General features: G+C 41.2%; 4 protein-coding genes across 7 annotated transcripts in view; 3 read left to right on the top strand and 1 right to left on the bottom strand.

Moving 5' to 3' along the window:
* The first annotated feature begins 2,408 nt into the window (after positions 1–2,408).
* On the top strand, positions 2,409–18,805 carry dipk1c (divergent protein kinase domain 1C). Its single transcript, XM_012816906.3, has 4 exons — positions 2,409–3,399; positions 10,366–11,097; positions 14,253–14,417; positions 18,306–18,805. Exons 1-4 carry the CDS (start codon positions 3,187–3,189, stop codon positions 18,561–18,563), a joined length of 1,368 nt encoding a protein of 455 aa, XP_012672360.2. The 5' UTR covers positions 2,409–3,186; the 3' UTR covers positions 18,564–18,805.
* An 11,132-nt stretch (positions 18,806–29,937) lies between these two features.
* Positions 29,938–39,728, top strand: LOC105890825 (cytochrome b5). 3 transcript variants are annotated; one of them, XM_031584236.2, is made up of 6 exons: positions 30,064–30,203; positions 30,477–30,523; positions 31,025–31,153; positions 37,240–37,269; positions 37,463–37,497; positions 39,384–39,728. In XM_031584236.2, exons 1-6 carry the CDS (start codon positions 30,152–30,154, stop codon positions 39,463–39,465), a joined length of 375 nt encoding a protein of 124 aa, XP_031440096.1. In that variant the 5' UTR covers positions 30,064–30,151; the 3' UTR covers positions 39,466–39,728. The 3 variants fall into 3 exon arrangements, with proteins under 3 accessions (XP_012672367.2, XP_031440096.1, XP_031440095.1); XM_031584235.2 differs by having other exon boundaries at positions 30,471–30,523; XM_012816913.3 differs by lacking the exon at positions 30,477–30,523 and having other exon boundaries at positions 29,938–30,203.
* A 4,264-nt stretch (positions 39,729–43,992) lies between these two features.
* LOC116224346 (LYR motif-containing protein 4B) lies at positions 43,993–48,637 on the bottom strand. Its single transcript, XM_031583620.2, has 3 exons — positions 48,504–48,637; positions 47,213–47,333; positions 43,993–44,285 (listed from the first exon to the last, which is right to left on the bottom strand). Exons 1-3 carry the CDS (start codon positions 48,602–48,604, stop codon positions 44,217–44,219), a joined length of 291 nt encoding a protein of 96 aa, XP_031439480.1. The 5' UTR covers positions 48,605–48,637; the 3' UTR covers positions 43,993–44,216.
* Positions 48,638–48,776: 139 nt separating this feature from the next.
* The window catches only part of fars2 (phenylalanyl-tRNA synthetase 2, mitochondrial), a 31,191-nt gene continuing 17,957 nt past the window's right edge, over positions 48,777–62,010 (top strand). The window contains exons 1-4 of one of the 2 annotated variants that reach the window (XM_012816921.3): positions 48,777–48,854; positions 57,881–58,539; positions 58,735–58,897; positions 59,080–59,211. In XM_012816921.3, the coding sequence (XP_012672375.2) occupies positions 57,901–58,539; positions 58,735–58,897; positions 59,080–59,211 (934 nt within the window). In that variant the 5' untranslated portion in view covers positions 48,777–48,854; positions 57,881–57,900. Of the gene's footprint in view, positions 48,855–49,580; positions 49,678–57,880; positions 58,540–58,734; positions 58,898–59,079; positions 59,212–62,010 lie in introns of those variants that run through there. The other variant, XM_031583619.2, reaches the window with a different exon arrangement.

The following is a 62,010-nucleotide window of genomic DNA, read 5'->3' as shown; positions in this document are numbered from 1 at the left end:
AATCATATTAATCAAATACTTAAAAATGAATTACAATGTTTTCTCTCAACATCATGCTGAGGAAGTAACAAAATAATGTATTCACTACCAAACTATTTCAAAGTCTTCTCCAGGGTTTTACTTATTAAGACTTAAGCTAAGATTTTACTTATACTTTTTCACTTGTAAAACATACATATTAATATAAAAAGAAAAATAAATAAAAGTGAATGTTATAAATATCACCAATTACAAGTTAAAATTTGCCGCTGGATTAAAATTATATGTAAACATTAAAAAGATGTCAAAGAAAAGAAAAAAAGCAACCACATGATGGCAGTATTGGGAATAATTGAAATTCCTTATGGCTGAAGGTTAATAGGTACATTTGATCACATTGATAATGGCTGAAGGTTAATAGAAATGTACACATCTCTTTGTTTCAAATCTGCAAGTACATTGACATAGACTTTCATTTCTTTTATAGATATTTCAAGGTTGTATGCAGAGAAAGAATTGCACTTGTGAGGCTTGTTATAACCTCATTCATAAAACAATTCAAATGGAATGTCATCTAGTGTTTAGACAGGAAAAATAATAGTAAAAAGCTAAAAATATTTAAGTGCGTGGCACATCTTTTATGAGGGGAAATTCAAATATTCGGAGCCTGTCCTGGTAGCATATGACTCCGGAAAGGATCTATCCCTAAAGTCAGGTCATCACTTTGTTTGTATAACAACAGGAGTTGACCCAAAGTGCTCTCCAGTGGGGACAGATGGATTAACACTACAAGTATAGGTAAATAAAAGGAATAAGGAGTACAAATTAAAAACCGTTAAAGACAAGGGATAACTAAAAGCAAGTATAAAAATGAGTAAAAGGGTTAAATAGGACTTTCAAAAGAATAAAATATAAAAAGCAAGACTAAAATGGATAACACATAAAACTAATTACATTATCAAATTAAACTCAAAGTAGTAAAATAAGAAATGAAGAGAAACTGAATTAAAAACCAACAAACAGATTAAAACGCAGTAAGAGAATGTTAAAGAATTAATTATGAGTGGACTGAGAGTGGATCCTGAGGCAATGTCAGCCTAAAAAGATGGGTCTTTAAATTTGATTTAAAATTGGCGATAGTGGGGCTGGACTTAATGTGGGAAAGAGACTATTCCAGAGCCTGGGGGGGGCAACAAAACATGCCCAGTCACCTCTGGGGGGGGCAACAGAACACGCCCAGTCACCTCTGGGGGGGGGGGGGGGGGGGGGGGCACAAAACACGCCCAGTCACCTCTGGGGGGGGCAACAGAACACGCCCAGTCACCTCTGGGGGGGGCAACAGAACACGCCCAGTCACCTCTGGGGGGGGCAACAGAACACGCCCAGTCACCTCTGGGGGGGGGCAACAGAACACGCCCAGTCACCTCTGGGGGGGCAACAGAACACGCCCAGTCACCTCTGGGGGGGGGCAACAGAACACGCCCAGTCCCCTCTGTGGGGGCAACAAAACACGCCCAGTCCCCTCTGGGGGGGCAACAGAACACGCCCAGTCCCCTCTGGGGGGGCAACAGAACACGCCCAGTCCTCTCTGGGGGGGCAACAGAACACGCCCAGTCACCTCTGTGGGGGCAACAGAACACGCCCAGTCCCCTCTGGGGGGGCAACAGAACACGCCCAGTGCTCTCTGGGGGGGGGGGGGGGGGCAACAGAACACGCCCAGTCACCTCTGGTTTGGATGCGTGAGTGGAGTGGGGGAGTGAGAGGAGTTGTTTGAGGATGACCTGGGGGCAGAATGTGGAATATGTCATGTGGAGCTAATCCATTGAAGGATTTAAAAACAAATAGTAAAAAGTTTAAATCAATTCTGTACTTCACAGCTGAGCCAGAACAGGAGTGATGTGTTGTCCATGATCTTCTTTGGCCTGTGGCCCGGTCTGTTCTGGGTTAGGGCTAGAGCTAAACCTTGCTGTCTGGGCTTGCTTGCTGTTGTCCACACAACTGCAGTACCTACACTCTGGCTGTGGGGAGGCTTTAGTGCTGTGCAGAGCTATCTGCTGCAGTCACTGATTCCAGTTATGCAACCATGAGTTTTAATCAAGTGTTTATTTTTTCAGTGTGCTTTCCAACTTTTTCCATAAAGGATATCTCTCGTGAAGTAAAATACCACTTCCACATGAAGCACATATTCTGAGAGAAAATAAGAGTGTAACCTGTGTGTGGAGTGTACTTTAAGAGTGTCAATGTATAGAGAAAAGAGAGTCACTGTGTGTGGAGTGTACTTTAAAAGTGTCAATGTATGTTTTACTTCTGAAGGCCAAAGGCAGCAACTTGCAAAAGGCCAGATACAATAAACTTCAATGTTATGAAATGATTTACCTCAAAAGAGAATGTAACACATTCTAGCATTCTCAATCAAATGTGTCAAATTATTGTTGTTAGGCTACTGCGATGGATTATATTTTGGGTTTTCATGCCCAATACATGGTGTGACAGAGCTGTGGAGACATTTAAGGAGGGGAGGGGCTTCCTTTGGCTGCCAAGGAAACAGGGGAAGGCTGGTTGTTTCCAGGGCGACCCAGAGAAGGAAAAGCCTTAAAAAGGGGTGGGAAGCCAGGGAAAGGGGTGGGGTGTAGTGGTAAAGAAAAAGACAGACAGGAAAGCCCAAAGAGGAAAAAAAAAAACACAAAAAGAAAGGAAACCAAGTGGGAGGTTAAAAACAGACAGAAGGAGTGGGAGAGAGATGAGGGGAAGAAGGAGAAAGGGTCTCCAGTTTGAAAAAGACTGAAGAGCTCAGTGTCAGAGTACTCACTGAGTCACAACGAGCATTACATTTCTCTCTCTGTGTCTCTCTCCCCCCTCTCATTTTCCTGAATGAAATGCAGGAGGACAAACTACAAAAAGGAGTACACACAAGATAGGGCTTAAGTTGTGAAGCCAGAGCAGGAAGGAGTGAAGAGGAGTAACTCTGATATGGCAAAGGAAACAGAGGATGGAGCAGAATACCTTCAGGGGCACCTTTGACTGGACTTTTCCACAACCATGTGCCCTTTACCTCAGCGCCTGCCATGGAGCACCACAGTGAGAGATCAAGCCTCTTTCTGATCTGACTGAACTGACAGTGTTTGGGGAACCACACAGGGACCGAGCCCGAGGCCCGAGCCCGAGCCCGAGCCCGAGCGAGGAGGAGCAGGAGCAAGAGAGTGAGGGATGTGGGGATCACGATGCCGGGCCCTGGGCACCGGCAGGAAGTGTTGCCTTCTCAGGTGGCTGAGTCTGAAGGTGTGCAGGAGGAGTACGTTCCTCTTCGCGGTCCTCTGGTTCGGCTCCTGGCTGCTCCTTAACGGCCTGTTGTTTGTACACAGGAATATGTTCTCAGATGTCTGCACGGATGACAAGAGCCGCAGAATACTTCATCGAGTGGTAGGAGTTTTAAGTTTATTGTTGTGGGATCGCTCATTCGTTTTCAATATCAACTCCCTGCAGGACATCATAAAAAGTGCAAAGTGTGTACATTTTTGATTTAGACTGATTTGGGCGAAAAGACACGGTCACTATTTCACAGACCACAGAAACACCAATGGTTATTCTACCATTTCCCAGTACTGTGGTTGCAACATAGTATACACTCCAGTGAATTAGTATGTGGAGTCAGACAGGGATGAGAGCGGAGTATTGCATTTGTCTAATGAGGCTAGACACTTTGTTGGCACACTGGTTATTTATAATGTTCTGCCTCATTGTTGGTTGTCTTTATGGCTAGTTGTTGGCTGTTATTGAAAACTGAGACTGAGACTGAGAGACCGTGACTTGGGTGCAAAACAATTGCCTCTGATCTCCTGTAACATCCAATCCTAATACTTATAGTTTAACGGAACCAAACTCAATTCAAACAGAAACAGCAGCGTGTAGATTCATTTAGAAATGTTTGCAGTAACTAAGCACACTTTAAGTCAGTCAAGACATGAGCTCATACCATATATAGCAAAGAGCTAATCATGACTGGAATTTTACACATTCAGTAATCTAAAATCACTTTCAAGCTATCTACAGCAACTGCACCCAACATTCAAGAAAAATCTTGATAGCGTTGATAGTGGTATGGGACCCAAGGGAGAGGGTGGACTACACGTCTAACATACAGGCATGGATCCGCCAGTTTTATTCTCTGTCTATTCTCTTAACACTCTGTAGAAACACATATAAGTAAATGAGGTCGACTACATTTACATTTACATTTAGTCATTTTAACCAAAGCAACGTACAAGGGAGAGAACAATCAAGCTACGAGCAATAGAGACCTGGTGTTACAATAAATACTATTTTACATAAGAAATAGAAAAAAAGTGCAGGAATGTAACTTCTGTAAGTGCAAGTTAAGTACCAGTAGAAGTGCAAGTTAGGAAGAGTTGGGATTTCAAGAGCTTCTTAAAGGTAGAGAGGGACGCCCCTTCTCTGATAGTGCTAGGCAGCTCATTCCACCAACGTGGAACTACTAATGAGAATAGTCTAGATTGCCGTACTTGCACAGACGACAGTGCTAAACGACGCTCATAAGACGAGCGCAGCATCCTTGGGGTAACATTTGCCCTTACAAGAGCATTTAAGTAGCTGGGAGCAGAACCAGCAATCACTCTGTAAGCAAGCATAAGTGACTTGAACTTAATGCGAGCAGCTACAGGCAGCCAGTGGAGCTCAATGAGTAGCGGGGTGACGTGTGCCCTCTTCGGTTGGTTGAACACCAGACGCGCCGCCGCGTTCTGGATCATCTGTAGTGGTTTCACTAGCCGCATTCTGAATCGTCTGAAACAGTCTCACCACACATGCAGAAACACTAAAATTACACTGCAATAGTATAGTTTAAACATATCCAGGGCCTGCAAAAGAAGATTGTGAACTGACAAGATCTCAAGACCAGAGGCGCCGCTAGATATGTTGAGCCCTGTGAAAGAACATAATATTTCAAAAGTTAGGTGCAAAAAGGGGGCAGATGAACAGATGGCTTGTACAAGGAGGGAATGTTGAATCAAATTGTGTGGTGGAATATACAGCGCAGCAGCCACAAAGAAAAAAAAGAAAAAGGTTGCAGGTGTCGCTTCTGTCGGTCAAACATACAGTTTGTGACATGGGTCTTCCTACAGGTATCAGTCACGGTTCTGGTCCTGAAACACCTACCTTCGATGGTGCTGACTCCGCAGACTACACTGGAGAGCAGCGATGCTGCGTAACCTATGCTTCCTCCCCCAGTGCAGGCGCCATGAATTAGGGCCTTCGTCCAGACACTGTTTGTTTGTTTTTTTTTTTTTCAAATGTGGACGAGATGTCACATCTCCTGACAGTTTCCTCCGTTTTCATTCATTCGTGACCAGTGTGAGTGCAGTACACCAAGGCAGGGAAAAGTACACCTACGCAGGACTAAACCATCCGATAAATAGAGTGCAGGGCGAAATATAATACATAAAACCTGTCTGAATGATTTTACCAAAACAATTGGACATTTTTTTAATTTTTTTTATTTGGAAATGCTGAGTAGATAAAATGCCAACAGAGTCTGTCAACAGAGAGTGCACCTGCATTCGCCCAACCCAGCAGTGTCAGGTCTAATACACACAGATATCCACAAGTGTTCAATGTAAGTAGATATGAGTATGTGCCAATGCCTCTGGTAAATATAGGGCTTTAATCACCACACTGAGCTCCACAATGAGACAGAGGAGAGAAGCAGGTGAGTGAGAGCATGAGAGCCAGCCTATCTGGGCCAGACATCTCCAAAAGGCCTGTCCTCCCCACTGTAGAGTCAGAGGGTGCATGGCAGTTTGTAAATCATACCTAGATCTATACACACAGAAGGCTCAACAGTGGTGTCTACAGGATACATTAAAGATGAATATTTTTTAGATATCACAGGTTATCACACAACATAGCTGCATTCTGACAAAGTATTCCATGAGAAACTTACAGTCCTGTTGGGTCCTGTTCGTCCCGTCTGGATTCATTTTCCTATACTGACCAGCAGACAATACATTATCCCTTACCCTTATCTGTTCTTATAAAGCATTCTGGATGTTGCCGTACATTACTCTTTCAAGACATAAAAAAAAACCCTAAAAAAAAAACACACACTGGTGTTTAGAATGTAATGTAAACTGAACATTCTACAGAAATGATCTGATGCAGAAACATAAAATATATCATGGAATTCTAAAAGCTGCAATCGTTGATAAGTGCATTCTTTTAATAGAATGTTCAAAACTCAACTGCTGGAAGGATAACGGAAGGGTCAACAAAGAAGAAGAGACATGCATTTCTGCAAGAAAGAAGAAGTGTAATTGTTGAACAGTAATTGAGTCCACTAACTGTAACCGCACGGGTCAGGCATGGGAATTAAAGCAGTGCACAAGCAATTGTGACATAATTATGTTGAACAAGCATATAAACAACAATTATGTTGAACAAGCTATAAATTAACACAGATATGTGGATGAATAGAGACTATATTGTTGTTATCATTACATTACCAGACTGATACGGTCACTCAACATCCCTATGCACGGCACAGGGATGCACATGTAACCTGTGTTGTGTAGAGTCGACAAGCACAGCCTCGCACTAGACTTGAACTCGCAACCTTGCACGTAGGAGGTGAGCATGCTAGCAAGGAGGCTAAAACCCATGGGTGCTAGCGCCTGCTGTTAGCATGTCTGTTACGGTGTCAGGGAGGTCAACGAGGTTTACTCACTGCACAGCACTGTACCCGCTGGCTAATCTGACACTCACCGGCCTAAACCTCACTCACCATTCCGGGTCTCCGATGTTGCATAGACAAGTAGAGTCTCGCTCTGGAATTGAACTCTCATCCTGGGGCATGGGAGGCGGGCGTGCTAGTAGTAAGGAGGCTAAAATCCATGGGTGCCTGTGCCTGTTGGGGAGTAAGATTTACTTACTGCACAGTCCTGTAACCCGCTGGCTACTATTAAACACTTATTACATAAATGTGCGCTCTTTTTATCTACAAAGCACAGTTGATTATGTGTTAATCAATGCATGCATTTTATGTAGGTATGAGGGGGAAATTCCCTTGCCCAGACAAGACCTGAAAGAGTTGCAAATCAGACTTAATGTGTTGTGAATCTTATATTCATATGCAGGTTATGCCTTTTTGTTGTTTAAGGTTAAGTAAATATCTGTGTTCCTGAGTAAGCCATTTCTGTTTGTGTCTGTGTCTTAGGGGAATTAAATGTTTCTGGGACTGTGTGTGTGTGTGTGTGTGTGTGTGTAGTGTAGCCCAAAACGGTTTAAGCACAAAACGACTTCATTTGCGAAAGTGTAGAACTGGAAAATTAGTAACTTTTTAAGGTTTCTGTGTAGAGTTTGTTCTCAACGGATGATTGCAACATTACCATATTTCTGCCGGGGTCGGGTTTCTTTAATATCACCCACGCTCACTGAACATGGATATTATGAAGTCAACGCTGGTCTTTATTAAAGCAAAAAGTCTCAATATGGGTAGACTTGTTACTACAATTTATCAATTTATTTACTTTATTTGCTCCAGCAAATAAGCATTAACTGCAAGCAGACAATGTTTGAGCAAATTGCAAAATATGTCCACCAACATATTCAAAGTATTTCATTGCATAGTGATTATAACAGTGGTTTTGACCTGGGAAATAGTGGTCCTTTTAACAGACTGAATGGTTCATTAAAAAAACATTGTGGTTTAAAATTTCAATTTGTGGGTATAATCAATTCTCTACATTACTTTAATTGCTCTCCACATACTTCCAAACAGATGGCTCAAACTGTGGAGAGTGCCTTTTCAGAACCTGCACTGTTCAGCAGTTGTTTTCGCCAATGTGGTGCCTACACATAACTTTCACACATGCCCTTCCAAATCCACGATGACACCTGTGTAGCCGTGACTGATGTAATTACCAATGCCCCACTCTCCAATGTGCTTTGACTCGATCATTACTGCTCTCCTAGGGTTATCTGTGGTCTTTCCACATGGTGGGGGTCTGATCACATGAAAGAGGAACATCAGCTAGTGTGACCTCTTGAAGCTTAAAGCAGGGCCAATCCAAAACACCTGATGGCTTAATGGGTTCTCATAGTGCCTTTTATGGCAGCTATTGTAGTGAGTTTACCTTTTATCACAACACATGGAAAATGATCAGATTTGACAAAAGAATTTTAATCGGATTGGCTGTTGCAGGGGGAGAAGTCAACACGTTAATTCAGTGGTTGCAGTTCTGACTGCAAGCGTGTCAGAGGATTGTTGTTTATGGTAGCCTACTAGGTCGCCAGGGGACCGATTAATGAGTAGACTTAAACATATTGTAATGCAGTTTATATGCAGTTAATAGTTGGGAAAATACGATAATATTATTATGAAAATGGAATATAAATAATCAAAATGACTTTTTTCATCAAATAACTTGTTGAAAACAATAAGAACATATACAAAGTGTTTCTATTTCGGGCCATTTAACCCGTTATTGCACTCCCTGAAGTTAGCAGAGCAGCATAGGACACATAAAGTCAATCAAAGAAAACGGTATAAAATGAAGGAAACACATTTCAAGACTCATCATTGTACTGATACTATGTGTGTAAATGTTTGGACATTTAAAATAAAAAATGTCATTATGTTGCTATGATCACGATGACTGAGTGATCCTGATGAGGACATCAAGGGCGCTTTATAGATTTTAGTAGGATATATAGACGAGGAGAAATTGTAAAATCAAAAATCCATATTTCATTCATAAATGATTGTAAACCATATGCAAATGAAAATGTGTACTCTGCAAACACACAGGTTATAATAAAGACAAACCTTTGTAGATGTCCTTGGCGAAGTAGGGAGGTAGGATGACTGACTTTCTACTCTATTCAATTTAATTCCGTTCTGTTCTATTCTATTAGGCTCTGCTGGGCCAACACAATAGCACTGTTCTCAGCGAACTGAATTCCTTGCAATACGGGCCATGCATTGTCACTCAGATCAAACTCTGTGGAAGGATGAATGCCTTCATTGTTCCACTCACTTAATCATGTATAAACATCACAAAATCAAGTTTATGGTCACACACAGCATAGCTTAAATGGCCCTTTATGTTTCTACTTCCATTCAATCTGCTGCGGTTTAAGGCATTTTGAAGAAATTGTTCTAACTTGGCATACTTTCAATTCCCCAGACTTGATTTGCCTTTTTTAAAAGAATGTATGGGATGGAAATGTGGGGAACATAGTCTCTGGTGGCGAGTTCATAGCATTCCTGACATGCCAGCAATGACCAGTGCAGTGCTTCTTTACAGTATTTAGCAGGAACCCTCAGCCCATCCTCTCTTGTGTCTATAAAGCATACTCAGACAGAGAGGGGATAGTGTGCAGGCATGCTAGAGTTATGAGTCCATCATGATACATAAACCACGTCCAGGATGGTCTAATTTCACACAGAACAATCAATCAATCAATGAATTTGTTTATTTGATCAAGAGGGACAGTGTACATTCATGAACATTAAAATGTAAATGCACCCAATTATAGCCAAAAGGCTAGTTTCCATTGGCAGTCCCCCTGCCAGAGTGAAAAAGGCTATACAACCTAAAAAAGGCATTAACGTATATATATATAACAAGAGTGATAATATATACTAGTCTCACACTACTACAACATACAATATTATACAAGAATTATAATATATGTATGTAAATTTTTTGTGAATTTGGGGTTGAAAAACTTGCATGAATTTTACCACCCTGTAGAGTCCTGCCTGGGAAAGTTAGTATGCAAACAAGCTGAAAACAGCTGCTGACTATTCTGCTGTGATGCCTGGGAAGCTGGATAGCATGTGTGGAACCTGGCAGCTGCCTGGAAATGTACAAAATCATTTGTGTGGGAAGACACCGAACATCTATTGGTACTGTTAAATTTTTCACAGATGGACACAGACTAGACCCTTCCCTTCATTTTTAGGGAAAGATGGGACACAGACTTTATGACGGCAGCAACAGGACTGAGCACTGCCCCTAGTTATCTGTGTTTAATTACAGCAGCGCTCAAGAAAAGAGAAGGAACTTCTTAAGGGAGACACTACCATGTTATATCAATACACAAAGGGCCAGCAGCTAGCCAAGTCGACTCTCAGTAGAGTCGGCTCAACAGCTGTTATGCGGACAGCTGGAATGTGTCAGAAGAGGATTTTCAGTGTAATCCTTCATAAACTCCATAGCAGCCAACTCAAGCCAACAAGAGATGAGCAATAATCAAATGTGTTAACAAATAATATCACCAAAAATGATCAAAAAAGATCCAGTGTATCAGAGTCAGATATTTATCTGAAATACATTTTTATGATTATAATTGTTTTTGTGTGTCTTCCAGTGTGAGGAGTACCAGCAGGGTGTCCTGACGGGCGACCTGTGTGAAGACCTGTGTGTAGAGGGTACGGTTGAGTACAAGCGCTGCCTCTACTATGAGAACGGCAAGAAGGTGATGGTGGCGGACTGGCGTGGCGTCCCAGTGGTGCTGAAATCTAAACTGGAGAACTTCTCTTCCTACGAGCCCTTTGGTTTCCTGGACTACCTGGACACCCCAGGGAACATCAGGGTTCAAGAGGAGCTCACACCCTTGGAAGTGGTCCTTTACGCCACCCTGGAGATCAAGAACTCCCTGGGTCTGGAGACCAACGTCAACATGACACTGCCTCGGCTCTGGGGCCAGCGCGTGAGGGAACAGGGTTGGGTCTACACCCAGGCGGAGCTGGCTTCACTCTGGGCGCTGCTTCAGCAAGAGGAGTACACCTTCCTCCGGGTGCTGCAGGACCTGAGCCAGCACGTGGCCAAGGTGGTGGGCTCGTGTGGACACTTTTACGCTGTGGAGTATCTTGTGGCCGGACATGCCTGGGATCAAAACATCTTCTCTATAGATGATTCGTCTGGCTTAGACCAAACCTCTTGGAATGGATATGCGAGACCAGGGATAGACAGGGACAGGATACATCGTATTGCGCTCAGCTTCTTAGATATGGTCGGACACTTCGAAGAGGACTTTTCCCACCATCTTCACCTTTGTGACATCAAGCCTGAAAACTTTGCCATCAGGAAAGATCTTACAGTTGAGTAATGCTTGCACACACACACACACACACACACACACACACACACACACACACACACACACACACACACACACACACACACACACACACACAAACACACACACACACACACACACACACACACACACACACACACACACACACACACACACACACACACACACACACACACACACACACACACACACACACGAGAAATATTGAGTGCACCTGCTCTAGTGAAATGAGGCCAATCTGAAAATTGACAGAATATGTATTTTTTTTTTTTTAATCATTCCCTCAGACCTGCCAACACTGAAGACCAAAAATGAGCTCTCCTAGATAATACAGATAGGTGACCCCTTCTTATAATTGGAAAACCAACAGTCCGCCAACTTTAATAGGGTTGAAACAGTAATATTTCACTAAGAATCTATCCATAGAATGTTGTCCCTCATGCATCATCTCTCTTCTCTCTCCTTCACCTGAATGCGTGGGCTCTTTCCTTCTCCCCTTGAAGAGGCACTGGCCCTGTTAGTTCAAATGACGTTAAACACTCTTTGCCTCATATTTCCACTCACATCTAATAACCACATTTCAACAACATGCCAACAACACGCTAGGTTTGAATAAAATACCCTCCGACTTCAAATACAAACATTTGTTAAGACAGTTAACTTGTTGAACTCAACTAGTTTTCTTTCATAAACCCAGAGCCACGCATCAAGGACAGGAATCTGACTGATGTCCTGAGAGGAGGGGGGAAGCCCAAGGGGGGTTGTGTTGCCATAACTCAATTATAAAGACTTCATTTGTCAGTCATTTCGATAGATAAAAACACTGCTCTTTGTCTATATGTCCTAATGCTGATGGCTGTGACTGTGATAACATTGTTCTCACCATTATAACTTATACTATTACCTACACATAAACACATCTAGTGTCTATCTGCTGTGGGTTGTGTGTGTTCCCTATAACATGGATCACACATGTCTTTGGTTATGACTGTAAAAGAGTCGGAGTGATGGCCTGGATTGAATCAAGACCCCGGGGCCCTTGTGTGTATAATGATGCCTGTTGTTGTGAAACCATCTTTCATTTGATCTGCGGCGGCCATTTCTGTGCATGGGCATGGAAAATATGCTCAAAAATACATGCGTCAGCCACTCTCCCAGCATTGACATCTATAAATCACAAGTGATTGTGAAATTGTGCGCAGCTGAATCGTTTCAAGTCTCCGCCTTGTAGATGGCCTTTCATCAATGTCATTAGCATATAAAACTGTTCTAATGAAGTCCGTGGCCTAACTAAATGGTATCTAAAAATAAAAGTCTGGAAAAACAGTGGACCATATTTACGTAGGGTGTTTTTCTCTTAGATATGTTTAACTTGGCTAATTGCACAATGACCAGATGTAACTAATAAAGCCCAATTTACGAAGGGTGATTATCCAAGAGGCGTTAGTCATTTGTCATGTTAGTCACCTGTGACCAAATAACAATGGAAAAATGTAGATGTCCGTGAGGGCTTGTTTTACAGATGACTAATGCAGTTGTCCAGACGACTGGAAAAATGGATACACTGCCAATACTCAATGTTGCTCAAGAGAAAACACAAGAACATTGTTGCTGTCGTTACTGGGATTGCGAATATTCGCCCGATAGGAGCAATCCCCTTGAAGAGTTTTGTTGAAAAAAATTATATTCTAAAGGTAAAATGAACCAAAATTATAGTAACGAAATTATGAATTTTTTAAAGTGTTTCTAATGTTAGCAACGTCTCAACAACAGTCTGTACTTTAAACTAGACTCACACAGTATTGCTCATTTGAAAGCCTGTAATGTACAGGTCTGTTAATCCAGACTCACACAGTATTGCTCATTTGAAAGCCTGTAACATACAGGTCTGTTAAACTAGACTTCTACAACCTCTGCTCATATTGATAATAAAACAAATTGTAAGAGTGAGAAAATGTAATCGTTGTTGTTCGATTTCCAACTACCTGCAGGACCCAACATTACCACAAAGAAATGTGCATACGCCAAGTTGGAACCTCACGTGGAACTTTTCCACGTCAAAGACTGTTTTTATTTTTATCTCTGAACTTGGTGTGGATTTTAGCATATACACACTCTATTTATTATTATCGCATTATACGGCTCTTGACAATGCTGCAGAATGTTCCGTTGATTTGAATAGGCCATTTCAACATTAGGAGGTCCGATATTTCTTTAAAATGACTATTGCAAAAAATTAATGACCACTGCCATTGGTAACTGGTTTTGTGCTTCTGATTCACATCAATTTTTTTCAGCAAACTCAGAAAGTAATAACTTGCTACACAACACCTGAAACTTTAATGTTTTAATTGCTTGAAGAACAATTTTTTTCCCCAGCAGAAGCCACAAATGGCAACAAAATCACTTACAAACAGATTTTTTGGAGTAATGTCTTTTATCGCTTTGGCAAGTCACCGTATAACAAGCAGGATACTGTATAGTCCGCTGGTCAGTATCAGAAAGTAAATACCCTCAGGACTAAACAAGTCCTGTTCATCCTGTCAGGATTTCTTTTTCAATACTGAGCGGCTGATACATTATCCCTTATTTATTAAATGGGGCCCCAGCTGTACTCGGCTGAAAGCTAGTTTTGGAATAATCTTTAAATATGGTCATGTGAAGGACAGATAAACACACGTGTTGTCCCCACTAGTCATCCAGGATATGCCCTATGTAGTTCTGACTGAAGTCAGCCTGGTTTTGTTCTGTGTTCCGGATGGAACACCCCGTAAAAATGTCAGAAAAGCTTTCAAGGCACGTCATTGCCAACTATATTGCCAAAAGGCACCGGTTAGCATGTTAGCAGGCTTTTATCAGTGCCATCTGAGCTGTTGATAGTTAGATAGAAGGTTTTTTCATGCCATTTAGGTAGTTAGCTAGCTTTAGACTCCTTACTGCTGCTTTAATGATCACCAAACAAGGTATAAAGGCTCCTTTTTGAATAACACATATTTCAGCAATCATTTAAGATATTAAATAGACATGCAAACCTAATGTGGTTATAGGCAAACCTAGTGCTTCCCACATGAAACACAATGTGATGTGATGTTGCCTGTTGTGTGTTTGGCTTTCCATGTGCCTAACAAACCCTCTGTAACTGTGTTCTTTTGAAGGTGGTGGCTATAGATGTGGACATGGCTTTCTTTGAGCCCAAAATGCAGGATATCTTAGAGCAGAACTGCACCAGTGACAGAGACTGCAACTTCTTTGACTGTGTCTCCAAGTGTGACACGCACACAAAAAAATGTGGCTCAAAACGCAAAAACAGCAACCTGCAGGTAAGCATTCTAGTACACGCCAAGTTTCTGGGGGGGGGGATTGGTTACAGTACTCATAGTAGCTATTAATTCAGAGATCCAGTAACATAAACATTTATCAACATATAACCGTCAAAGTAAATGCATTGCAGTACACATTTCAAGATAGATGAGTTCTTATTTTTTTATTATTATTTTGGAGTAAACTTGACTGTCTGTCAGCCACATTAAGCAAACCATCAGGTATTAGAATTAAGTTAAAAGACAAATAGGAACAAATGGATATGCTTTCCAGCACAATTAATTATTAGGTGCAATTTCTTTTTTAAATACACAGGAAGTCTGTCACTTCATATTCTAAATAAAATTACATTATGGAATTATTTTGCATTACTGACAATTTATATATTCTTTTATCTTAGCTATATACAGGAAAAGATGTTAAATACTGCATGCTATCGGTTGGGGACTTCCCACACTGGACAGACCTCTCACTGTCACATGCAAGTCCTCATACCCAACAAGTGTTTAAACAACAGGGTGCACTACAACCATCAAACAGATATTTAACAGAAACAATATTTAAGATGTCTTTCACCTGGGTAGGCACCTTCCTTTGTCAGGGTTTCAGTGAATTAGGCCCACAACCACTCATCACTCAACAGTGGTGTCTGGCGTCCCAGACCCACCCCCGTCCGCACTTATGGTAAGAACATATGTCAATACCACGGACAACAGCAGATACACCTCTGCTAAATGTTAAAAAGGCATTCTACAAGGATAAGATTGACAATGCCATAGACAGTCTGAAACCTTTTTATACTTTCAACTTAACCCTCCGCCTCTGACATCAGTCACCTCCCTCTCCGCTGATAACTTTGCAACTTTCTTTACCGAAATGTGGTCATTGGCAATTCTCCAACCCTCCTAAACAGGTTTCCCCTTATCTGGACATCGGAGCATTGTCGGAATCATTCTCCCCTCTCAATGAGGAAGAAGTCACTATACTTCTGAAACTGAGTCGTCCTGTGACATGTCTCCTGGACTCTCCATTCCAACCACCCTTCTCGCCTACAATTTCACCTGCTATCACAGAAGTAGTCAATGCCTCACTCAGTTCGGGAAACTTTCCTACATCATTCAAACATGCTCGGATTACTCCGTAGCTTAAGAACTTTTCACTTAACCCTTCTGATGTGAAGAATTATAGACTCCCGGTCTCCCTACTTCTTTTTTTTGTCAAAGATTCTTGAAACGGGTGTCTTGCAAGTCAAGCAAGTTTCTGATTTCCTGTCTCAGAATAAACTGCTAGACCCTAAGCAGTCAGGTTTTAAGAGAGGTCATTATACTGAAACGGCTCTTTTCTCTGTGACTGAAGCATTGAGAGTAGCGAAGGTCTCTGTTCAGTCATGAAATCCTACTACACCTGTCAGCAGCCTTTTCCACAGTGAACCATGACATCCTCCTCTCGATGCTGTCCAAACTGGGAATTTTGGGGGAAAGCACTCAGTTGGCTTTAATTGTACCTCAGTGGACGTTCATTTAGTGTGTCATGGGAGCGACAAAGATGACTCCATCATTTTGGCTCAAATGTCTGCATGCCTCAGTGATATTTAAGTTTGGATGATGGATTGTCACCCTCAACTCAATATTTCGAAAACTGAGGTCCTCGTATTCCCAGCCAACCGGGCTATCCCACAAAATATTAACATCCAGCTCGGTTCATCTTCATTGACCCTAATTATATATGCACAAAACTTGGGAGTTAAAATTTGGCTTCTGTCTTGAGGTCTTGTTGGTTCATACTCTATAATGTTCGGAATTATCTCACAAAATATGCTACACAACGTATTGGGCAGGCCCTGGTTATGTCCAAACTAGATTATTGCAATGCAATTGTACAGGTCTTCCTGCATGTGTAGTGAGACCGTTGAAGATGATTCAGAATGCGACGCCACGTTTGGTCTTTGATCAGCCAGAGAGGACACACACACACACACACACACACACACACCCACACACACACACACACACACACACACACACATGTAACTCCTCTGCTGGTCACCCTGGAGCTCCACACACACACACACACACACACACACACACACACACACACACACACACACACACACACATGTAACTCCTCTGCTGGTCACCCTGGAGCTCCACACACACACACACACACACACACACACACACACACACACACACACACACACATGTAACTCCTCTGCTGGTCACCCTTCACTGGCTCCCTGTAGCTGCTAAAACTAAATGTAAATACCTCACTCTGGCCTATAGGACAGCCACTGGATCGGCACCTTCCTTTTAAATGCTATGATTCAGAAGTTACATTTCCAATAGTGAATATTGGTGAATATTAGTAAATGAGTCTCTTCTTGACTGGAAACTGTGGCTGCTTTCACTAGTGATAGTTGACAATATGAGAGAGACGGCTAAGTCACATTCTGAGCTGCTTTGCCGCGGGAAATACGTAGAGGTATCAAAAGCAACAAATTATAAGAGAATGGGTTCACACACGTGGCTGAACTCGTTATACTGTTAGCTGGCTAGCTAAACATGTTAACACCAAAACTTCCACTTTCTCATATTGAAGACTGACAGAAGTAACACGTAAAAACACGAACATTTACAAGGGTCTGAAGTACTTGTGGTGTGGATCAATATAAGTCAATAATACTGCTTACAACTCATTACATTTATGGAAACATTCCGGCCATCTCTGGCCACTATGATGTCTAGAGGAATTCTGCAGATGCAGAGGGAGAGTGGGCGAGAGTTAGAATGATCTCCATTTCCCTGGTACAAGTCAACAGTGAAATAGTGTATCCGACCATGACTGACTTGTGTCGAAGCACAACTCCAATATCCTTTGACTGACAGGTAAAACTAAGTAAAACTTTGAGTGATGGAAATGATACTCATTCATTTTGTGTATGTACGTGTTCGTATGCTGATCTCTCTTTCTGTATCTAGTTCATTTTTATTTTTAAGAATATTAGAAGAGGGTGATGGTGTCACTGTGTGATTTTACTGTAGCTCTGGAAAACATAAACATGTTGATCATTTTCACTTTTGAAGTGTTTTGCAATTAAGTTTTATGTCCCCAAAGATGAAATGAGTCACTCTGATTGCCATAATGCGTAGGGATATGTGTTGGTGTTGGGGATATGTGTATGTGGGTCTTTGTGCTCCCCACGGAGGACACTGATTCATGGTAACAACTTTAACAACAAAATCATTTTGAACTGCAAAAACCTAACTTACCATCTAACACAATACAAAAGAGGTGTGCTACTGCTGGGGACATAAAACTTAATTGCAAAACACTTCAAAAGTGAAAATGATTAACGTGTTTATGTTTTTCAGAGCTACAGTAAAATCACACAGTGACACCATCACCCTCTTCTAATATTCTTAAAAATAAAAATGAACTAGATACAGAAAGAGAGATCAGAATACGAACACGCACATACACAAAATGTATTTATCATTTCCATCAGTCATTCTTGCTTTACAAACAAATTCTGGTTGGACGAAACCAAGTGTAGAACCCCACTGAGTCAGACTCTCATGCTCGTGATCACTTACCGTGTCCACTGGTGACCCCTTCCACCCTATTATGCAGTCTGCTTTGAGGAACAAAAGAGGCTTTGTGTTGGGGCTGAGAGGTCAAACATCTTGCAGTTCTGTCCCTTCAAACAGATGGGTAACGGGAATATGGCTGATGATGGAGTCGCTGATAATGAAATGGAGGTTATGCTTGAAATAACTGACCCCCAAGGGGTAATTTTGCTCTCCCTTCGCGAGGCTCTCAGTCTGTCCACCCTCCTTGTCTGGGTTATGTCTCATCCTGCTTTCTTCCTTTCTCTTCCCTTTTGATAGGTGATCTGTGAGAAGATCTTCAGACCTTGGTTTTCTCCCACGGTCCTGGGTTCCAAGGCAGAGCTCCCCCTGCAGGTGGAACTACAGAGTGCGGTGCAGGAGTGTGCCGAGGGGACCGAGGGGGGCCTGGACGTGGAGTTTGGACGAGCCATCAGGCAGCGCCTCTCTCGACTGCTAACGCACCTCCTGCAGGAGAGCGCAGCCAACAAACAGGCACACATCAGATCAGGACACCCTCACACGGCATTGAACTTCTAAAGCTTTAGTCCATCTGCTCTGTGTTCCTGGAGTTGTTAAATTATATCCTAATAGGATGCAATGGAATAGTTAAGTTCATTGCATTTCTCATTCATTTCACAGTTTAGTAAATGATTATAAATACAGATAAATACACTTTTAAGAACTAAAATGACTGGAAATGTTGTATAAAATGCAAAGTTGAATTGCATGAGAATGAGTGTTTTTTTTCTCGAGCATTAATACAATACAATTCTTTTGACCAACTGAACAATGTTGTCTACTGCCTTTACTGCTATAAGCTAATACGAGTTGAAACAGTAAAATACCTAAAAGCTCAACTCTTGATTTTGAGGGGTTACACGTAAATGCAGTAAAAATTATTAAGTCTGTCAAAGATACTATCATACAAGAAATGTTCACATAGATATGGATTGGCTACTTATTCCAATTCTAAATTCAGTTCTGTTTAATTCCTTTATATAGCACCATTAACAATGTATAATTATATCATTTATAATTGAATTTAAAATAATTTAATTTAAAATAATTTTAAATAATATAATGTATTAAAGCCAAAGGCCTGGTCCTCTAGAGCAAGCATGTGGGTAACAGTACCAAGGAAAAACTTCCCTTTACCTTCTTGACCTATCTTGACCAGAACCAAACAAAAAGTGGGGGATCCATCTGTCCAAGGCTGGCCCAGAACCAAGCTATAAAATGGGGGATCAGTCTGTCCGAGGCTGGCCCAGGAGAAAGCTAGAAAGGGTAGTGTGAGTTGTTGGGTATGATGACTTGCTGTAGGAAGTCCCTAACCACTAGCCCAAGTAATTTAACATATTTTCCATATTTTCATGTATTACTGAAATTACTGTCACATCATCAACCTCAACAACATAACACAACAAGATATAGAGATAGAAGAGTACATGCCATTTCAAATAGTCATTTTGTTCAGTGCCTTATCTTAATAGTGTTCCTGCAACTCAAACCACAGCTGCTAACAGTCAGGGCCTTTACTTTTAGGCATATACATACATCAACGCCTCAATGGTGAACAGATGGGAGGAAAAGAAATCTGAACCAACATTTGGTTCCTATCATGTTTGTTGCTAAGAATGGAGAGAACCCCCTCTGTAGTCTCATGTGTCAGGTTCCAGCTTGTTTCATGCTGCCTGGCTGTGGTAAATATCCCTAAAGATGGACAAGATGAGAGAGTAAACATCCCTAAAGATGGACAAGATGAGAGAGAGTAAACACCCCTAAAGATGGACAAGGTGACAGAGTAAACACCCCTAAAGATGGACAAGGTGACAGAGTAAACACAGGGCATGTGGTGTGAGATGGGGAGCCTGGATCCTGCACATGTCCCAACAGTTCATTATTTTCTCCACGTCACCTGCAAAGGTCACCTACAAAGGTCACCAGTTTCTGATGACTTCCAGTCTTCCGCTTAGAAACACCCCTCATTCCATTATTTGCTAATGATGAATACTCCTGCCTATTCAATTGTACACAGATGTGAGGAAATTGGTCACATACTTGAACTCTCTGTCAGACCAATGAACAGAAAGACACGTAGAGAGAGAGAGAGAGAGAGAGAGAGAGAGAATGTGTTGCACAATCACGTGTTGTGTTTCCTTTGTGGTACCTACAATGTTCCAAGTCAAGCACAGACGCATTTCTTGGACAGAGTAGTAAAACAGAAGCCCTAGAGAAGTTTATTTGATAATGGTTGGATGCTACTCTTTCAAGAACTTGATATTTAAATGATTTTATTACAAATGTAGCATTATCTTACTATCTTTTCATATAGTCTGAAAGTCCTTATCCATCATTAAAATGTAGTCTGAAAGTTCTTATCCATATTTAAAATCGATGGTTGCATGTGGCAAAATCAGCAGTGTGCTTCATAAGTTATCAGATCTGAAAATGTATGGATAGACCAAACAGAATACAGTACTGTTAAGTCAGACCCATAAACAACACAACATAAAACAAACTCCTTTAATATATTAAATTAGGCTACTATGCTAAACTCTCTCTCCATCTCAGCCAGTCCACAAATCCTGTCCAAAAACATTTGACCCAAAAAGCACTCTCTCTCTCCATCTCAGCCAGTCCACAAATCCTGTCCAAAAAGCACAGGGCACCCCTTCCCCCCTGTCCCCCTTCCCTGAAAGATCTCTATGGCCACCCCAAAAGCGTCAGCAGCAGTCCTGTCCTTCAGCAGCACAGAGCACAGAATGTTCCTGATAGCAGCAGCAGTGGACACAACATGGGTTGGATTGTGTGATGTGTTCATGGGTTCTTCTGCTACAGTAGAGATGGTGCTGACAGCTGTTCTGTGAACAATCTGGGACCCATTATGCCTAGAATGTTCTTTATTCCGGTGTTTATTACAAATAGAAGGAATCGAGTGTATCCAGTTTAAGGGGTAAAGTAGTCTAATCTGTTACCTGTACTATCACGTCAACCGCAGACTGCCCCAGGGGCTCCTATTATCTCTACAACGCTAGCTCTACTTAATATTAAAACATCTAGACAACAAATCATTTTTAGTTTATATTTTAATATCCCACCATTTCTCAACAAGACAGCGCCAGTACATTTCAGTTTTATGAATCCGTGCTGAACTGACAAGAAAGGAGGACTAGCTGCTTTATTTCAAATGTAATCCAATGCAAAGAGCTGACTCTGATGAGCTACTGTCAGTCATCTCCATTGGTTACTTCTTGCATTCCTGAACATGTTTGGTCTCTTGCAGCTAACACTATGGATCTGGTTATTTCTAAAGGTCTCAACATGTCTTTCTGTTCTGGTTAAGAACTTGGCCCTTTCTGATCATTTCTGTGTCTTGTTTGACATACTGATCACTCCAGGGGTTTACATAAGCTCTGTTTCTGTACATAAACAAGAATACTGGTGCTCAGTTTATGGAGACCATGGCTATGTCACTAACCATGAGCACAGTTGATGTACTCCTGGGTAACTTCGACTTGAGATTTTTGAGCATCATGGATGTTGTTGCACTGGTAAAAGTCAAGAAAACTTTGAGCAAACAGAAAGCAAACAGGAGAAACACTATGATGTCAAAAGCCCTGAAAAGAATGCAGGAAAGCTGAACGCAAATGGAGAAAAACTAAACTTTAGTCTTTTGGTAACCTCTACAAACAAAGCCTTTGTAGTTTTAACTATGAGTTATGCAGGGCCAGACAGCTACATTTTCCTAAAATGATTAACAGGAACATCAACAAACTCTTTTTGTCACTGTTTACAAGCTTACAACCCCCCCCCCCCCCTCCCCCAAATAAAACACAGACATCCCCTGAACTCCTTTCCGAAGAGAAATGAAATGAATTTGCTTGCTTTGTTTACTGTAAAAAATCTAAACTATCAGACGGACCATAAACACAACACAATGCAGTCCATTTACCATTTTACACGGTCAAACAATGAAACAATGGGGCACAGAGGAGAATAAATGTAATCGCATGGGTGACGTCATCCATAAGTACGGCATGGAAAGATTTTAAGTTTGTCAGAAAGCTAGGAAGGAAAAGCAAGGTCAAGCCAAGTCAAGACGATAGGTTGAAATAGAAAAGGCTGAAAGGAGAAAGGAGGCAGCTGAAGAAGCAATGGAAACGAGCAGATGATAAACTGAGAGAAGCCATTAGTGTACTGCAGGCAGAGGTGAAGAGTAGATTGGCTACGTTAAAGAGGGCGGAGATCCTCAGATGAAGAAGGAAGAAGACAGAACAAGCTAGGATTGCATTCTACAAGGATCCATTTCAGTTTGAAATCTTTATTCACTCAAGAGTAAACAGGAAGTTAAATGGACTTAGAATAACTGGACTGCATTTATTTAGCGCTTTTCTACTCATTAGAACTGCAAGTGCTTTACAGGTTAATGCCTCACACATTTACCCATTCACACACACAGTTACACATTGATGGCAGAGAGGCTACCATACAAGGCGCCAACCTGCACTTTGGGAGCAGTTTTGGGGTTCAGTGTTGTGCTCAAGGACACATGGTCAGGAGGAACGACTCCTCTACCTCCTGAACCATTAGAGGAGTATCTTCAACAGCTCCATACTATCAATCAGAGGCATGTGGATCTCTTGTTACCGGCAGACATTCCGCCACTCCGGGAGATTAGTTCACCAATGGACAGTGGCCCGCATCGAGAGAGGTGCAAGAGGTTGTGTATTGGGCGGCAGTGGTACAGGAGGTAAAGAAGTCGTTTAGTAATCAGAAGGTTGCTAGTTCGTTTCCCTGTCGAAGTGTCCTTGAGCAAGGCACTGAACCCCTAATTGCTCCTGATGTGCAGTGTGCCATCAGTGTAAATGTAAAATGTGTATACATTGTAAGTCGCACATATGTAAGTTGCTTTGGATAAAAGTGTCTGCTAAATGACTAAATGTATGTATTGTAGGATGTGCAAGGGCCCTAATGGGATACCTCATTGTGTCTATAATGGAGGACCTGATGTTTTGAAATGTCTGGGAGTTTGCTGTCCTGTCACACAATCCCATATTCTCCTGGATATGTACCCTACACCAGCCCTGTGTGTGTGTGTGTGTGTGTGTGTGTGTGTGTGTGTGTGTGTGTGTGTGTGTGTGTGTGTGTGTGTGTGTGTGTGTGTGTGTGTGTGTGTGTGTGTGTGTGTGTGTGTGTGTGCGCGCACCAGGTTTGGGGGACCTGCCTAGAGCCATTAGTTGCCATGGTGACTAATCCCATGGTGAATTATTACTGTTAGTGTTGTGTTCTTGGGAAGGTTATATTGATTGTCTGACAAACAGAAATGAAATTACACCAATGCTTTTATTATATATGAATGAAATACAGTTAAATAGCAATTATTAGACATATGAATCAGCAATATACATACATGTACAATCACACATGATATGATACTGTAATACAACAATATAATAACAACAACAATGTAATATAACATAACAAAGACTTTTAGTGAACTTAAAGGAATCACTGCAATAGACACCCAGCTCTGGTCTCTATTGCAAATCTATCCACATGCAAGGTAATTCTGGTCTGCATCCAGTATTTTCTGAGGCTCTCCAGACAGTGTAGAAGATTCTGTACTATGGGATGGAAGCCAGATGACCCACATTGGCCTTCCATCCAAGATGGAGTCGTCCTCATTCAACATCAGATCTGTGTTTCAGTGCACTTTAAATTTATAATGGCTAGCCAACTATACCATTAAGTCTGAGACCCACGTGGAGAGTTGAGTGGCCGTCTGGATCTAAATAATGTATTTCTTGTCTCAAAAAAGGCTTAAAAAACCCTGCACTGAAAAAGGCTGACATGAAAAGGCAAAGAAAAGTTTGTCGTTGACAAAACACATCAGAATAAACAAGAAAACATCAAAACATCTTTTCAGTGCCCAAAGCAAATTCCAACACAAGTGTTTCAATGGCTACGTTCTATTTTCATTTATTTTTTCAGATTTATTTTTTTTTCAATGTCAAAGTCACTGTTTTATCTCCAAACGATTGAAGGTGGTCACCCTGTCTGCAGAACATGAAGAAAGAAAACTGCTGCGAAAGGGAGCTTTGATCACCACCCACTACTTTATGACAAAAAAAAGCTTATGAAAAAAGCTAAAGAATTCTGGTCAGGCATGACCTGTACTGCAAAATCTTTAGATGTCATTATATATAGTATAGAATGTGAAGAAATGTCTTTGTAAGTTGCTGTATTCTTATCTGAAATATGCACAAAGTGCAGTTACTTCCTTTAATGTTAATGCACATTTGGTATGGATCACATATGTTTACATGTTTGTGTGTTGTTTGAATGTTTATGCAAACAAATAGGACATAGTGCTGCTAATTTTGTGATTTAATTTTGTGATAAGCACATTTGAGCAATACGGTGATCATACCGATAACGGTGATCATTTGGGTATTTGGTCATTTTATCTCTATTGTGTACTTAGTCACTCTGGACTACCTTTCCTCCAAGATGAACATAGTGGCCAAATTGAGTTACATCAACAAATAGGCTTAGGCTACAAAATGAACGGTCTGGTAGTTTGTGTAAATAGGGTGGCCTGGGATGGATCATTGTTTCAGTCTGCCCCTGGAAGCAAGCAGATAATTCATTAGATATTTATTTTTTATATATTTTTAATATTTATTTTTTATAATATATTCCCTTATATTATAAAAAAATATAAGGGAATATATACACTGAAGGATGTAATCAAGACTACCAGTGGGTAAACAATGCCAAATTAAAAGTCATACGATTGAAGGTGGTCACCCTGTCAGATATCGACTGATATCTGAGTCCTGCCTGTAACGTTACTTCATTTCCCCCTCACATACACACACTGGACTCCATAACACAGTTATATTCACTCTAATTGTATTCTAAATGTTAACTCATTGCTGATGCTCATTGCGGTTGTTTGTGATAGATTGTTACCGGTGCATAGACTGACTGAAGATAAGACTTAATTTTTTGCAGCACTACCGTAACCAAATCATATTTGGATTCTGGACTGGAGATAGAGTGTAGTGTGTCTGTTCCACTGTAGCTTGATACCTCAGCTAATTGTGGATGGGCTTAATTTGGTGGGCATTGCCCACTGTAGTAGGCCTATATGTCACCATATATACAGCAAAGTTAAATCTCACATAGGGCTTCAACACTGTCAGGACCGGCACTAATTCAAAAGTATTGGTTGTACAACACAATAGTGGGTAGATGTTGTGCTCATAAGGTTATTCTTATAAGGGTAAGTGGAGATATAGTCACAAGCAGCAGTCACCTGGGTTGAAGCAGCATGCACAAGTGGCCACAGTCTCAATGATTCCACAGTTTCAACAGGTGAAAGTGGAAAATTGGGATTTTGGAGAGGTTGCGTAAGGATTTAAAGGTGAATAAACGTTTAAAACTCACCAAACTAAGCCAGAGCTGCAGTAAAGAAACGTGATGTGGTTTGTTGCAACGTGGTGTGGTTTGTTGCGACTTGTTTCAAATTCATAGCTTACATAGCTTAGAAATGCCATTTTATTTATAATGCCATTATAATTATAATTTTATTTATTATATCTGAGTTATGTTTCTTTGATGTCTATTTTTATGTGCATGTAATTTCTTTGTGCATATTATGTATTTGCTGTAAAGCACTTTGAGCTGCATTCTTTTGCATGAAAGGTGCTATATAAATAAAGTTTTATTATTATTATTATTATTATTATTATTATTACTTTTGAATGAGCAAAAGAAGTTTCATGAAGATTGGCCATTTGCACTTGAGAAATCCAATCGCGTGAAGGCTTACCAATGACATATGGAGATGGTAAAGGTGCTGTAAAGACAAACCGCTACATTGAAAAAAAATGATAATTAAATATAATAAAATAGATTTTAACTTTAGGCTAGAAATAGTTACAACTGTGCAAAATAAATGTAGAATGTGCATTAAACATTGCAACTCAAAGGAGTTTCCTCTCCTGTTACAGAGGGGAGTAATTATAGTAATATAATCTATAAGATCTATGTAATTATAGCATAGAATTACTCCTGCTCCATGCGCTAGCCTGCATGTGCATTTTGCTTTTTATTCTTCTGTAGTACCCTAATATATTCATACTGCTCATGCGTTCTCCCCCTCCTCTTTGTGTAATCGTGTCGTCAGTAATTTCAGTTTGTGATGAACAGTGATTAGAGGGAGGGTGGGTTTAACTATATCTACTATTAGAACAACACAGGTTATAAAGCCATAGCAAGACCCTTTGTGAAACATGAGGGGAGTCATTGCATTGCACCTATCTTTCCCTTACGTAAAACACTTTGAGGTCTCACATAAAAGTTGTGTTTATGGGGGAGGTTTCTTGGCTGTACCAAATACCCATAAACAGCGGATCAACACTGTTGAGTTTACAGGTTCAGATTTCAAGTAAATACTATCAATAAGGAGTTCCAAATTCCATGAGTTTGAGCACGACACAACATGCCTTGCACCCAGGAATGTGTGTCTGCCCTGCAGCAGTGCATAATCTTAAGAGTATTCCTGCAGAATGATCAGTCTTAGGAAGAAGCTATACCCTCTTTACATATACCTCTGCCTGTGTGCTTACAGCCTTAAGTATTTGCTATGCTGGTTGCGAGGATAGTCGTGGTGGTTGCTACGTTGGCTTTATGGGAGTGGTTGCTAGAATGTTGCTAGGGTAACTAATGTGGTCGCTAATGCCAACCTTGTTTTAATCACTTGTTTTAATAACTTTGCAAAATAATTTTGCTAATTTCATAATCCACCATAGGGGGATAGTGTGTAGAGGGAGTGTGTACATGCACAGACCTGTGAATCCCATGTATAAAAAAAGTTTTCTTCAAAAGCAACACAATTTCCTTCTGAAAATACACAGACAACCAACTCTCATTTAGTCAACCTCCGTGATGTTAAAGACGCTGCTCCTGTGTAACACTGCTGCAGTGGACGGCTGGACCCAAGTGCACAACATGACACAGTCGAAATCAAAACAAGGAAGTCTTTACTTCGTGGATAAGGTGGATTGGAAACAAGAACAGGATGTGTGCATCGAAACAGCATACACACAAACACGAACATTGACTGACAAAACTAAGGAAAATTTAAATAATACACAGGACTAAATGAGAAAACAAGACACAGGTGGGCAGAGAACAACAACAAACACCGGGCAGTAATGAAAGGGGCGTGAACAAAGGCACAAGGGACAACAAAAGTGCATGGAACACAGGAAGTAAACAAAGAAGCACATGGCCAACCGAGTAAGCAAACACAAGGAACAGAAACACAAGACGGGACAAAATGAACCAGGATCGGATCCTTGGCAGGATTGTGACAAACAGCATACTGTATGCACACAACACACACACACATACATGTATATGCCTATAGATATAGTGAGTAAACCTGACTCCACGACAGCTTAAGAGACATGCTCTAATCGTGTGCATGCTCTAATCTGTCAACATTGGTGCCGAAATAACAAACCCAACATGTAACACAGCCGTGGTGCGCATGCAACGCATCTGGTGTGAACCGATCCAAATGCCTCCTGCACACTGCCTGTGTTGCATGTGCTGGCTGCAGAACCTGTTGATTTTCATTTCGGCGCCCATGGTAACAGGTTAGAGCATGCACACTGCCTGTGTGAGACGCGTGTCTCAAGCCGCGCTGCAGCTGCAGATCATCTAGAACAGTGATTCTCAAACATCTAGAACAGTGATTCTCAAACATCTCGAACAGTGATTTTCAAACATCTAGAACAGTGATTCTCAATCATCTAGAACAGTGATTCTCAAACATCTAGAACAGTGATTCTCAAACATCTAGAACAGTGATTCTCAATCATCTAGAACAGTGATTCTCAAACATCTAGAACAGTGATTCTCAAACATCTATTATTTAAAGCGCCTTTGAGTACCTAGAAAAGCGCTATATAAAATGAAAGCATTATTATTATTATCTAGAACAGTGATTCTCAATGGTCTAGAACAGTGATTCTCAATCATCTATTATTTAAAGCGCCTTTGAGTACCTAGAAAAGCGCATTATAAAATGAAAGCATTATTATTATGATCTAGAACAGTGATTCTCAATCATCTATTATTTAAAGTGCCTTTGAGTACCTAGAAGCGCTATATAAAATGAAAGCATTATTATTATTATCTAGAACAGTGATTCTCAACCTTTTGCCCCCAAGGCCTCCCTGTGTCCAAGGAAATATTCCAGTCCCCCATACAGCTCACTCCAAATGTATTCCAGTAGATTTCATAAAGACTATTCTGTTGGATTTCATAAAGACATTCAAAAACAACTTTTGCCGTTCCAATCTTCCTCAAATATCACAAGTGGAAAGATTAGTTTTCCTTTTCCTATTCCCATACATCCACAGACAGTAAAAAGGCTATTCACTTTAACTTCTTTTCCTATTCCCATACATCCACAGACACAGAGTTTGACTTGATTGATTATTTATGTTAGTTGAATAGTTACTTTGGTCTTAAGGTTTTGTAATTGAAGCATTATGTAAAGGGCCTCATTTATCAATAATTCCACGTGTGTCCGAATGTGGAAGTTAATAGGTGCCACAATTAACTTAAAACATGAATGCCAAATGTTTCATGACTCATTCTAATCACATTTTAAATTGAAATTAGTTTGAGTGTTTATTTAAAGCTCCCTGTACAAATGTTAATTTCACTTGATAAATTAGGCTCATTGTTTTAAATAATTTCCGATCATCTCCAGGTCCCCTTGTAGCTACCTGAGGCCCCCTTGTGGCCCCCAGTCCCGCTGTTGAGAACCACTGTTCGAGAGTTTCGGTATGGAGGATATTTTTCACCCGTGAGCTTCAGTGTAAAAATAGACTGTTAAAAGATAGTCATATTGACATCATACAAGCTACATTACATTACGGACACCTTTCACTGTAGTTTCAATGTCTAGGCTTTATGTCACAGACATGAAGAAATATTAATATTATATTTTAATCATTTTAGCAATTGCATGTTATGAAAAGGGGAGAGTGGAGGCTACATGTGTACTTTAGTCATAGCAGATACCCAATCTAGGCTAACTATATTATGCGATAAGTTAATAGAACATTAGGTGAAGGGTAGTTTTCGATGTCAGCGCTCTGTCTCGCTTTCTCAAGGGTAGTAAAAGTTACGTGACTGCTTTCTGGTTACGACTGGTCAACTTCCTGGTCCTGGTCGAACAGCTTATTAACGATATATGACACCCACACTCATTGTGTATTGATGGCCATTATAAAAGTACAAGGTACAAAGGTAAACTCGGTTTAGAAAGATAGCGCCGCAGCAGAAATGTCGGCGGTGTGAAGGTACACACCCAACCGAGCTGCAGCAATTCCGCGACGCAGCAGTCATGCATGTAGTCATGCAGCCAAGTGTACATATGTTGTGTTTAAAAAACAATTAGGAACACGATTCCGCGAGATCTCTCGTTAGTTGCAGACTCCAACGGGAGGGGGCCGGCTGTTCTCATTGACCATAAAGCCAAGGTTAAGTCGAAAAAACGAATAGCCCACAATTAATCTAAAAAGAATACAAAATAAGGTGTAAAATATGGTTGTTTTTTGGCTTGGGTATATTTAAGTCCAACTAATTAGATTAACTTCGGAGCCCACTTCACTTTTTTTCTCTTAGCCTACGTGACAACTGCAATGTTATTTTTGAACTGTACCCTAGTCAACTTTGTCCTTATCTTTGTTGATGTTTCAGTAACTTTACCATCAAAGCGGGCCAATCAGAAATTGCCAAGATGATTCACAGACAACAAAATATCCAATCAAACGAGAACGTTTAAATAATAGGAGGGTCTATCTCATGTCAGGAAGTAAGTTTTACAGAAGATCTCATTACTGTGTTGTGTTTTAATATACTGTGCTGCAATTTAGGTGTTTGTAAAAATGATTTGTTGAACTAAAGTGCGAAACTATCAGACTATTACCGGGTTTTAAGCGCTGCTTTATAATGGACGAAAACAGCACAAATGATGGCGCTATACAATATTACCGACTGACAGACGTGGAACAACGTAACTCTTTTAAAAGTACATGGATTATCATCAACCACAAAATTTACGATGTTACAACATTTCTGGAAGAGGTGAGAGTGTTTATTTCAACTGGTACCGAAAATAGCACAATTCTGCTAGGCTCTCCATTCAAACGTTTTCTTTTAACTGTTTTATATCACAAATCTAATAGACCTATCACGATAAGGTAACGCTGACGTTAACGTATAATCGAATGACTTGTTGATCTGTTTAAACGATTCAAGTAATTTTCACAGCTTTCTGTCAGAATTAACCTAATGAACAGAAACGACGTTATCGAGGCAACCATTTAACTTCAGTGTGTATGATCATGTAAGCTACAGGTTCAACTGAGGTGAAGATGCGACAGGCCAAGAGAACTACGGACAATGTCAGTTTTATGTCAATGCTTTTCCTAACAGCAGTTGAAAGCATAGGACTAGCTTGCCATAGGAAGAGTCTCTTGTTCCCTGATAGATTTAGCAATGAATTTTGCCATGTCATGTTAGAAATGATCTAGCCTAACCTTACTTGCATAATCAACACAATGATTTGGCATTTGGCATACACACTACTATTTGCCTTTTAGGATCAATGAAGTACCCACCTACCCCACCTTCCTTCTTTCCTTCCTTCCTTCCTTCTTTCAAGAGTTGCACAATTACTGGAAGTTATTCAGACTGACCTAGAAACATTTACAATTTGCGGATATTTAGGCAATATGCAAGCGTTGAATTGGACACGATGGCCTTTACGTAGGTAATGAGGAGTTAGCAAGCTGACAAACTCATCACATTTGTAAAAATACCATTTGGTGGTATCTTTTAATTGTGCTATAGTGTACATACAACATTTGTTATGATGTATTTATGTAACATTGTGACCTTAACAGCACCCAGGAGGAGAAGAAGTTTTGAGAGAGCAAGGTGGAGGTGACGCTACTGAGAGCTTCGAGGATGTCGGTCACTCCAGCGATGCCCGGGAGATGGCCAAAGACATGGTCGTCGGAGAGTTACATCCGGTAAAGTCAAATTAAAATACTGTCATATTGGTATTTTAAGCTCTATCTGATTTAGTCAGCATCATAGCAGTTCTGCTGGGTATGTTAATGTCTCCTTCACAGACAGAAATCTCAAGCACATGCCCTCGAGTGGGATGACACAGCAAGAGGAGGTTTTAGTACCGGACCACAACAGTATATGGAAACATACGCTAGACATACAGTACCAGTCAAACGTTTGGACACACCTTTAATTTTTTTGAGAAGTGTTTTCTTTACTTTTATTATTTTCTACATGGTAAATTAATACTGAAGACATTTAAACTAGGAAAGAACACATATGGAATGATGTACTAAACAAAAAAAGTGTTATCTACCATGTAGAAAATAATAAAAGTAAAGAAAAAATGAGAAGGTGGTTCCAAACTTTTGACTGGTACTGTATAGGATGGGGTACCGGACCACAACAGAATACGGAAACATACGCTAGACATACAGGATAGGATGGGGGCCTGGACCACAACAGTATACGGAAACATACGCTAGACATACGATAGGATGGGGGGCCTGAAATTTGTGCAAGGAGAGTGCACATAACCAGATGTTTAAATATATGAAATGAGAATAATAAGAAAATATGATTTAATAATATATATTAAATTAACTATATATATTTGCTATTTCACTGTTAATATCAAAAAATGTATATCTATATGTGAATTCTGCTCCAAACCTAACTGATTACTTGTAAAAACTAGTTATGTAAAAGCCATCTGAACAAGCAGTTTAAAAATGACACAACCCATCGTAGTTAAATAACCATTTGAGAGACACCGGCTTTCAATAAAATGCAGTGTTTCCCCAAGGATGTTTTTCATTAGCGGTGCGCAGACATGAGACCACAACACTGTAGTGATGGAGGGGTGTGTGTGTGTGTGTGTAGTGATGATGAAGGGGTGTGTGTGTGTGTGTAGTGATGATGAAGGGGTGTGTGTGTGTGTGTAGTGATGATGAAGGGGTGTGTGTGTGTAGTGATGTGAAAGGGGTGTGTGTGTGTGTGTATGATGAAGGGGTGTGTGTGTGTGTAGTGATGAAGGGGTGTGTGTGTGTGTGTAGTGATAAAGGGGTGTGTGTGTGTGTGTGTGTAGTGATGATAAGGGGTGTGGTGTGTGTGTGTGTAGTGATGATGAAGGGGTGTGTGTGTGTGTAGTGATGATGAAGGGGTGTGTGTGTGTGTGTAGTGATGATGAAGGGGTGTGTGTGTGTGTGTAGTGATGATGAAGGGTGTGTGTGTGTGTGTGTAGTGATGATGAAGGGGTGTGTGTGGTGTGTGTAGTGATGAAGGGGTGTGTGTGTGTGTGTAGTGATGAAGGGGTGTGTTGTGTGTGTGTAGTGATGAAGGGGTGTGTGTGTGTAGTGGATGATGAAGGGGTGTGTGTGTGTGTGTATGATGAAGGGGTGTGTGTGTGTGTGTAGTGATGATGAAGGTGTGTGTGTGTGTAGTGATGATGAAGGGGTGTGTGTGTGTGTGTGTGTGTGTGTGTAGTGATGAAGGGGTGTGTGTGTGTGTGTGTAGTGATGATGAAGGGGTGTGTGTGTGTAGTGATGATGAAGGGGTGTGTGTGTGTGTGTAGTGATGAAGGGGTGTGTGTGTGTAATGATGAAGGGGTGTGTGTGTGTGTGTAGTGATGATGAAGGGGTGTGTGTGTGTGTGTGTGTGTGTAGTGATGATGAAGGGGTGTGTGGTGTGTAGTGATGATGAAGGGGTGTGTGTGTGTGTGTAGTGATGAAGGGGTGTGTGTGTGTGTGTGTAGTGATGATGAAGGGGTGTGTGTGTGTGTGTGTGTGTGTAGTGATGATGAAGGGGTGTGTGTGTGTGTGTGTGTAGTGATGATGAGGGGTGTGTGTGTGTGTGTAGTGATGATGAAGGTGTGTGTGTGTGTGTGTAGTGATGAAGGGGTGTGTGTGTGTGTAGTGATGATGAAGGGGTGTGTGTGTGTGTGTAGTGATGATGAAGGGGTGTGTGTGTGTGTGTAGTGATGAAGGGGTGTGTGTGTGTGTGTGTGTGTGTAGTGATGATGAAGGGGTGTGTGTGTAGTGATGAAGGGGTGTGTGTGTGTGTGTGTGTAGTGATGAAGGGGTGTGTGTGTGTGTAGTGATGAAGGGGTGTGTGTGTGTGTGTGTAGTGATGATGAAGGGGTGTGTGTGTGTGTGTAGTGATGATAAAGGTGTGTGTGTGTGTGTGTAGTGATGATGAAGGGGTGTGTGTGTGTGTGTAGTGATGATGAAGGTGTGTGTGTGTGTAGTGATGATGAAGGGGTGTGTGTGTGTGTGTAGTGATGATGAAGGGGTGTGGTGTGTGTGTGTGTAGTGATGAAGGGGTGTGTGTGTGTGTGTAGTGATGAAGGGGTGTGTGTGTGTGTGTGTGTAGTGATGATGAAGGGGTGTGTGTGTGTAATGATGAAGGTGTGTGTGTGTGTGTGTAGTGATGATGAAGGGGTGTGTGTGTGTGTAGTGATGATGAAGGGGGTGTGTGTGTGTGTAGTGATGATGAAGGGGTGTGTGTGTGTGTGTGTGTGTAGTGATGAAGGGGTGTGTGTGTGTAGTGATGATGAAGGGGTGTGTGTGTGTGTGTGTGTGTAGTGATGAAGGGGTGTGTGTGTGTGTAGTGATGATGAAGGGGTGTGTGTGTGTAGTGATGAAGGGGTGTGTGTGTGTGTGTGTAATGATGAAGGTGTGTGTGTGTGTGTAGTGATGAAGGGGTGTGTGTGTGTGTGTAGTGATGATGAAGGGGTGTGTGTGTGTGTGTGTGTAGTGATGAAGGGGTGTGTGTGTGTGTAGTGATGATGAAGGGGTGTGTGTGTGTGTGTAATGATGAAGGTGTGTGTGTGTGTGTAGTGATAAAGGTGTGTGTGTGTGTGTGTAGTGATGATGAAGGGGTGTGTGTGTGTGTGTAGTGATGAAGGGGTGTGTGTGTGTGTAGTGATGAAGGGGTGTGTGTGTGTGTGTAGTGATGATGAAGGGGTGTGTGTGTGTGTGTGTGTGTGTGTGTGTGTGTGTGTGTAGTGATGAAGGGGTGTGTGTGTGTGTGTAGTGATGATGAAGGGGTGTGTGTGTGTGTGTGTGTAGTGATGATGAAGGGGTGTGTGTGTGTGTAGTGATGATGAAGGGGTGTGTGTGTGTGTAATGATGAAGGTGTGTGTGTGTGTGTGTGTAGTGATGATGAAGGGGTGTGTGTGTGTGTGTAATGATGAAGGTGTGTGTGTGTGTGTAATGATGAAGGTGTGTGTGTGTGTGTGTGTGTAGTGATGAAGGGGTGTGTGTGTGTGTGTAGTGATGATGAAGGGGTGTGTGTGTGTGTAGTGATAAAGGTGTGTGTGTGTGTGTGTAGTGATGAAGGGGTGTGTGTGTGTGTGTGTAGTGATGATGAAGGGGTGTGTGTGTGTGTAGTGATGAAGGTGTGTGTGTGTGTGTGTGTGTGTAGTGATGAAGGGGTGTGTGTGTGTGTGTAGTGATGATGAAGGGGTGTGTGTGTGTGTAGTGATAAAGTGTGTGTGTGTGTGTGTAGTGATGAAGGGGTGTGTGTGTGTGTGTGTAGTGATGATGAAGGGGTGTGTGTGTGTGTAGTGATGATGAAGGGGTGTGTGTGTGTGTGTAGTGATGATGAAGGGGTGTGTGTGTGTGTGTGTGTAGTGATGAAGGGGTGTGTGTGTGTGTAGTGATGATGAAGGGTGTGTGTGTAGTGATGAAGGGGTGTGTGTGTGTGTGTGTAGTGATGATGAAGGGGTGTGTGTGTAGTGATGAAGGGGTGTGTGTGTGTGTGTGTAGTGATGAAGGGGTGTGTGTGTGTGTGTGTAGTGATGATGAAGGGTGTGTGTGTAGTGATGAAGGGGTGTGTGTGTGTGTGTGTAGTGATGAAGGGGTGTGTGTGTGTGTGTGTAGTGATGATGAAGGGGTGTGTGTGTAGTGATGAAGGGGTGTGTGTGTGTGTAGTGATGAAGGGGTGTGTGTGTGTGTGTGTAGTGATGATGAAGGGGTGTGTGTGTGTGTGTAGTGATGAAGGGGTGTGTGTGTGTGTGTGTGTGTGTGTGTAGTGATGAAGGGGTGTGTGTGTGTGTGTGTGTAGTGATGAAGGGGTGTGTGTGTGTGTAGTGATGATGAAGGGGTGTGTGTGTGTGTGTAGTGATGAAGGGGTGTGTGTGTGTGTGTGTAGTGATGATGAAGGGGTGTGTGTGTGTGTGTAGTGATGAAGGGGTGTGTGTGTGTGTGTAGTGATGATGAAGGGGTGTGTGTGTGTGTGTGTGTGTGTGTGTAGTGATGAAGGTGTGTGTGTGTGTGTGTGTGTGTAGTGATGATGAAGGGGTGTGTGTGTGTGTGTGTGTGTGTGTGTGTGTGTGTGTGTAGTGATGATGAAGGGGTGTGTGTGTGTGTGTGTAGTGATGATGAAGGGGTGTGTGTGTGTGTGTGTAGTGATGAAGGGGTGTGTGTGTGTGTGTAGTGATGATGAAGGGGTGTGTGTGTGTAGTGATGATGAAGGGGTGTGTGTGTGTAGTGATGAAGGGGTGTGTGTGTGTGTGTGTAGTGATGATGAAGGGGTGTGTGTGTGTGTGTGTGTGTGCACTAATAATCATTCATACTATGTGACGTAACAGCAATATAATAATAAATGTAGTCAATACGAGATCAGAGCATGCACAAGAATAGCAGTACTGTTAGAAGTAAGAGATGGGCGTAGTGTGTGTAGTGATGAAGGTGTGTGTGTGTGTGTGTAGTGATGATGAAGGGGTGTGTGTGTGTGTGTAGTGATGATGAAGGGGTGTGTGTGTGTGTGTAGTGATGAAGGGGTGTGTGTGTGTGTAGTGATGATGAAGGTGTGTGTGTGTGTGTGTGTGTGTGTGTGTGTGTGTGTGTAGTGATCATGGGCGCAGGCGGTTGATATTACGTACAGTAGATTGAAATAAGCAGACTGAGTGATGTTATTGATGTGCGCTTTGAAGTGTAAAGTGCTGTCAAGGATGACACCACCCAGACTATTAACCTGTGGGGGACGGAGGAACTGTGGAATTGTTAATAATCAGAGATAAACTATTCAGTTTGGCCAAAGTAGTTTTAGCACCTATGAGGAGAACATCAGTTGTATCACTGTTAAACTTGAGAAAGTTAGTAATCAGAAGGTTGCTAGTTCGATTCCCTGTCGAAGCGTCCTTGAGTAAGACACTGAACCCCTAATTGCTCCTGATGTGCAGTGTGCCATCAGTGTAAAATGTGTATACATCCTTGTAAGTCGCTTTGGATAAAAGTGTCTGCTAAATGACGAAATGTAAATGTAAACGAAATGTAGTGGGCAACCAAAGATTTCGTTTCCAGTAGACAATCAGATAGGAAAGACAATGTGAAGAGTGGAGTTAGGCTGGGTAGACCGGTAGAGCTGGGTGTGTCATCAGCATAACAGTGGAACTGAGTACCATATCAAGATTAAGATTGCATTTAGTATCTTGTCATTTGACTGATGGAAATGGATTTCCCTTGATGTTTCACATACCTTCAATGCGTTGACCGGGGAGACTGAAAGTAGTTGTTATTGAAGTAAGCTGTTTCTACATGAAGTAATCAAATAAAGTTCCGGCGTCACCTTCAGAGAGATAAATCAATATAGTTCCATTGTTCAGGCATTTTTCCTCTTTAGTCTAATGAACAGCCATTAAAAACCCTTTTTGAGAGTAGGGCACAATATTTCACATATTTATCTGTGGCATAGAATAAATCTGAGGTTTAAGGTGCTAGAGTTCTAGGTTTCAGAAGAGGGTGTGAGAGTTGTCTCGTAACTTCTTTAAAGTCCCACACACTGAATGAATAATGCTGTGTGACAATCAAGGCAAGGACCAGGTTAGAAGGACTGTTGTTATTGCCTCAACAAAGTGAATTGTTTAATTCCACATTTTTAATTTAAAAAAGATTGCAGACTATTTTCCCACTGAGGTATACAAATAATTAATATATCATAAATATCATTTGGACTACAGAAAACCCTCAGCATAATGTTTTGTGTACTGTGTTTTGTTGCATGTTATTGTCATTGTCCTTTAACCTATCACATTTCTTTAAAGGATGATTGGGAGAAAATTGCTAAACCTCCTGTAAGTACAAAGTTTTTGGTCATGATATATCTGTATTGAATATTAGCCTAAAAGTACCTCTCCAATAACTCTTGGAGCACTAATGAACATATTATATATATACACAGTAGCATAATCATTTTACATAGTGTTCAGTATCTGGTGGGTACCAGAAGTATTTCTTTTGACTGATACTTTCTTCCCTTTGGTACAGGAATCCGTCGTCACTACAGTTCATGAAACCACAAGGTTTGGACAGATTTTTTCAAGTATAAGCTTGATATACAGGGGTTCAAGCAGAACCCTCTTGTGATTGTTCTAATTATTCGCTTTAATATTTTTACTTTCTGAAAGTGTCACGGCATCCATGATTGTAACTCGTGCATGCACCAAATCACCAAACCAAACCATAGATTCCAAATTGGTGAAATAACGCACATAAGTAAAATGGTTAATTTTTGCCAGTAGGGGTTGCTATACTACACATATTTAATGTATTTCACTTACATACTGAGAACCATATGGGTTAAAACATAATTTCCCCCTTTGCTTCCTTGAGAGCCTCCGAACATATTGAACCCAATATCTGGCCACCAAATTTTATCTCCCGACCTTGCTGACAAAATGTTATCAAAGCTTATTATATGGCTCTTCAGAATGTTCCAAAAAGTTCAGTTGATTTGAATGGGCCACCCCAACGTTCGCAGGTCTGTAATTTCTAGATATTCACCGCTGCGAAAAGTTAATGACCGCTGTCATTGGCAACGGGTTTAGTGCTTCCAATTCACATCTTTCATATCATTCCCCAAGTAGTCCGGTCATTTAACGTAACGGGAAATTCATTGTAACTTGAAGTCAGCAAGTAATGGGTTGCTGCGCAACACCTGAAACTTTAAAGTTTAATTTGCTTGAAGAACTATTTTTCCTTAGCGGAAATCACGAAACTGCAACAAAATCATTAAAAAGAGGTATTTTGGAGGAATGTCTTCTATCGTTTTGGCAAGTAACCGTATAATAAGCGGGATTATGTATTGTCCGGTGGTCATTTATCGAAAATGAAATCCCTTCAGGACGAAACAAGACCCCTCCGCCACGCTGGGTCTTAAGTTAGTATGTAAGCATTTCTGGGTGAATATACTTTGATGGGTTGACCTGAGTGAGGAGTGGTCTCACTCCCTTCCCCCAGGTCAAATCAAAGTGCCTTGTCTCCAAGGCCTATTGAATAGAGGGTAACACCCCTTAATCTCAGTGCATTTAACTGCAAATCTTTGACTGGCTAATCAGATGAGTCTGAGGTGAAGCTATGAGTGGAACTTCAGGCTTTGTCTCCCTTGGAATGGCCACCATTAAACCTGTTCCTGACTGATCAAATCTAAGACTGGGTCTCCAAATACTGTATATGGTATAAAATGAATAACCATTAATAGTCTGAATTATATCAACCTTCCTGAGAAACTCGTGAGAATCAATAGCAACAAGCAACATTAATGACCTTGGACAGGCCTGCTGTGAAATATGTTGACTTCAGTATGTTAATGTCAGTGGCTTGTGTTGGCATCCAAATATAATGTATAGTGAAAACAAAACAAATATTGTTCAGCACTGATCTTGTTTGCAGACAGGACTCCTTCCTTTGTTTTGCTACTAGTCTATATACAGTGACGTTAAGCTATTTTAGAATGAATGAAAGAACGAAGCTTTCAGCAGAATCAGTAGTCGAAACTGATTGAGAACTATGCTGAAAAAATACAAAACAAAATATTACTTTTACGTCTAATTATTTGTTGTGCATTACCTAACACATGATATTGAATTATGTTGTTCACTGTATGTGCAGTGTAGATGTCCTCAGAGTCTTTTGAGTTGTTAATCCGTCAATTAAATAACCGAGTGGTCAACGTTATACAAATAAGAGTGTGCCTTGCTCCAAACAAATAACATGAAACTCCCAATTTTCGATGTTAGCCGGAAACCTAAATGAGATATCTAAGGTTTTGTGCATGGTATGAAATTACCAAATGAATTTGCCCTAGTTATCAAAACTAGGTTTACACAGTGACCTTGCTAAACTACAGTACAATTATTGCAGACAATATGAGTTATTTCTGTTTCTGTACTTCTCTTTCTCTCCTCAGCTGGTGGTCAAACTGGCTGATTCCAGGTCTTGTTGCTGCCATGGTGACGATAATGTACCGTATGTACACGCCTGGCGAGTGAAGACACGAGTTTAAAGAGAGACCCAGCCGCTGCCAACCCACAAGAACTGCAAACATCTGCTTATCTGTCTACAATCTCAAAAATGTAAATACTGCGAATCAAATAAAGAAAAAATCTCAGTTATGTTTGTGTGTGTGGAGGGGGGTAGAGATTAACCAGAGATGAACCATAAGTCATATTTCTCAGGTTCTCAAGTGGTGTTTAAAGAATGCTTGGTGGAATGTTTGGTGGATATGTGAATAAATGAGCTCATTAATTTCCCATCCTCAGTCACATTTTCTCTCGTGTTGGGGTGGTAATGACCAAAATCACAACACCACACCAAATGCCCTTTCATTTTTTTCACTAAATAGCACAGATTAAGATTAACAAGTGCAGAAATTAACATAACCCCCCAGGTAGAAAGCCCTTTTTGGCTACAGTCATGCACCTGTGCCTGGGCTTTAGAGTACATTTAATATACTCTCATTCCTACGTTTTCTCAATAATTCAGATGTGACATTTTTTTTAAAGGCCACAAGCAAGGGAAGCCAATTAGAAGGCATAATCCCATCCATAGGACAATACTATGAAAAAGATACAATTCATTATGATACTTTGATAACACACTTTGTGTACTGTATATACACACTGTATACATACCCACATATATTTCCTTACCAAGGCAAACAGTTCAATGAGTGGGGTTTTCTTTTTCAGACTTTTTGCTATTGTCATATTGTAGTTGTGTTACAGATTATTTGAAGGTAAAGGTGCCTTATCAATATTCCCTTCAAATCTATAGGTAATTAAATGAATAGGTAATTCAATGTATATGTGATTAAATGTTTAGGTAATTAAATAAAAATGACAAAGGGAGGGAGAGTTTGTTGTAAAGAGGTCCCCCAGATAGCAAACAATCACTCAAACATCCACTGTCAATGTTCAGTTAATACCGAAATAACTTTAAACTAAAAATCAACTGGATTTCAATGGCATCTCAATTCATTTTAAACCACAGCAATTGACTAATAATATTGCAAAATATTGTCAACATCATACCCTGCTTTATCTGCAGCCACGATAAATGTAATTCAATTAATAATGTATATACGAGCCAGCAAGTTTTTTTATAGTAATTCACCATTAATGCTTCAGTAGGGAACCCTTATAAAAAAAACGTGTTGTCATATTTACTACACTGTCCTGAAAGCTACACTGTGCTGAAAGTAGTACATGAGACAGATAATGTGACAAAACAGGCTCCTCTGGCGCCATCTACTGGTCCTAATGACATTAGCAAAAATCCACCATGACCAAATCAAAACAACCAATCAAAGCAACTTGCCACTATTTTGTATTTTGCAATGTTCGCAGTGCCTGAAGTGTTACCAGCAACATACTGTATATTGAAATTCCAAAGAAAGCACTGCTTCGTAAAGAGCTATGGTTTTGCTTCAAGCTCCATAGCTGGCTTGCATTCAGGAATTTTGCGATTAGCATTAGCGTAAGAGCAGGTGATGTTTGCATAAAGGGGTTGTATTTAGGTCAATAATTGTAGCACAAAGCCTGAAAGCTCTTGTACAGTGAAGGAATTTATTTTCTCTGTCAAAGAGATGCTAATTATTGGGTATAGGCTTCAATTTCAATATTGTCAATATTCAATATTCTGTATTTCTCCTAAAGAAAAGTAAATAGTTTGGCCTTTGGGATTGGAGTTGAGTGTGCTAGCACTCATTGTACAGTCACCATCTGCAAAGAGACTACACCTACATGAACATTTCTGTGTTCCAAATACAAATCTTTAAAGAACTGATACATGTCCTTGAATGCTTATTGCAGGTGTCATTATGTATTCCATCTGGTGAACGGATGGAAGGCAGACTGGCCATGTTTTAAAAATGAGCCAAACCTACAATGGTATCACTTCACTCTGAGCTGGCACGGAGGGTTGTGGTCTTTGGCCTTCTTCCTGTGGGTTAGAGGTTGACTGTGATGTTGTGGTGTAAAGGTGATTATTACATGGCAATGGCACATATCCCAATGGCACATGTACAACCTTTCTGGACAGTCCAAAGTGCCTGTACTTAAAACAAAATAAAAGTTCATATTTGATTAAAATGTATGCTTTCTATTTGACTTACTATATATATATACTGTATATATATTCTATTTCACTTACTATATATATATATATATATATATATGTAAAGTACATTTGAGAAGTCTGAGTGTGGATTAAACATGTATATGAGTTTGTTGTGTAACTGTATTGAAAGGACAGAAGTTATGAAGGCTGGAACATACCACCCCTTTTTCATTTATGCTTGTTAGAATGCCATGCTGTTAACTTTTACATATACAGTATGTCCGTACAGACCAACTTTACAAATGCTTTAAGACGGTTTACAGTATATTTTATTGGCCTAATATTCCAATAGATTAGAACATATTTAGATTTGACAACGGCCTTGGGGTTTCACCCTTATTTTTGCATAATTAGTGCAGTAGTGCAAAGTTTAAAGGCTGACTTGGTGGGATACTCACTGAGATTGACCAAAACCACTATATGTTTTGATGCACTGAAGCAAATGTTTTTTTTTTCTAATGCTAGCGAGAGACAGGACCTAAGAGCTGTGTTTTATAGTAAAGGTGTGAAAGTTGGCAACTCTGCTGTGTGTGTGTGTGTGTGTGTGTGTGCGTGTGTGTGTGTGTGTGTGTGCCCATGTGAGAATCTTGTACGGTACGGTGAGGAGCACTTTTTCTCTCAACAACTACACCTTGCATTTCCATCCTTGGCCCTGCAAATCATTTTTGTTCTGGTTAGTATATATTCACAAACATACATACAGGTCAGTTCAGAATTTAAGTGTAAATAACAATAATGAAGCTAGGTTTTTTTGTTTGTTGTTGGGGCAAGTTTCTTCTTAAATCAGTCTCATGTCATATGTTTGCTGCTACAGAAATCAAGTGTTTGGAAATAGTGAAGTGTAGATTGGCCTGCAGAAATATCAAAGAGCTGTGTTTTATAGTAAAGGTGTGAGAGTTGGCAACTCTGCTGTGTGTGTGTGTGTGTGTGTGTTATAAAGGCAAAGTCTGTGATTCTGGTGAAAGGTGGTGATGGTTTAAAGGTAGTCTGTGATTTTGGTGAAAGGTGGTGATGGTTTCAAAGGTAGAGTACTGGGATGATTTTGATTAAGGATCCAACCTTAACTCTACACGACTCTGGTTTTAGAGTACTGACATGATTTTGATTAAGGGGTCCAACCTTAAAAAATGGCTAACTGACTGGTAAATTCACTGACCAGTGATTTCAGTTTTAAATCATAATTTCTTGCACAATATGATGAATATCCTTTTTAATGGTGCTTCTCTTTGGAACAGAACAACAGCAGGTGTACACAGATAATTATATATGCTCCACTCAAGGTACTGAGGCCTTTATACTTATAGTTCCATACCTTTACTCGCTGACAAGTATTGAACAATGTTACCTTTATACTTGGACCTTACTACACCCCGAAAACAAGGGAAATTGGCTGTTTTGTCGTGTGGATTGCCCTGTGGTCAGCTCAGTGTTTTGCCCTGTGGTCAGCTGTGTTTTGTCGTGTGGTGAGCTGTGTTTTGTCGTGTGGTCAGCTGTGTTTTGCCCTGTGGTCAGCTCAGTGTTTTGCCCTGTGGATTGCCCTGTGGTCAGTTCAGTGTTTTGTCGTGTGGTCAGCTGTGTTTTGTCGTGTGGTGAGCTGTGTTTTGTCGTGTGGTCAGCTCAGTGTTTTGTCGTTTGTTTTGCCCTGTGGATTGCCCTGTGGTCAGCTTACTGCTGAAGATAATGACTACTGTCGCTGCCCAATGTGAGTCAAACGTAGATGTGAGTTGCACATTTAAGGACATAACCACAGTACGCTACACTACCACTCTACATGTCCTGAGGTGAAGACAGAGGAGATCAAGGAGATCTCTTTTTTACAGATGAAATGCCAATGTGTTGTTGTTCAAGTTGTAAAGAAAATGTGTTGCTAACGAAAAGAAAAAAACAACAACAATGTTAATATTTGACCCCATGTCTTGACCTCCATGTCTTGAGTCAGTTAATGTTGGTAACTTGTTATAAAGCTAGATAGCTAAACACAAACACACACACACACATACATTCAGAGGAATGAACACTGGGCACAGCACCCCTCTTATGTCTATATAGTGTATATAATGTCTGAAGTTCTCTTTACAAACCTATTCAAAGTGCCTACTGCTACTGTTTGTTTCACACAACAGTGAACCTGGAAGTGCTGTTCAATGTAGCACGGACCTTACATGCCGTAAACGGTTTATGCTTGCACTTGTGCCGCTCATCCATGTTTGACTCACATTGGGCATGACAACTATACTTCTACTACCATTTAACAGCTTTTTCATGTGTAATGCTTTTGGGAGCAGAAACAATGTAAATACATTTTGTGGCACTGTAATAAGAAAGGGGAATAAATTAAATGAAATGCATTACCTTATATATTAACTACATATATAAGAAAATCGAACAAATATACAAAATTAAGAAAATCAACTGAATTTAATGAACACAGACAAAGAAAACATGTCCTAGAATGATAAATGCAACTCAAATAACTTGACAAAAGGCCATCTCTCCCTTCCCATCAACTCCAGCGCAGCCCTAACCCAGCATCAGGGACGTATGCAAGCGTGGGATGAGTCTTTGGGACACACAAGAAAAGGTCGTCTTGTTGTGTTTGACATGAACTCATGTGGCATATGCATCAGAGGGTCTTCTTGAATCCAGTTTCCACTACAGTCTTTTGGGTCTCGTACATCTTCCCTATGGTCACCTGCAAAGACATGGGCAGAAGGTGGTGTATATACTGTGGGCTAAGACACTTGGATTTATGGTAAATGGTTAATGGACTGCATTTATATAGCGCTTTTCTACTCATAGAGCACTCAAAGCTCTTTATACATTAATGCCTCCGGCATCTACCCATTCATACACCCATGGCAGAGGCTACTATCTAAGTTGCCAACCTGCGCATCGGGAGCGGTTAGGGGTTCAGTGTCCTGCTCAAGTATATAAAATAACAGTTGCCTTCCACAAACATAATAACAGTTGCCTACCACAAACGTAATATATAATTTTTTCCACAAACAGGAAGGTTGTTAGCAGGAAGTTATTTAATTTGTGATGAAGAATGTTGGTATTTTTCATATTCATAAATAGCTGCAACTCATGTGAATCCTTCTCCCATAAGAATGTATAACATTTACATTAAGCAAACAGGCGCCAAAAGCCCTCACACCTTCCAGACCTCCCCCATACACCTTGAACCAGAACCCCAGGCACATCCATTGTGTTAAGTTGTGTATTCTACCTTCCTATAACTGAATATGACTTGTATGCTATTGAGTGAATTTTGCTAGCCTATCTGGGTTTCTCGTTCACCCACTCACCAGCTCGTTCTTTCTGCCAACATTGGGAAATAATGTTTTAAACACCCTACATAAATTGTTTGTCTTACAAGCATGCTCTGTTTCCATGTGAAAAATTCAGAATCTACCCCCCCCCCCCCCCCCCCCCTCAGTTTATGCTGTAAGATTGGTTACAACCAGGTGTTCCGTTAGTCCGTTAGTGTTTTTTTGCCAACAGTTTATGTCTGGTAATAATGCTCATACAAAACGTAGGCTATCCCTAAACCGTGTGTTTTGACAGTGTAACAGCCTATCAGCAGCCTACAGTACAGTTTTTTTTGCTAAAAGGGTGTGACTACCTCTGAAGTGACAACTGAATCAGCAGCCACACCTCTCAATGATGCCAAGCGCGCAACACGAGATGTAGTGGTAGTGATGACACCGTTCCACAGTTATGGGGATTCAACTTCTGCAGCAGAAGTTGAAGTCTATCAACTTGTCAACAACTTTCCTAACACAGCAAAACATCAAGCAAGCGCCACACAAGACATAGCAGGACAGCTAATACGTTATTACTGACTGGTCCAACAGAAAGAAGGCCACTGACAAACACCGTGTTCCCTAATGCTACGGAATGGGAATAAACCATACGGAAAGAAATCTATGGAAAATTCATTCATGTCAACAGTAGAATTCCGGACCCAAAGTATTCAAACTATTGGTATCGAATCTATAATTCCATACCAATAGTGCACTAGCTATAGTTCTGGTTCTGAAGCTGTAGTCGGTGGTCTTGGACAATGCAAGTGGTAGCCATACATACTATATGTGGATTTTATATGTTTGATTCTAGCAGCTAAACCTAGCTCTGTTGAAATTTGCTGACTTTGTTTATGACAAACTAGCGAGTCCACAACTTTCCTAACACGGCCAGACATCAAGCAAGTGCAACACAAGCCATAGCAAGAGAGTTAACAAGTTATTACTGACAAGTCCAACAGAAAGAAGGCCAGATGGGCATCTGACGTGATTGGTTACTTGTTGGGTTTCTTGCTCGGCTACTCTCTTCTCTACTCTCTTTTTCTCTTCCTATCCTCCGACAATGTCTTCCTCGCTTTCTTCGTCGCCTCTGTCATGATGTCCATACAGAGAATATTGCGCTAGCTTCCTCTTATAGCTAGTGCATGGGTCTAGTTGTTGTTCCTTGAGGTGGTGCCATAAAGCATTATGTAGTTCTTGAGGAGGGTCTCGTGCCCTGTACCCCAACGTTACATATACCAGGCGTGCTGTGGCAGTGGCACAGACGTAACTCTCCGTATGACAAGTCAGTGTACTACCAAAATGATTTTGAAGCCGTTATTTCAAGGTCAAATTTGTTGCATAATGTTACTTCTTATTACTTTTACTCATTTACTTTTAGTTCTTCGCTTATTTATCGTGTCTTTTTATATTAGGTTGCTATTTTCTCATTTATTCTCTTCACTTTTATTCCTTTTATGGTTTTTTTAATTATTTTTATGTTCCTTTATTCATGCATCTGTTTATATTGTCAATTTATTTACCTAGACCAGAAAGCACTATTGTTCCACTCCTGTTGTTATAAAATGTGTTGATTAAATGAAGTGACTTGACTTTTAGGTAGTTAGCTTGCTAGATTTAGACCAAAACTCTTTACTGCTGCTTTAAGTAGAAGAGGATTCTGATCAATAATAGTGATCCCGATCTACCTGTAGAAACCCTCGGCCCACTGCACCCACCGCCACCGTACTGCCGTACACTTACTCTACCCCATGCTAGCATTTATTTGTAATATATATTATTGCCACCTCCTACATGTTTTTCTGTTCCTACTCCCCTTACCCCTATAACAGTAACCCTATGAGCACAGTGTATACCCACTAAGTTTTTTTTGTATGTATCATGTATTTACCACCTGATGTCTGTATATATATTATGTACATCTACCAAATGCATGCTGTGTACAACACTTGTTGTTTCCCTTCCCCTTCTGCCACACAACCCTCCCCCCCACCCCCCCTTCCTATCTCCCCCCGGCCGACCTCAAGCAGATGGGTCCCCCCATATGTGCCGTGGTTTTGCTTAAGGTTCCTTCCTGACTAACAGGGAGTTTTTCCTTGCCCCTGCTGCCATTGTGCTTGCACTAAGGGGGTCCAGGCTCTGGGCTCTGTAAAGCGCCTTGAGACAATTGTATTGTTATGGCGCTATATAAATAAAATTGAATTGAATTGATCCCATCGAATCATGTTATGTTATAATCCTGTTATGCTCTGATACTGTTGCTAACCACAGTACAAATCAATTCAAAATCAAAATGAGCAGTTTTTCATAGTACCTGCCTCTGGATGAGGGCCAAGCTGTCCCAGGCCTGGCTTAGTAACCTCTGAAGGTTCTGGGGGTCTTCAACATTCTTGTTCTCCTTAAAGGCATCCTTCACCCTACGCAGTGCATATGTTCTACCAAATACATATACACATGTAACAATACATATACAATATTAAAAACAAACACTGTTATCTCATCTAGGCATAGGCATGATTTGCGATGTGTCTGCCAGCCAACTATCTAACTTTAGCAAGTTAGCAAGCTAGCTACCCAGGTCATTTGTTGTCAAGATATTGCCGCATGGGGGGTGCTTTTTCACTGAAACACTCCGCAGTGCCCTGTCAGCGCTTTTCTGCCAGAGAAAAACACTTTATGGACACAAGCCCTAATGCCTAATTAGCACAATGATACTATCGTGCTATGGTGTGTACTACCAAAAGTACAAGAGTTATAAGCGCGTATGCAAAGACATGCATGAATTTACAGTATTATTGACCCATGCTCTTACATCAGAAAATTCCCACTTATTTATAGTGTGCACTGTATTCTTTAATACAAATGTAAAAATACTACACTGTGGGTGTGGCTTGTACATGAAATAGGCTGGCATAAGTGCAACGATAATCTGTCAACAGCTTTTCATCAATACAATCTTCTCGCTAAAGTAAAACACACAATGGTTATGGGATCAGGTCAAAACTTGACCAGCATGTGTCGCTGTAGAGTCTGTCCCGGTCTGAAGGTTTGCGGTGCGCTTTCATACAGTGTTTTGAGTCACACTAACGACGTGTACAGCGATCACCTATAAGCAGAGGCGCTGGTGGACCAGTAGACTATATAAATACCATAAAACAAAATGGGCTTACTGACAACATCTACTAGCTTTGTATTTCTATACTTAGACGATGACAGAAAAACATACATATGACAAAGATTGATTGATTTGCTGTTGCCGATTCGCCCAGCTCAATGAAATAGCTTAGTACACCGAATCTTCGGACAGTTCGTCATCTCTACGTAGTGCATACAGGGTAGCTATAGTTAAAACGATGGTGTGTTTATCACTCATTCACATGACCATATCATCAAAATACATTTGAAGATAATACCTAAATCTGACATGGTCGGATATATGGAAAGCAAACTGTTTGACATCCACATCCAGCTAGTAGGCTACGTATGAGTCCATGTCAAATAACATGCCATAAACTCACAGACAGATACGGTGACCAGAGCGTGATGACGTTAATGTATTGGTGTAACCTATGTGAGAATGGTACTTATATTAGACCTAACGTTACCTGTAGTTATAAGCAGAAAATTTCTCGCTCTCTCGTAGAAGCATTCGGTACAGTGACAGCACCTGAACTTTCCCGGAGGCTGCCATCTTGCAAGCAATCATGCGTTACGTGCGCCCTTCGCATAGCAGGACCCCAAAGTGGATGGAAGCGCCTATAAAAAAATAACGAAGCGGTTTTACCTTATGTTTTTATATGGGAATCTGCTGTCATTATGACACGACATTTTACGAACAAATGTCCATTAGTATGTTACACACTCTCACGGCGTCCCAGGGAAATTGAGTGTCAGTTCCAAAAAGCATCTGGCAAATATTCAGACCTCTATGGCTCACATTCGACTGTGAACAAGAGGTAAGTGCTACCTTGGTGCTGCTGTTCAGTTTACGTAATGGCTTTTAAAAACGAGATATTATATTATCTGTGTCACAAGTCTCTGCGCTCATTAATCTCTGTATTCTGCTTTCCAAGAGCACTTGAGCACTTGGTAATTTTGGACCGAAATGACCCAAGTAATGGCCAGCTGGTTAGCCTGGTAGGCTAGGGCCCAATTCCCAGCTACATTAAAAGCCGTTCATTTTATCACTGGCTTGATCCCTACATTCAGAGTACACCCTTGCCTGATTTCTCTCAGGGTTGTTTAATGTGAATATGAAGCTCAGTAACATAATCTGCAACTGTTTGCAATCACTTCGAACCAAAGACTGTCTTTTACTGATGAGCCGATTTTGAGAAATTAAACTTTGTTTCAGGCTTTGCAGCAAATGGTTTTTCTATGCAGGCTAGCCAGGGAAACTTTAACATAACCTGAAACGATTTACATGTCAGAGTTAAATTCGCATGAACGATACCGAGTCATCTACCTAGCGTTACAGTGTCCTCAATGTAACTTAAATATAGGTAAAGGTAGAAAAACACTAAGGAAACCTGTGCAGCTTTGTTAGTCCCCTTAATACATACTGCCTACCATTAAAGCCCCATTAAGCGAGAATTGGTATTTTTTTGCTACTAAACTCACCGAAAGTTGGGGAATGTAGCTCACTCACTGTCCTAAATACAGTGACTAATACAATACTAATGGACAGTGATACACGTGTATCTGTTGTCAAGCTGAAGGATATGGAACCAGCAAAGATGATGGCAGAAGTCAAAGAAGCATCTAGTCTAGACTGACAAGGTAGAGTAATATCACAAGACTTTGCACAAATATGACTGCATAGTTTTATTTATTGTGACATCGGAGATGAACGCTAACACAACCAAAATAATAATAAAAAAAGAATGACACATTTTAGTTTTGCTGAAATACTGCTTGCGTTTTCAGCTCATATACATTGTTTTCTAAGCGTTTGAATGTGGAGTATGTGTAATCTAATAAAATGTTTTTGGCGACATGCTTAATATACATTGGACAGTATATGCATTATATGCATTGGACAGCATGTATATTATATTACATGCTAGTTGAGTTAGGTTTTCAAGGTTGTAAACTTCCTAGGCTTATTGGTGTGAGATTGATGAAGAATGATCAAACTTTTGGCGTGAGATGAATTTATTTGGACTTACTAGCCTTATTAATTGCTAGCCTGAAACAGGACTGAGGTAGAGGACTTTGGTTATCTGGAAAAACTACAGATCTCCGTGAGACAGGGATGACACCAATAAGGTTACAGCCTACGTCGCATTCTTTCAATAAATAACATTGGCCGACAACGTTCCTAGCACAGCCAAACATCAAGCAAGTGCAACACAAGACATAACAAGACAGCTAATCAGTTATTACTGCCTAGTCCAACAGAAAGGCAATCTCGGCATCTGACTTGCATTCTTTTGTAACTTTGAGCTCTTGCCAACAAGTAAAAGCCGGTCCAAAACTAACTCTTTTTCGCGTTCTTGCTCAGTTACTCTCTCTTTTTCTCTTCCTCGTTTCCTCCTCAGTTTCTTTTTTGTCGCCTCTGTCATGATGTCCATACAGAAAATACTGCGCTAGCTTCCTCTTATAGCTAGCAGATTGGTGTAGTTGTTGTTGGGTGAGGTGGTGCTGTCATGCCAAATAGTGTCCGGCTGTAATCAGACCCTTATAATCACATTGAGAGCCTGTCAGTGGCGAAAACAGACGGTTTACTTTGACACGGATACATTCAGCGGTGCAGATGGGATTTTTGAACTGGGGGGGACGCTAACATCACCTAATCAGCTGTGCAGAGTTATTAACTGATGATTGTCGCCTTACGTAGGGAGAGTGGTGGGGACGGATCGGGGTCACTATGAATCTGGGGGGGACATGTCCCCCCCGTCCCCAGTGCTATCTGCGCCCCTGGATACATTCCCCATGGGATTACATTGTCTAGCGTTGTTTTGCGTTCTAATTTAATACTGGACTGATTTCGATTGTTTTTGTCCCTAGTAAAAGTTCAGTTAAGTAAACCTTTCTCTTTAAGATTTCATTTCAGCAGGAGTGTCTATGCTACCCTAAGGTCTGTGTGTATATGATATAAACCAAGGCTGCATTTGCATAGTTATGCATTCTTCAAATCTCTGAAGTATAGATGTCAGGTGCTGTCCTTGTTCCTAAGCCCTTTGCCAGTCCCCGTCCTGTATTCATACATGCCTGACCTTGAACATCCTTTGCTGTAAACACAATGCTGTCAAACGCCACCATTAGTCTAGTCACAGTGGATTAATTTACACCTGAGGTTAATCCCTGTCATATAGACTCTCTGTCCTTGGAGGGGTCTCTTACACATGAATCATGTGTATCATTGATATTAATGTATGTAATGTGTATGCAAATGTCTGTTTAAAAAAGCAGGACTGTGACAGGAGCGTGAGGCCATGGCTTATTAAGATGTTCATTATAGGTTCACTATTCAGAGTTTCCCCACAGGGTTTACCTAAGGAGGAAATGAATGAGTAAAATCCCCTTTAAAATAACTTTTTTTTTTAAATAGGCTTATTTTGATTCCAGTTCATGAATATGTTATACACTGTTCAGTAACACTGTGGGCCTTATTCTTCCATTAACGCATAAGTGTTTTTTTTACGTGCCCCCAATTACATGGATTTGAGATATGCGTAGTCTCCCCAAAGTGTTGAGCATGCATTGAAGCGTTTCACTGGGGTTCTCAAGTGGGCATCTTCCCTCGTCAGTGTTCAGTTGAATTAGGCCCAACGGTGGTGTCTGACATCCCACACCGACCTCCCCACATCCCCCCTCCATACTCACGATGGGTTAGGACATCTGTCAATACCAGAGACCACAACAGATACACCATCGAGATGCACCTTGAGCATTACTGAGAGACGTCCCTACAACAAGCATGACAGAATGCCAGTCCAGCTGGGTTCTTCATGGGTCTATTTGGTGTTGGCTCAGAGTATGCCATCTTCAGCCATACATATGCCCTTTACAGTAAGGTGGCACTTAGTATTGCCATCTTCAGCCATACGTATGCCCTTTACAGTAAGGTGGCACTAAGTATTGCCTCTTCAGCCATACGTATGCCCTCTACAGTAAGGTGGCACTTAGTATTGCCTCTTCAGCTATACCCATGCCCTGTATGGCAAAGTATGCCAGCATGCCGACTTGCAGAACATCTTGCGACGAAAGGTTTCTTCACGTAATAGGAGGTTAATTGACATGTATTTCTGCAGCCTTGTGGTTACTACTCGGGTGCGGTTTATGCATGGTAATGCATTTTCTTTTGCCTGGCAGTTAGTTACGCGCACAGTTACTCTGCCGGGTAGAATGAGTCTCTCTACCTCTTTCACATACAAATCCCATTAAATGTATTAGGTAAAAGCAACATGGGATGGAACTCATTTTCATTCCCACTCAGTATTCCATAATGATAAAGAAACTGGTGTGTGTATTCCCATCTACTCTAGCCTATCTAACGGGATGCTACGGAGCTCAAACATCGCCAAGATCTCATGCCAGTTAACCATGAACTATCCTCGCTATCTCTAGCTTAGGGAACCATCTTAGTAGTGTGCGTAATATGATCTCATTTTAATATGAACTACTGTTAATATGAAGCTGCACAGGCACCCAGAGGGCTTCTACCTATCGTAGCTTTTGAACTATCCTAGCTATCTTGAGCATAGGGAACCATTTTCACAGTTGGCAGCTGCTAGCGTGTGTTATGAACTCATGTTCATGTGTGAATAATGTGTGAACTCGTGTTAAAAGCTGCACAGGCACCTTGAGGGCTTCTACCTTTTCCTATTATAATTTTGAGAGACAGTAACTAAACAAGAAAAAGAGAGAGTAACCAAACAAGAGACCAAAGAAGTAACCGTAGCAAGTCAGATTCAGAGCTGGCCTTCTTTCTGTTGGACTAGTCAGTAATAACTTATTAGTTGTCTTGCGCTTGCTTGATGTTTGGCTGTGTTAGGAAAGTCATTGACTCACTAGTTTTCATCATAAACATCCCGGCCAAAGTTACTTATGAAAGAATTCAACATAGGCTGTAACTTTATAGGTGTCATCCCTGTCTTAAGTTTTTCCAGATGCCCAAAGTCATCAGCCTTGTCCTATCTCAGGCTAGCATCCAAATAAATTCATCTCACATCAAAAAGTTGATCAGTCTTCGTCAATCTCACGCCAATAGTTTGCAACCTTAAAAACCTAACTCAGCTAGCTTGTAATAAATTACCCTGTCCAATGTATATTAAGTATGTCACCAACAAGAGTTAACCTCAATTTGTTTATTCTCTCAAGCATATCTTCCTCTTCTCAACATTATGCCACCCGTCGCCTAGCTTTCCTTGAGATGCCACTGCTGCCCCTCTAGTTTCCTCTTCTGCCGCCTCTCCGGGGCAATGTAGCCTTACCCTTTACAACTGTCTCCTAACACAAACCCTATATGTTATCACCTCTGTACCTGTTCAATGATGTCCCTATGCTGTAATGTTCCCTTGTCCTCTGTCACTCAACATGTATCTGTACCACCTGCCTAAGATCTTCACCGGTTTCTCTACAATAGAATGAATCACCTCACCTCATCAATATACCTCACCTCACCTCATCAGCATAAAATCTCTGTTCCAGCAGTTTTCCCTTGCTGACAGATACATGACTACATTTGATAGAAGGTTTCAGTTTCATCCTTGCTCATTTCAGATTATGGAGCAGTTGTTGTAAGCGTTCCTCATGGCTCTGATTATTAGTATGTACCCGCTGAAGATCCTCCTCCAGGTCCTTACTTTCAGGTCTCAAACCTTCCATTTTCTCTTGAGTGAATAACGACTTCACAAACTTAGATGGATCCATTTTCTCTTGAGTGAATAACGACTTCACAAACTTTGATGGATCCATTTTATCTTCAGTGAATAACGACTTCACAAACTTTGATGGATCCATTTTCTCTTGAGTGAATAATGACTTCACAAACTTAAATGGCGTAGCCAGTCTACTCTTCACCTCTGCCTGCAGTACACTAATACCTTCTGTCAGTTCATCATCTGCCTGTTTCCATTGCTTCTTCAGCTGCCTCTCTCAAATCAACCTTTCTATTTCAACCTGTCGTCTTGACCTTGCTTTTCCTTCCTAACTTTCTGACAAACTTCATATCTTTCCATGCCATAATTATAGATTACCTTATCCATGTGATGGCATCTGCTCTCTGCTGTACCGTTCAATCCTTCTAAAATTCCTTTTAAATCATCATTGATACACCTCCATTCCTTGACTTCAGAAGCCCCTGGCCATCTAACCTTTGGTTTCTATTCTTTTCCTTCCTAGTATTCTTGATTTGTCCCTGCTGTTCACCATTTGCATGATGTTAACCTGCAGCTGTAGCAGGGGTACTTCTACTCAAACACACACACACACACACACACACACACACACACACACACACACACACACACACACACACACACACACACAGCTGTAGCAGGGGTACTTCTACTCAAACACACACACACACACACACACACACACACACACACACACACACACTGCCTTGAGCTGCCTCTTAGTAGTAGTGCAGGTGATGCCCAGTGCAGGGCTGAACTCTTTTATCCAGGCATTTTGTCATTCCCTGGTGGATCCTCCAGCCGTCCAATTAAGTTTTCTTCCTCCATCCACATATACAAATCGGAAGAGCTTGCTTGTAAGCTGGAAATGCTTTGATATCTTTTAAAGCCTTCTACTGCTTTGTGGACATCAAATAGCTTCAGTACACTTTACCTCTGTCACTCGCTTTGAGGAGCGCATGTTTGTTGAGGATTATCATATCATATAATATCAACATTTGAAGAGAATTCATCATCCTCTGGAATTGTCCATTCTTAATGTCAATAAGGCCTGACAAGTTAATGTTATGTTCTTAAACTTACACGTAGAGGGTTCCCCAAACATGCCATAATTACTTTCAAAGTTCAATAAAAAGTAACGGTGCATAAACATTTGAAGTAGTTCTCATTTTTAAATGTCTATTTGCTGCAGGGATTGTTGTTATTGCTGAAACCAACCAATTGCGTAAGTGTAAGTATAAAAACACCCAAGAACACAAATGTGAGTCATGAATGTGCAAGTCATTTGAGCAGTCTCTCAGTCTATTTTGTTACCCATAATAAACGTTTATCTCCACCTCATTCATTTTTCACAGTATGGATTCCATCAATATGTTTGATATTTGATCTAGGTAATCACCTTTGAATGCTGGAAAAACTGTGTTGTATTTCTAGATTGTCAGCCATTGGGTTTGTACCCTCTCTGCTTTCAATGAAATTGGGTATTTAAGTTAATTTGGGACGTAATCTTGAAAAGAAATCTACAAGAATGCTAATCTGCTATTAAATTTGATATTTATATTGCTTTAAGATGTGAATGATTTTACCCTGAAATTGACTTTGAGAAACAAGCGACCTTGAGATGACCTTTAATTGAAGTTGAAACCTGACATGTTATGGTAACAGCATTTGAACATTTTTGAAAAATGTCAACTGCTGTCCCTTGCTCTGCATGTTTTCCATCATAAACAGCAGAGGGCAGCAGTATACATGCTTTAGCAACAACTGAAAAAAAAACCACAACTTCAGATTTCACATAAGTCCCAACTTGAGAACATAAACCAACATAGAAAAAGTATTGATTATTATTATTATTATTATTATTATTATTATTATTTAACAACAACAATAACAACAACAATAATAATAATAAAGAACCAAGGGCCTAGTGTTGTGGGTTCATGGCCCTGCTCAACAGCACTGCCAGGGAATTACACTGAGCTCAGTGAACTAATACACATCAAACACATTCAAACAGTGTATTTGCACTGGTTATGGGGTTTGGTCAATGTCTTAATCCAGAGTCAGAGCTCTTTCATAAAGTTTGTCGTTATCTGTTTGCATGGCAGTTCCCCAAAATGGCCTCCATTAAACATGGTGACATGGCAGTCATTACACATGAATTAACCCCATGAGTTCAAGATCCCAAACGAATGAGGAATGTTGTTCCACCTCATTCTAGCTGTGTATTCAGAAGCCTAAAAAGGTTATCTTCAGTGGAATAGCTTAGTTCCGGGGGAAGGGCATCGTATATCGCATTGTATAAGGAATAATATAATAGTCAAGCAAACACAAATAATAATACAAAATACTAATTACAATTTGTCACATTTTGTAAGTCCCTTTGGACAAAGGTGTCTGCCTAAAATACCGAGTCTTTCCCTTCAATGTGTTGTTATTTAAGAATGTTCTGAAACAAAGGTTTGGACTACACATGTTGTTGTAAAACAAATGTATGGACAACACATGTTGTAACCAGTGTTCTTCTAAAGGTGTGTGCTATATGTATGTGAGGCAGTTAAGTGTTGCAGGCTTCACAACCGCACTGTTTTTATAGCCTGAATCTTATTAGGTGACCACTGTAAAATAAAAGTCCTCTAGAAGAGCAAAGCTCTCAGGATGGTAAGCAGTTTGCTGCAGTGCCACTGCAATGCAACACCCTCAGCCCCTGTGTGTCTGCACAACACCCTTAGCGCTTGTGTCTGCACAACACCCTTAGCCTGTGTGTCTGCACAACACCCATAGCCTGTGTCTGCACAACACCCTCAGCCCCTGTGTCTGCACAACAACCATAGCCTGTGTCTGCACAACACCCATAGCCTGTGTCTGCACAACACCCTCAGCCTGTGTTTGCACAACACCGTTAGCCCCTGTGTGTCTGCACAACACCCTCAGCCTGTGTCTGCACAACACCGTTAGCCTGTGTCTGCACAACACCCATAGCCTGTGTGTCTGCACAACACCCTCAGCCTGTGTCTGCACAACACCGTTAGCCTGTGTCTGCACAACACCCATAGCCTGTGTGTTTGCACAACACCGTTAGCCTCTGTGTCTGCACAACACCCATAGCCCCTGTTTCTGCACAACACCCATAGCCTGTGTGTCTGCACAACACCCTCAGACCCTGTGTCTGCACAACACCCATAGCCTGTGTGTCTGCACAACACCCTCAGACCCTGTGTCTGCACAACACCCATAGCCCCTGTTTCTGCACAACACCCATAGCCTTTGTTTCTGCACAACACCGTTAGCCTGTGTCTGCACAACACCCTGTGTCTGCACAACACCCTTAGCCCCTGTGTCTGTACAACACCCATAGCCTGTGTGTTTGCACAACACCCTTAGCCTCTGTGTCTGCAAGTTTTTGAATTACTCTCAGCTGCTGGTGTGGTTGAGTGTGTGCATATATCTGTACTTTTTGTTGTATTTCAAACAGACAGCAGTTAAAAGTTGAATCTTTTCTTTTACCTGTCTTGTATTTTGACCCTGGGGAAATATTTGAGCACAAGATGAAGAGAGCAACACTGTTTTACTAAGGATAAATACACTGTGGTTCTGCCTTGTGGTTGCCAGTGAACTGGGTAACTACACCAAAACCTGACTTAGAAACCTTTACAGCTGAAAGAATGAGGTAGAAATAGATTGGAATGAGGAAGGGAGACCCCAATATAAAATAATTTTTCAGAGGTGAGAAAGCGGGAGAAATAATTGAACAGGCCAAGAGACTTATGAAAAGGAAGATTGACAAACAAAATGAGAGAAAAGAGAAGCTTGTGAGTTAAAATGAAGAAGTCTGATTTGGAGAAAGCAATACAAAAAGAAGAAAAAAAAGACATTTTTGAAGCATTCAAGATTGAAGAGTTGCTCCACTATTCTTCAGAGAATTCAAGATGGAGAGTCTGAGGTCTTTACTAATGCGTTGCACTTTTCTGTGGTAGATTATTCATTGAACCTGTAACAGTGATATTTTGGACCGTACCTTTAAGTATTGGAAACATAATAAAATCATGTCAAATTGAATGATATAAAATAGAAAGATGATCCCAAATTCTGTTTTTTTTTTTCTCCTCTCCTCTCAGAGCTCCATGACCCACCTACAATGAGGATGTACCATAGAGGCTGCCTTCAGGCCCTCCTGCCTGAGTCTGTGTACAAACACTGCCTCTATAACTGCGTCAGAGCCCGGTGGCGGGGAGTCGCCCACAGTCCCTGTTCCCTCAGATCTCTGAGCAGTGATGGTCTCACGTCTCAGTCCGTCGTGGTCAAGCAGAACTCAGTGAAGGTGTTGGGTCAGACATACGACCGTGACCAATACACAAACATTACGCCCAAAATTCTGTCCAAAGTAGGCCGTAACCTCCACAATCAGCCACACCACCCTCTCTGGATTATTAAGGAGCGCATTAAATCCCATTTCTACAGTTCCTACATGGGCCGCTGGGGCAATCCTCTCTTCTCTGTTTATGACAACCTGAATCCTGTGGTGACTGTGGAACAGAATTTTGACAGCCTGCTCATTCCAAAGGACCACCCGAGTCGCAAGAAAGGGGACAACTACTACTTGAACCACAACACCCTGCTGCGAGCACATACCTCCGCTCACCAGAGAGAGCTGGTTCGTTCGGGGCTGGATGCCTTCCTGGTGGTTGGAGATGTTTACCGCAGAGATGAGATAGATGCTAGCCACTACCCAGTGTTCCATCAGATGGAGGGGGTACGACTCTTCTCCAACCATGAAGTAAGGGGGCTCTAAACAACTCTCATAGAAGTAGTGTTGACCCAAAGGAAATAATGACACTTCCACCATTTGAATCCAGGAGCTCTGTTTCCCAAACAATGGAGTACTACACTTGGTTTTTTTTTCTCTTTGTCCATGCCTGTATATCTGTCTGTCTCTATCCATTGATCTCTGCATTTGTCTCACACAACACAGCTATTTGCAAAGGTGACCAATGGTGAGGAGCTGAGTCTTTTTGAGAAGGGAGATCGACGTACCCCTCAAAAACAGGAGTCCCATACCCTCGAGGCGGTGAAATTGGTGGAGTTTAACCTCAAACAGACATTAACTGGTCTGGTCAGACGTCTTTTTGGGGAAGGTGAGAAACTCATTTTGGACCAAATATTTTTTTTTTAATCATCTCATGCCGTGGTGAATACAGTTATGCTACTGAAGAATAATACAAGTACAGTCTCTGGCATTCTTGACCAGAGTACACACAGTACAGATCCATTTCTCAATGTATTTTTTGTATTCCACATTCCTCTTCCCTTCCTTTAGAATTGGAAATACGCTGGGTGGAATGCTATTTCCCATTCACTCATCCCTCCTTTGAAATGGAGGTGCGTTTCCAGGGCGAATGGTTGGAGGTGCTTGGCTGTGGAGTAATGGAACAAGAAATAGTCCATTCAGGTACGCCGTCTTATAAGACAGTCACAAAGACACAGTTACCCACACATACAGTCTTACCTGTTAAGCCATCACAAACACACACAACAGAAAATGCACAGACATGGAAGGAAGAAAAGTAATGTCAGTGCTTTAGGAGGTTCATGCAATAGCTCTTACTGCCTCTACCAGCAGATGGTGCTGTTGCCTCAGACAGCTCTTCTTGCCTCTACTGGCAGATGGTGCTGCTGTTCCAGACAGCTTTTACTTTGCTAGATTTTACTATGATGTACTGTGATTTGAGGTAAGACCCTCAACAAATTCACTGACATAGTGGATTGTTTATAGGTTGCTACCAATCTCACATCAATCTTCATCAAAGGCCTCCCTAGTGTAGATGAAGTTGTGTAATTATGTGACGTTAGTTTTTTGTAATTCCGTGAATGCAAACAGATCCAGAATTCCAGAATTCACCTCAAAACATTTGAGACAATGTGGAATTAAAGTGGTTTTAATCTTCTGAAAGTACAGTGTGCTTAGAGTATAGCGTTGTCTATTGAATACCCATGTTGAAATGACCTGACCTGCAAGATAAACATCTACTCTAAACTGAGGATGTTCTAATATTTGGGTGTATATAATTTCATCTTGGCCTGTTTTAACAAAATATAACAAAACAAAAATGAAAGTATAAGGATGCCTATTTAAAATGTTTAGTAAAAGTACAAAATGTCTGGTGTAGCTTGATACAATAGGCCCTTATATGAGCACAAAAAGATTAGATTAGAGGGAGTGTGAAAACTGCAGCACATGTCGGTAAAAGGTTTGCTCAACTTCCCTGAGTGGGAGATTGGCTTGGCGTTTATTTTGTTACAGCAGGTGTGTTTCCGGTGTGCCCATTAAAATTGCAAGTTGTTAAATGGTTAAACACAATCAATATGACCGTTTTAAATGTCATTGTGTCTCCCACCCCCACCCCCTCTCTTTGTATGTGTTTCCTGTTCATTTATTTAGGGTAGATCTAGTTTACGTAAACATGATAAATGAGATTGTTCTCCCTGAAAATCCATTCTTATTTGTACTAGTTTCCCATGCATCATATTCTGTCAGTTTTTTCTTCAAAGAAATGTGTGTTCTCCATGTCTTGTTCATTTTGAATTTGACTGAGAAGTCTGAGCTTAAATTCTATCACCCACATGTTGTTTCTACAGAGCTGACTATATAGATAAACTAACCAGGATGACACTGAAATACATGATGTGCTCTTAGTTTGATGAAGAGTTAGGTTGTAGATTGTAGATTGTAAAGACTAAAATGGTTCCTCTCTCTGGCTTTCCTGACCTGTTCTTACCTATGGTCACGAGCGATTGTTCTTGTAAAACATACTGTGCTGTTAAATGCTATACAAGAAGTGTGAGTATGAAAATGCAAGATTTACCCGAATGGTGTCCATTTGTGGCAGAGAGATTGAGCAAGAGAGAGAAGGCTCACATTTGCTTTCTTACCGAAAATGTACCTTGCTGTTATATATTTCGGTGCTGATGTTGAAGCATAACAGTTTTGCAATACTACCTACCTGTCTAGGTCCACACCTATCGCCATAGTAAGGGCACATATTCACCCTGACTCATTTCTTATTTCTTTTTTAACTCTATCTGCATAGTAAGGGCTCATGTTCACCTTCACTCATTTTTTATTTCTTTTTTTTTTTAACTCTCTTACTATTTCTAGTCACTATTGCATTGTTTTGGTAAAGCACTCATTTCCACACACACACAAGTCCACACCCACATCATACATACTCACATGCACACCCACTGCCCTGTGTCATTCTTATTTTCACTTTCCCTCTTTCTATCCTGCTCTCCCTCTCTTCACTGCGGCAGATCAGTGTGGCTCTGTTACCTAGGCAACAGCTCATTCAGACCCTACACGCACACACACACACACACACACACACACACCCCTCCTTTCAGAAGGAAAGACAATACAAAAGCTGGCAGTGCAACCAAATTAAACGTGAAACAGGGACTCTTCAGATGGAAGAGAAGCACCTCTGATGCCAGGAGAAGCAGGAGCAGGGGAGGACATCGAGGAAATATCTATCAGGAAATAGAGGACAAGAGGAATTGTTAGGAAAACGAAGGTTCAGTTATATAGAGAAACAGAAGGAGAATTTGGAGAAAGACTAGGGGGAGGTTGAAAGGTTATTTATCCCCCTCCGCCCCCCCAGAGTGTGACCACCATATGCGAAGCGTGGCAGAAGTGTGCCATGTTTTTTCTGTGTGTGTGTGTGTGTGTGTGCTGTGGGTGGGGGAGCTGATGGCAGGGGAGGGGTAGGAAGGCAGCTCCATTAGTGCTGCTGGTCCCCTTAGTTATTCATTAGTGGGCCTGGTGTGTAATCTCCACCCAAATCAATTCTTTTCTGAAGTCTGCGGTGTGTGTGTGTGTGCGTGTGTGTGTGTGTGTGTGTGCTGTGTGTGTGTGTGCTGTGTGTGTGTGTGCGTGTGTGTGTGTGTGTGTGTGTGTGTGTGTGTGTGTGTTTCTGTGAGTCCAAAGGATGCTGTTGCAGTCAGCCTTCCCCAGAGCCCCAGAGCAACATATGGGACCCAGTGTTAATGATGACACACGCCACCAGGGCCTGGGGGGGGGTGGGTGAGGGGCGTTTTTGGTCACGCCCAGAAGCATGGGCTGGGCCCCGCCAATGTGATTAAAGTCATGTTTGGTGACAATTATCGGCTCTCCAGCCCCCCAGCCTTAGGCCCCCAGGGGCCAGGAGGGGAGCGTGGTGCTGGTGGGAGGGAGCTTAGATGAGGCTGGGGG

This window comes from Clupea harengus, chromosome 17 (assembly GCF_900700415.2).
Source record: "Clupea harengus chromosome 17, Ch_v2.0.2, whole genome shotgun sequence".
Classification (NCBI taxonomy): Eukaryota; Metazoa; Chordata; class Actinopteri; order Clupeiformes; family Clupeidae; genus Clupea; species Clupea harengus.
This window is presented reverse-complemented; position numbering and strand designations above follow the sequence as displayed.

Coding starts and splice junctions, on each gene's coding strand:
- dipk1c (XM_012816906.3), top strand. CDS start 3,187: ATGTGGGGATCACGATGCCGGGCCCTGGGCACCGGCAGGAAGTGTTGC. Junction 3,400..10,365: donor GCAGAATACTTCATCGAGTG/GTAGGAGTTTTA, acceptor TGTGTCTTCCAG/TGTGAGGAGTACCAGCAGGG. Junction 14,418..18,305: donor GCAAAAACAGCAACCTGCAG/GTAAGCATTCTA, acceptor CCCTTTTGATAG/GTGATCTGTGAGAAGATCTT.
- LOC105890825 (XM_012816913.3), top strand. CDS start 30,069: ATGGACGAAAACAGCACAAATGATGGCGCTATACAATATTACCGACTG. Junction 31,154..37,239: donor TCGTCGGAGAGTTACATCCG/GTAAAGTCAAAT, acceptor ATTTCTTTAAAG/GATGATTGGGAGAAAATTGC. Junction 37,270..37,462: donor AGAAAATTGCTAAACCTCCT/GTAAGTACAAAG, acceptor CCTTTGGTACAG/GAATCCGTCGTCACTACAGT.
- LOC116224346 (XM_031583620.2), bottom strand. CDS start 48,604: ATGATTGCTTGCAAGATGGCAGCCTCCGGGAAAGTTCAGGTGCTGTCA. Junction 47,334..48,503: donor TTTTCTGCTTATAACTACAG/GTAACGTTAGGT, acceptor TGTATTTGGTAG/AACATATGCACTGCGTAGGG. Junction 44,286..47,212: donor TGGCCCTCATCCAGAGGCAG/GTACTATGAAAA, acceptor ATGTCTTTGCAG/GTGACCATAGGGAAGATGTA.